This window comes from Hevea brasiliensis, chromosome 14 (assembly GCF_030052815.1).
Source record: "Hevea brasiliensis isolate MT/VB/25A 57/8 chromosome 14, ASM3005281v1, whole genome shotgun sequence".
Classification (NCBI taxonomy): Eukaryota; Viridiplantae; Streptophyta; class Magnoliopsida; order Malpighiales; family Euphorbiaceae; genus Hevea; species Hevea brasiliensis.
The window spans coordinates 89,556,534-89,628,308 of NC_079506.1; the positions used below are offsets into that span (position 1 = coordinate 89,556,534).

The 71,775-nt window shown below is 35.3% G+C and overlaps 7 protein-coding genes across 8 annotated transcripts in view; 3 read left to right on the forward strand and 4 right to left on the reverse strand.

The window, feature by feature from the left end:
* Nucleotides 1-7,518: 7,518 nt before the first annotated feature.
* Nucleotides 7,519-10,707, reverse strand: LOC110633506 (probably inactive leucine-rich repeat receptor-like protein kinase IMK2). The gene is made up of 2 exons (XM_021782138.2): nt 8,400-10,707; nt 7,519-8,320 (listed from the first exon to the last, which is right to left on the reverse strand). The coding sequence occupies exons 1-2, from the start codon at nt 10,369-10,371 to the stop codon at nt 7,689-7,691; spliced, it is 2,604 nt and encodes an 867-aa protein (XP_021637830.2). The 5' UTR covers nt 10,372-10,707; the 3' UTR covers nt 7,519-7,688.
* Nucleotides 10,708-12,926: 2,219 nt separating this feature from the next.
* LOC110633539 (PRA1 family protein B3) lies at nt 12,927-14,094 on the forward strand. The gene has a single exon (XM_021782180.2). The coding sequence runs from the start codon at nt 13,267-13,269 to the stop codon at nt 13,900-13,902; it is 636 nt and encodes a 211-aa protein (XP_021637872.1). The 5' UTR covers nt 12,927-13,266; the 3' UTR covers nt 13,903-14,094.
* Nucleotides 14,095-40,219: 26,125 nt separating this feature from the next.
* LOC110670798 (uncharacterized) lies at nt 40,220-42,185 on the forward strand. The gene is made up of 2 exons (XM_021833020.2): nt 40,220-41,334; nt 41,424-42,185. Exons 1-2 carry the CDS (start codon nt 40,484-40,486, stop codon nt 42,061-42,063), a joined length of 1,491 nt encoding a protein of 496 aa, XP_021688712.2. The 5' UTR covers nt 40,220-40,483; the 3' UTR covers nt 42,064-42,185.
* A 1,293-nt stretch (nt 42,186-43,478) lies between these two features.
* On the reverse strand, nt 43,479-48,017 carry LOC110670799 (uncharacterized). 2 transcript variants are annotated; one of them, XM_021833021.2, is made up of 9 exons: nt 47,785-48,017; nt 47,560-47,685; nt 47,374-47,453; nt 46,519-46,572; nt 46,013-46,270; nt 45,851-45,913; nt 45,358-45,426; nt 45,221-45,266; nt 43,479-43,885 (listed from the first exon to the last, which is right to left on the reverse strand). In XM_021833021.2, exons 1-9 carry the CDS (start codon nt 47,816-47,818, stop codon nt 43,821-43,823), a joined length of 795 nt encoding a protein of 264 aa, XP_021688713.2. In that variant the 5' UTR covers nt 47,819-48,017; the 3' UTR covers nt 43,479-43,820. The 2 variants fall into 2 exon arrangements, with proteins under 2 accessions (XP_021688713.2, XP_021688714.2); XM_021833022.2 differs by having other exon boundaries at nt 47,374-47,441; nt 47,785-48,016.
* A 10,000-nt stretch (nt 48,018-58,017) lies between these two features.
* On the forward strand, nt 58,018-63,617 carry LOC110670819 (protein RETICULATA-RELATED 5, chloroplastic). The gene is made up of 7 exons (XM_021833084.2): nt 58,018-58,715; nt 58,813-58,942; nt 59,491-60,018; nt 60,247-60,354; nt 60,547-61,095; nt 62,382-62,495; nt 63,093-63,617. Exons 1-7 carry the CDS (start codon nt 58,066-58,068, stop codon nt 63,237-63,239), a joined length of 2,226 nt encoding a protein of 741 aa, XP_021688776.1. The 5' UTR covers nt 58,018-58,065; the 3' UTR covers nt 63,240-63,617.
* A 1,245-nt stretch (nt 63,618-64,862) lies between these two features.
* On the reverse strand, nt 64,863-66,573 carry LOC110670852 (putative pentatricopeptide repeat-containing protein At1g26500). The gene has a single exon (XM_021833133.2). The coding sequence runs from the start codon at nt 66,496-66,498 to the stop codon at nt 64,984-64,986; it is 1,515 nt and encodes a 504-aa protein (XP_021688825.2). The 5' UTR covers nt 66,499-66,573; the 3' UTR covers nt 64,863-64,983.
* A 1,844-nt stretch (nt 66,574-68,417) lies between these two features.
* Nucleotides 68,418-71,775, reverse strand: part of LOC110670851 (cation/H(+) antiporter 11-like) — a 3,405-nt gene continuing 47 nt past the window's right edge. The window contains exons 1-3 of the mRNA XM_058135395.1: nt 71,415-71,775; nt 70,134-71,153; nt 68,418-69,871 (exon numbers count right to left, since the gene is read on the reverse strand). The exon at nt 71,415-71,775 is cut by the window's right edge and continues 47 nt beyond it. Coding sequence (XP_057991378.1) covers nt 68,738-69,871; nt 70,134-71,153; nt 71,415-71,633 — 2,373 coding nt within the window. The 5' untranslated portion in view covers nt 71,634-71,775 and the 3' untranslated portion in view covers nt 68,418-68,737. The remainder of the gene's footprint in view (nt 69,872-70,133; nt 71,154-71,414) is intronic.

The following is a 71,775-nucleotide window of genomic DNA, read 5'->3' on the forward strand; positions in this document are numbered from 1 at the left end:
TTTGAAAATATTCCTGCTCCCTTCAACTGATCAAACAGATCATCAATTCTAGGCAACGGATATTTGTTCTTCACAGTCACTTTATTCAACTGCCGGTAATCGATGCATAACCTCAAAGTCCCATCTTTCTTCTTTACAAACAGCACTGGAGCTCCCCATGGTGACACACTAGGGTGTATGAACCCCTTATCCAGCAACTCCTGTAACTGGATTTTCAGTTCCTTCAATTCTGTGGGTGCCATCCTATGAGGAGCAATAGAGATTGGTGCTATACCCGGCAATGTCTCAATGGCAAACTCGACTTCCCTTTCTGGTGGCAAACCCGGCAATTCTTCAGGGAACACATCTGGGAAGTCTTTTACTATGGGTATGTCACACAGATCTGGCTTAGCCTGCCTAGTATCCACCACATGTGCTAGGTAGGCTTCACAGCCTTTTCTCATCATTCTTCTTGCAGCTGTGGCTGAGATAACGTTGGACAGAAAATCTGTCCTTTCACCCACAACAGTAATTTCTTTACCCTCAGAAGTTTTTAGAGAAATTCTCTTCAATTTACAATCAACCATTGCCTGATGACGTGACAACCAGTCCATTTCCAAAATCACGTCAAACTCGTGGAAGGGCAACTCAATTAGATCTGCTGAGAATTCATACCCTTGAATCCTTAACGGGCAACCCTTGTACACTTTGTTCACCACTACACTGTGGCCCAATGGATTAGTGACCAGAATATCTTGGTCACTCTCCCCCACTAGTATCCCCCTTTCTATAGGTAAGTTGATCCAGATGTATGAATGAGTGGATCCTAGATCCACCAATGCATGCACAAATGTAGTGTAGAGGGAGAACGTACCCCTGATGACGTCCGGGGCATCTTGCTCCTCCTGAGCTCTAATGGCATAAGCTCTTGCAGGTGGTCTGCCTCGTGCCTCTCTGGCGGCTCGAATCTGAGCCTCGTGATGATCCCACTGCGTCAGATTTACCAGATTTCCTACCCCTTTGTGGTGCAGGAGTAGGTCTGTCTGCTTGTGTTGGAGCAGCTGTAGTAGTTCTGCGTGGACAATTCCTCAGCTGATGCTCTGTCGACCCACACCTTAAGCAGGCACCAGTCACTCTCCAACACTTCCCCTTATGCCACTTCAGGCAATATGGACATGCAGAAGATGCTGGGGCTGGTCCCCTGAACCCCATCCCTAGAGAGCTGCCCACTAATGGTGTGGACTGACCTCTCCTAGGGGTAAACTGTGGCCTGGGCCCCTGAGACTGACCCTGACCTTGTGGTTGACCTGAACTCTGTGCAGGTGGACCCTTGAACTTCTTCCCAGATGCAGGAGATGAACTAGACTGACCTGGGCCCCTCTTCTGCTGTCTCTCTCTTCTGGTCTGCTCACTTATTCTAACCTTTTCAACCTTTATTGCAGCTTCCACTAACTTGGTGAAGTCGGTGATCCCCAAGGCAGTGATCATGATCTTTATATTGTCATTTAATCCCTCTTCAAATCTCTTACACCTTTCAGCTTCATTAGGGACTATCTCCCTTCCATAGCGGCTTAATCTGACAAATTCCTTTTCATACTCGGCCACTGTCAGCTGTCTCTGCCTCAGGTTAATGAACTCTCTTCTTCTCTCTTCCAGGTATACACTACCCACATATTTCTTCTTGAATTCAGAGAGGAAGAAGTCCCAAGTTATTACTTCGTACTTCACTGGACCAGTATCCCACCATTCATATGCATCATCTTGCAGAGATACAAAGACTTCTAGTCCAGAGTGCGGTGGAGTTGTTTTAAAACCACTGCCTGTTTCAACCAATTTTCTAATGTAATCATCTTCTCTCTTGCCAAAGAAGTCCACTGCTCCAAATTTTCTTAGTCTTTCCAGGTGTGATTTCTGCTGTGGAGGTGGTGGTGGTGGTGGTGTTGGCATTACCCCAGCCATTTGTTTGAAGAATTCTGCCATTTGCTGGAACATGGCCTGTGGAGGCTGAGCAGGCTCTGCTTGAGCTGGCGGAGTAGGTTCTCCCCTACCCCCAGTCTCAGCTGCTGCAGGTGGAGCATGACTCTCCACTTCTTCCTCAACTGCTCTCTGAGATGTAGGGTCCATATCCTATTCAAAATAACAAAGACAAACAGATCTGCATTAGTGTCACCTCGACTCTTACAAATGCAATGCATGGTATGGACTCAATCTAGGCCCAGAAACGCCTAAACCGTGCTCTGATACCACTAAATGTGACACCCCTTACCCGTCTACAATATATCCGAGTAAGATATGTCACACTGCATTGTCTGAACACTCTATTTTATCATAATCATTTTTATTCTTCCTTAATTTATTTTTTTCATAGTTTTGAATATAACTTGTGAAATATAATTCATTTAAGTTATTTATTGAAACTATAATTTGTTTGAGGTTTCGAAAATTTTATAGAAAATCCGGCAGAGTACCTGCTAAAAATGGAGAAAACAGTTTTTCGGAACCTGTGAAAAACACTTCCAATAATCATATCCAATCATTCTCAACTCCAATAATCATCAAAAACTCAATATTTTTCAACAACATTTCTCAATCATTCATTTCTCATGGTACTCATATGTATAAGAAATAAATAAATACTCAAATTTTCCATTCATAACCACAATTTTCACTTTTTACATTAACATCAAAATACATTATATAAGTCTCATTTACACAATAGAAAATAAAAGATAGTTACAAAATACCAAAATGAAACCTAGTGTCCTACCAATGCACTGAGGATGGTGAGGTGACACGGACACTATGCAGAGCTGCAGGAGATCTCACCCAGTCTGTGGTCTACTGGGCTCTCGGTCAGTATCTCCAGAACCTACGCGTGGCAAAAGCAACGCGCTAAGCAATAATGCTTAGTGGTGCCAATAATAAAATAAAAAGAAATAACAGAAAATAAATATGCAGTGAATATATCGATGTCTTATTGCAAATAAATTTTCAATGAGTATTTGTAGTCTTACTTATTTTGTACTTGTTATATTCATTATTTCGTAAAATTTATCCACTTTCATTTTTGATTGCCCAAGTAACCTATACTGGACGACTAGACTGGATAAACGGGTAAACTGGCACTGGGTATCAAGTACCTCGGGCCGTCACACCATCGGTCACATATGTATCTCCCGGTGTGCAACAGAACAGCTAATAAGCTGTAATGACATCAGGCACAAGGCCAAATCTCAATATAAGGTCAGAATGGCTAAAAGCCATGAAATCACAGAATGGCATAATGCCATGTGCGATCGCTAATCGAACCCTATTGGCATGCCAAACTATCCAAACCAATCTTGTTAGGTATACTAGGGCATTTGACACTTTTGAATCTTTCAATTTTTGAATTTCAAGTTTTGGTGTTACTATTCCCTTCATTAGTCAACATTGGTTTTAACACTCCCAACATACCACATTTTGCATTCAAAATTTGTTGGTATTGGTTAACAATATCATTTCTAAGCTTAAAATTTATGGAGCAGAATTTTCAGTTTTTATACCCAAATTTTATTGTTCCATTAGTTACTGTTGTAGTGGGAATTTGAGAAAATGATAAACATGAAAGTTGTTTCTTATTTTGTCTAGTTGAATTTATTTTTTTGAATCACTCCATTTGGAGTTTTGAAACTCAAGTTATGGTCCAAAAACCACAACTGGCCGGATTGAAAAATTTCAGAACTGACCATATCTACAGTGCAGTAAACAGTAATTCCACTCTCTTGTTGAATAGGTTCTGGTCATAATTTGGGGTAGGTTCCTTCATGAAAGTTGTTGGTCTATATCTTACCTTGTTGCTGGTAAAATTTCAGGTCAATTGGGCCATTCTACACTGAGTTATGGCCAAATGGACAATCACTGTTCATTTGGTCATTCTGCAGAAACTGGTTGCAGGACATCCGGATTGAGGCAAGTTTTTGGTCCACTTGGTTTGGTCTTATGGGCATGGTTTCTTCACCAAAGTTGTGCCATTATGTGTCTAGTTTCATGTCCAATTGGCCAAATACCAATTGAACCTACACAGCCCAAGTTATGGCTGTCCAAACAGGCTGGACTCACAACCACACCTACTGCTCTCACTAGGCAGCCACATCAACCTCAAATCCCACAACCCAATTTACTTCATTTCTGATTCAAACCAAACCAAATGGTCACTAATTGACCATTAAAACCTACTTCCATCATCACAAGATCAAATCTCATTCTTCAACCCAAACCCTAACTCAACAATTTCTCAATAATCCTTTTTAATTTCTTTCAATTTTTACTTCCTTATGCATGCTTAACATAGTTTAACAAGAAAGAAAGAATTACATAACACTAACCTTTTTGAGCAGAATTTTTCCAAGCTTAAACTTCACTTTCTTTCTTTTTCTAGGCTGCCAAACACTTTCTGAAGAGGTATAGACAAGTTTTAATGAAAAATGTCTAGGGTTTAATAGTGAGAATTCATGGGAAATGGAAGTGATGAAAGAAAATTTTTATGGAGGGAGAGAGAAGAGAGGGTCACGGCTAGATGAAGAAGAAGAAACCAGAAATTGGTTTCTTAATTTGTCATTTTTCCCTTTTTAAAGAATTTTAATTGTGTTGTTGAATAGTGATTAGTGGAGGGCATTTAAATGACATCATAATGATGTCATAATTAGGGATTTAAGTCATTTTCTTTTTCTTTCTTTTCTATTTATTTTTAATTTAATTTTTAGCAATATTTATTCATATTTTAGATCATAATAATTATTTACTTAAATGGACAAGTCCGCCAAAAATCGCCTCTAAAAGTGAAATGACCAAAATGTCCTCCATTTGGCTTAACGGGTCAAAATTGTCTTTACCGATTGAAAAAATTTTCTAAATATTTTCTTGGCATTCTAATGCCATAGGAACCTCAATGACCCTTCTCGGGAGTCCCAAAATTTATTTTATAAATTTTCCTTCAGGTCTAGGGCTCCTAGTTGCGAAAACCGCAACTTCCCACTAGGTTGCCCATCGCTTGGGCACCGGCTCATTTAACTTAGTTGAATTTTATTTCTAAAATTTTTTCTAAATTTTTCTTATTAATATTTGAGTTAATTATGGTTCCTCACTTTAGTTTAAATATTTTTCCGGACGTTCTAGCTGTCCGGACCAACACAGGTCACCGGAACAGTAGAATGTACGGAGTTGCTACCGGGAGGGTGTTACAGACTGAATTATTAAATTTCGTGCACTTGTGTAATGGAAAAAGAAACAAAGGTTGGGGGGGTAATTTCGCAATCCAAAGAAGAAATAAAAAATAAAAAATTAAGATCTAAAATTAAATAAGAAACTCTCAAATTAAACAAACTTCAGTCTAAGGTAATTCGTATTCCAATGCATTGATTTGATCATAGACAAAAGAAATACAATTATCTCTTATTGAATACTTAACGTAGATTTACCAAACAGCGAGGTAAAATCCCTAACTTCCCTATACTCATTAATTCGAGCCAAGCACTCTTGTTGATTCTAATTATTAACTGAATTGGTATTAAGCAATCCTCATCAAATTAATAACTGCTTTAAGAATAGGAAGTAGTTAAGCTGAACAACATTTTATGAAGCACAAATCATTTAATTCACCCTATTGTTTCCTTAGGTTATTATTGAAAACTGGGATCATAATCAATAAAACCTAATTGCTACTCATGTTCAATCTTACACAACAATTACATATTATGAAGATGAACTAGCAATTGATCACATCAAACAATTAACTAATAGGCCTTTTTAGCAAATCATTCAATAAATTAAAGACAATGAAATCAGAAAACAATAGATATTCAAAAGATATAAATTAAATTAAGAACCTGATCTCACAAATTACGCAAAAGAACTTGAATCCCTTGAATTGAATTAAAAATTTAGCCACTCATGTTCATGGCTTACAGAAAATTAAAGAAGAAAATTGAAGAAATCTAGAGTGTCTATGGAGAACAAAGGTCCGATCCCCTTGTGTCTACTGCTGCCTCTTCTATTTATAATAAATGGCCTAGGGTTAGGTTTTTAGAGTCCCTGAGATGTTAGGAATCTCTCTCTCTGTAAAAAACTGCAACTGGAGCAAAATCAAGAAACTGATTGTTGACGGATATACGGCCCGTGCATCACTACACGGCCCAGGGCCGTGTAACTTACTGGAGCTGAATGGGTATGTCTTGCATTGGCACATAAGGTTACACGGGTCTCCAGGATTTACACGGGTCAAGTTACACGGCCCATGTACTTTATTTCTTCCTCTGTTCTCTGGATTTCTTCTGGCAGAATGTTACACGGGTTTGTGATTGTGCTTAGACGACCTGTGTACTTTGTATCAACAATGCTTCTCAATCCTTTGACCTTTCCAAGCTTTCTTCCACACTTCTATGCTCTGGAGCTTACCAAAACCCTGAAAAATACAGCAAGAGTCAAATTAATGCAAATGCTAAAAATTTCTCCATTTAACACAATTATTTTAACAACTCTCTAAACATATACCTAATAGATAATTATACTTTAATAAACTGAATTAGGCATAAGGCTACCCTAGAAATACTAAATATGATGGAAGTAAAATTAATAAATTATGCATTTATCAGTTTCTAGGTAGATATTAAAAGGAATAATTTATATTTGAGCATATGATTAAGGTACTAATATCATATCTGTAAGTTCATGTCCAAGGAAAATTTATCCCAAGTTTCATGTTTGTTTTTTCCCAGTCCAAAATAGTAAAAATTGCAGTGCTCCAGAGTGTGATACAAATCCAATTCCCTTTCGAGGAAAATGTCATTTAACACTGTTCTATCAAATCATTATTTTATACTAGAACTCTTTGAGAGCCTACAGTCACATTCTATAAGGATTGAACTTGATGCTATGCATGATTCTTCAAGATGGAAGCCTGCTTCAGTTTTGATCATCCCTGTTAATCTACTTTCAAACTTATATGAACCTATGGGGAAACCCCCAATTCTGCACTACATGTGATTTTAGACCAATACTAGCCAAGAAAAAAAAAGGTCTTTCTTTTGACATGTCCTCTCAAACTGAAGTTGTTGCAATGTTGCTTTTCCTAGTTATTTACTTTTTTGCAGGAATTTTATTTCCTTCAGAGAAGAAAGTACAACCCAATGAGAAGAGATGAGGTGAAAGGCAAGAATAGAAATTAAGGTGGGAAAAAATATTTGAGAAAGGCAGTGAAAAGAAGGATGGCTTTTGGAAGCAAAGATTGCCTTTTTATTAATGATTTATTCACTGCAGAAGAAGGAAATCTGCAACCCAGTTATTATTGTATACATGCATAATCATCACAGATATGTGAAAAAAATTATCAACTCATGATTGAAGTTTTAAAATCAGAATCCCTTGTTAAATTAGCAAGTTCTAAATCATGGTAGAGGTCCCAAAATCAGCATTATTTTTGTGAGTTAATGATGATTCAGATGAGTTGATAGATTAACAGGTCCCAAAATGCCTTTCTATTTTTAAACTAGCAACTATAACTTGAAGCAAAAATTAAAATTCTTAAATAGATTCAAACAAACATGTATTTACAGACATGAAATTTAACGCTCAAAACCAAACACTTAAGAATGAAAGAATTTGTACTCTACTGTATTTCCTAATCTCTCTTTGCCACCAAAATACACATCTTTCTTCCTGGAATTGCTTGCTTAGTCACTGATTGAGGGAACTCCGGCACCATCGCCAGTTCCAGAAGGCCCGGAACTGGCAGCAGCAGTAGTCTCCGGTCTAATCTCTTCTAGTTGATGAAGGACTTGTTGAACCTCAGGTCTTGCTGAGGGAGACGGATCAACACAATGCAAAGCTAGTTTCAATGTGTTCAGCAATTCATCACCTATTGTAGGTGCATCCTTCATCAATTCCAAATCGAAAACTTCATTAGTCCACTCCTCTTTGACATTAGAAGCAACCCATTGAGGCAAATCCACGCCATTCATCGCATCTCCTGGAGACTTCCCCGTAAGAAGTTCCAATATGATCACTCCAAGGCTGTATACGTCTGTTTTCGTGTTTGCTTTCTCAAGCTTTGAAAGCTCAGGTGCTCGATAGCCTAATGCACCTGCGGTTGCAATTACATTAGTATTTGCAGCAGTTGTCATTAGCCTAGATAACCCATAATCTGCAATTCTCGCATTTGCGTTCTCATCAAGTAGAACATTGCTTGATGTAAGGTTTCCATGCATTATGTTCTCGTGATTGTGAAGATAGAACAAGCCCCTTGTCATGCCCTGTGCTATCCTCATTCTTGTTGGCCAATCAATGGGTGTATCAGGTCCTCTAGCTGCAAATAAAATAGGGCATGTCACTTGCTGATAATGGATTGAAGTGTAAAACAATATAGGAAAATGAATTTTTCTTACCATGTAGGAAAGCTGCAAGACTTCCTTTAGGCATGTAGTCAAAAACAAGAAGCTTCTCTCCTTTAGGTCCCAAATAATAAGCCCTCAAAGCTAAAAGATTTGGGTGTCTGATTTTACCAAGAGCATTAACCTCGGTTTCGAATTCTCTCTGGCTTTTGGTGACCCTTTCTCTTAGTCTTTTCACTGCAACTTGATTCCCATCCTCTAACGTGGCCTTATAGACAGTCCCATAAGTGCTCTTTCCCATAATTTCCGCAGTTGCACACAAGAGATCATCTGCTGTAAAAGCTAAGGGCCCATCAAAATGGACTAGTTTCCCTCCAGCTTCTCCACCGGATTCAACTTCACCAGCGACTGGTGGGGCTCCCTTTCCACCTCCTGCTGCTGCAGCAGCCCTCGCTGTGGCTTGACCATCATTTGCTTTCGATGCTGCCCTTTTCCTTATCAAGCAAAAGAGTAGAATGCAGCAAAGTACAATTAGCACAATGAGAAGAGCTCCGGCAGCAATGAGAATTATGTCTTTAGTACTCAGTTTACGATGTTGTTTTTTGGGCTTCTCTGGTGGTGGAGCTGGGACACTCTGGGAAGGTGCTTGAGAAGGACATGGAGCTGCACCTTTAAATCCACATAATTGAATATTACCTACAAAAGAACTTGAATTGAATTTTTGGGATAGAGGAGTAGGAACAGGACCAGAGAGGTTATTGTAAGAAACATTGAAAGAAACAAGATTTTGTAGGTTGTCTAGGGAATCTGGGATTTCTCCACTGAGCTTGTTCTGTGATAAATCAAGTTGTGTGATTGTGGAAATGTTTCCTAATGTTGCAGGAATGTGACCAATAAATTGGTTTCTCTTCAAATTTAGAACAGAAAGGTTATGCAATCTGCCAAGAGCTTCTGGGATTTGTTTATCAAGGTTGTTGTTCTCGAGATTTAACAGAACAAGTGAGGATAGATTAGAGAGACTAGTAGGCAAGCTTCCATTAATGGCATTGTTGGAAATATCTAATGTTCTTAGCCTAGAGAGCCCACCTATTTCAACTGGAATGGCTCCAGTGATTTGGTTGTGACTAAGGGAAATCTCTTGGAGCTCACTTAACTTGCCCAGAGAAGCAGGCATGCTTCCAGAGAGGAAGTTATGGCCAAGGGTTAAGTACTGAAGTTGAAAGAAGTTGGCATTGTTTGGTCTTACACCCCAAGAGTCAGGGATGGAGCCAGAGAGGTTATTATATTGGAGATCAAGGAAAATGAGAGAGGAAGAACGAATGAGGTTAAGTGGGATGGAACCTGACAATGAATTATAGCTCAGGTTGAGTCTAAAAAGCTTGGTAGCATTTGCAAGGCTCTCTGGGATAGTCCCAGTGAGAGAGTTGTTACTAAGGTCTAGAGTCTGAAGCAAAAGGCAAGAACCTAAAGAAGGAGGGATTGAACCCGAAAGCCGGTTATTGAATAATTGAACTCCTCTGAGACTGGGCATAATTCCCAGTGTCTTTGGGATTGAGCCACCTATGAGATTGTCATGAAGGCTGAGCTTTCGAAGTGCTTGAAGTTGGCCAATTTTATCAGTAATCCTGCCTCCTAATCCTTTCCAAGGAAGCTGGATTACAATAACTTGGCCTTGAGCACACTTGATTCCAATCCAACCTCCAGAACAAGCACCATAACCACTATCATTCCAGCTCTTCAAGAACCCTTTTGTGTCAACTAGCTCTGCTTTAAAGGCTTGCAATGCTTGAAAATCAGCTTGGGTGACAACTACACCATCCCAATCTTGGCTTGAAACAGGTTGAATGGCACAAACGAGCAGCTGAAGAAACAAGAAAAGAACCAGCGTATAGTGCAAAAAGGGTACTTTCAATTCCAACTGAATCTTCCATTTCTCCTTCTTCTTATTGGCAATACAACTCCCATCTGCAAAACTTCGAAAAGGGTATCTGCAGAAATTAATGAAACGTGTATTTGGATTTTCCATAACTCTCAAGAAATAGCAAAAATGCAGAAAACAAGAAGAAGCTTTTGCTTTCCTATTCTCTCTCCCTCTCTCTCTCACTCTCTTATTTGAACTTCAGCAACAATGAAACAGGAGCTAAAACATTAGTGATTGGGTTTTGTAATGTGAATTAGAGGTGGGGTTTCTGTGAAACACCACGTGAAGATCCCACTTTAGAGAGAGAGAGAGAGAGAGAGACGGAATCTTTGTATTTGGAGACAAATTGTCAGTGGAAAGCAATGAGTTGTTGCAGAGAGGTGGGAGAGAGGCTCTTCTCCTCACACGAAGAGCCTAACGGCTAGTTTTTTTTTTCTTAATCTTCCCCTCTTCTCAATGAACGTTATTTTGACCAGTTTTCATTCATGTGTTATCTAAGCTGTTCTTTTATTGCTTGAACCGCGCCCCTAACGGCTATCTACTTTAAAGATCCAACATAAAACAAGTATGAAGCGGGCAACGTAACAAATTTAAAAAGACTATAACACCCCTAGTAGATTGCTATATTACCGTTGATTACATGAGGGCTTGTTGTGATAATACAGACAAAGGGCATGGCCTTTTCTGAGAATTTTGTTTAGTGCTTTATTCGAGGATAACAATAATATGACATGTCCTTGTCTGTTAATAGGTGAACACAAGATCCCTGACAAGTAGTGGGCTTATTTATTTTTATTATTTAAACTATTTTAAATATGTTAATTAAAAATTATTAAAAAATATTTTTAAAATTATAATTAAAATACAACCATGATAATATTACATATTTATTTATTTGTTTTTTTCAGTGGACACATTTAATTATGTTATTTAATAATAAAGAATTTGATATAATAAAATTATAATTACATAATTTAATCAATTATATTTAAAATAGTGATAATTAAATTAAATATTTATTATAAAATTTATATTAAATGAATATATTAATTATTTTAATTATATATATATATATACAATTTAATTAATGCATTGAATTATTTTACTAAAAATGATGTATGGGGTGTGTGGGGAGGGTGAGCTAAAAGCTTGCAATGATGAAGTGAGGATAGGATTTGGAAAGGTGGTTTGGCCTTTTGTTGAAAGGGAGTGGTAAGTGAGAAAGACTAGTCATCATCATCATCATCTTGGTGTTATCTCATGTGAAAATGGGAGAGGTGGTCCATATTTGAAGGAAACTTAATTTTCAGCTTCTTTGTATGGACCTTCATTTATACTTGCTTAGACATCCAAATTTGGCAAAAAATCAATCTACTTATTGGGTTGGGTTGGGTAGTTGAGCTGGGTTGGGCTGGGTTGGGTTGGTTTGGGTAGTTGAGCTGGGTTGGGCTGGGTTTTTCCAATCTAGCCTGATTCTCCAATGAAAATATAATAGCCTAAGCTCAACAAATTCTTTTGTTAAAATAAAAATATATAATAATTTATCTATTTATATTTTTTTAAATTAAAGTGAATTTGAAATGGAATCACACCCATTTCCATCCCATTGTCACTAAAGATGGGAATTTATTACCCTTCAAATTCTCATCAAAATCAAATTATGTATGCTCTATTTGGAATCTAGAATTTTATATAAATTTAATTAATTTGATTTTTTTAATAATTTTCATTTAAAAATGAAAGAATTCAATTTTTTTATTTAAAAAAAATAAATATCAAGTATAATTATGTAAGAATTTATTTAAATTCTTTTCTTATAAATAATTTATTTCAAATAAAGTCATAGTATAATTATTTTCATATTTGGTATTAACATGTCTAAAATATTTATTTTACTCATAAAATTTTATTTCATGTAAATTCAATTATAATTTAATTTGGGATTGGAGTCAAATTGAAGTCATCAAAATTGAATTGATTAAAATTTATTTTAAACTGAATCAAAATAGACTGATTTGGTCCAATTCCATACTATAATCAATTTTTTTTTCTTTTTTAAAATGTAAATTTTAAAAATTTCAACTTTTGGACATACAAAACTTAATTTTCAGCTTCTATATGTGACCCTTCATTTACTTATGCTTAGCCATACAAATTATGCAAATATCAATTTATTGAGTTGAGTTGGATTTCTAAAATATAGCCTATAATTTTTCATAAGAAAAATTGGTCACTTAATTTTAATAAAATTAAAATAAAATACTAATATGTAATTTTATATATTTATATTTTTTAAAATTAGAGTGATAATTTATACATCATCACTAACAAGATGGAATTAATTGCCATTGAAATTATCATGAAAAACATATCAAATATTATCATTTTCATATTTGGCATTATCATGTCTGATTTTATTAATTTTACATGTATGACAACAAATGTATTGAATCCCAACAATCCTCAAATTACATCACTCATCCTCATCGTCACTTGTTTTTATAAAAATAAAAAAATATTTCTTAAAAAATATAAAATAATATATTATAATTAATTATTTATATAAAAAATAATATAAATAATTTAAAAATATAATAATACTAATCAAGCATGTAATTGTCAATAAGCAGACTGCACACTCCATCTATCTAACTCCATTCTTCCGGGTACACGAAGGTCCGAGGAAAGGTCTACACGAGTCCACCGACGCTCAATGGACAGGTATTTTTCACCTATGTGATGAAAAGAAAATTAAATTTTCAAAAATTAAAAAAGGCACTGAAGTTCATCAACACCGTCCATTTGACATCAACCGCAACAACTCCAGCCATCATCACCGTTCAACTTCTACAATACGACTTCGCAACACATGCAATCCTCTCCCTTCGGATCCCCAAAATTAGTTCTTTCCAGCAAACGCTAAACCTGGATTTTCTGTGTCTGCGGTAATATCCTTCAACGAGAGACTTCCGGTCATCTTGCCTACACGCGCCATCAGAAATGGCTGCCCCAACTATCCCGATCTCAAATCCCCAGTCCCAATCACAACCCCCAATCGCCACCCCCGCCTTCCGCGCCTTCATCTCACTCCTCTCCTCCTCGATCCGTCATGGTTTATCTCAGCGCCGCCCTTGGTCGGAACTCGTTGACCGGAACTCCATGGCCCGACCTGATTCCCTCTCCGAAGCCGCCTCCCGGATCCGGAAAAATCTATCTTATTTTAAAGTCAATTATATTACCTTTCTTGCAATTGTACTCGCTTTCTCCCTCTTGTCTCACCCTTTCTCTCTCCTCGTCCTTCTCTGCCTCCTCGCCGCTTGGATCTTTCTCTACCTCTTTCGACCGTCGGATCAGCCTGTTGTCATTTTCAGTCGAACCTTCTCAGATCGTGAAACCCTAGGTGTGTTGGTGGTGTTGACGATTGTGGTGGTGTTTTTGACCAGCGTTGGCTCGCTTCTGATATCTGCTTTGATGGTTGGATTGGCCATCGTGTGTGCCCACGGTGCATTTAGGGTTCCTGAGGATCTGTTTCTGGATGATCAAGAGCCTGCAAACGCTGGATTCCTCTCTTTCCTCGGTGGTGCCGCCTCCTCAGCTGCCGCAGCAGCAGCTCCCGCCGTTGCCTCCCGTGTGTGACGCGGACTCCGTCAACTGTACGGCCTCCCACTTTGACTAGTGTTTTAGTATATTTCTTGTAAGGGGTGAAAATTCAAAATTTTTTTCCGATCTAAAAAGCAATTGGATTACAGTTTTGTAGATTATTCTAAGATTTGATGCAATCTTAGATCTGATTAATTGATTATGCGTATCTTGGAATTGATTTTGTTATCTGTGTGCAAGATGTTTGATTGATCTGGATAGTGCCTTATTTGAGTATAGTTTCTTTGGATTTGATTTTTGTTTTCAGGCCTTAACAAGGCCTTTTTATGTTGAATGAGATTTTGCTATGTTAGTGCAAGAGACCATGAGAGCAGAGTTTTAACTTTAGAATTTGGATTATAATATGGTAATTTTGGTTTAGGTTTGTATTTCTGTTGTGTCTATTAAACTCTACTGAAGATTTATCAACTTATGCCAACTGGGTTTGGCTCAAATGTTACACCTTAGGTGGGTTTTTATGGATTTGAAGAATATGCTTGATGATATTGAGATATATTCATCCAATTCAATTGTTGCAGTAGTTATTGGGAATAATCTACACAAGACTATAGTGCCTGGATTCTATTGTGTTGAAATATTGCTTGACAAGTCTAGTAGAAACTAGAGACATAAGGATCCATATCATGAGAAACTAGACATATGTCATTATGTTGATAAATTCATTGCTTGAGTTTAGGAATGGACATTAGATTTAGAAGGGAAGTGCCTGCTTTCATACTGGTTTATGGGACTTAGCATGTTTCATGTGTCATGTTTTATGCATTTAAATGGTTATTGTTTCATGGTAATTAAAAAGAATGTTGGTTGACCTATATTATTTGAAGCAGCATGTTCATATAAATATAATTGACAAAACTTTGACATTGTTGGAATCCCATAGTTATAACTTTGACATTGTTGGAATCCCATAGTTATAGGAAATTAATTTAGTTTCTGTATGACTCTAGGACTAGTTAATGTGTATATAATAGCTATGCACAAAACCTTTTTCCATTGAGAAATATATTAGAAAATTGTCTCCAAAACCTCTGGTTTCATCTTGCCTGGATTCTATTCTATTTATATAATCTCCTTTGGAAGATAATATGCGCACGTCCTTAACCTGAAGAAGATACACTAACATTCTGTTTGCATTGCAATCTAAATTGTATGATTTGGGCAATGCATGCATTATTGGCCAATGGACATTAACTTGCTTGGAACAAACACTCTTCTGGTATAATTTTAATTGTGGCATAGTCATGGTGGCGGTAGTCTGGTAGATGCCACATCTTTTGGTATGGAATAGACCTTTACAGTTAAATGTGGCTACAAGAGTGTGTGCTTGATGAACTTCTTTTTGGTAAATGTGGACATCGGAAGATAACTTCTTCTCCAACTGGGAGGAGGGTAAGTAACTCAACATACAGGAAAGGGAGTTTTGACAGAAAGGACTGTGCCACCTGTATTCTGCTTGATTAACATATCTCCATCTGTGATTGATGAACATCGACACTACAAGTTCATAGATTTTGTGATGGGAATGGCTTAGCTTGATGGGAAATAGACGGCCTGATATCAATATAGATTTATAGTTACATTTCTAATACTAGAAATTCTATGCTTTGTTTGATTCATGGAATGGAATACAACAATGTTGAAATAATTGTTCTATGGTTTGGGTAGAATTTTGTATTTAACAAGTTTTAAAAATGCTTTTATGAGATAGACATTGATTGATATCTGAATGTGCCAAGTATATGCTTCCAAACTAAGAATACTGATAATACAGAAATAGCCATCCTTCCGATTGACAGTGATAATCAGCAAGATGGCCACAAATAATTGGGAACCGTCGTCATTTCCTAGTTAGGAAATTTACCCACTCTTGTTCGTTAAACATCGTTGATGAGAAACTGCTGTGAATGGTTCTATCAACCTTTCCCATAATCTTACATCACTAAAATAAAACTTTTTTTTTTAATTTATAAAAATAAAAAGTATTTTATTAATTAGAAATGGAGTACACATTAACATATTATATTTTTATAAAAATAAAATTAATCACTCAAAATAATGTAAAAAATTTAAAAGACATAATAGTATTGAAAGAGCGTAAACATTAGCTAATAGACGAGATGTGTGTGTTCTACTCTTGAATTTCAGACCTTTTATGAGTTTTATTAGATAATTTTTAAATTTAACTATTCTAACAAAAAATTTACACCTCATAAAAGTACTCTTATCAATCAATATATATATATATATATATATATATATATATATATATATCACAACAATACATAATAATTCCTTTAAAAGAGAAAATATCACTAAAAACTCAATCCAACAATAAGGACAGATTTAGGATTTATTCATTCAAAAATTGAAATCTTAAACGGAGATAAATCTAAGAGTTGTTAGGAAAAAAAAATCTTAAACAGAGATAAATCTAAGAGTTATTAGGAAAAAAAATCAAAAGACAAAAAAGAGAGGGATTGCCACTACTGATCACCTAAAAAGGAGGAGATGAAAAGAAAGAAAGGAAAAAAGAATGAGAAAATTAAGGGAGAAGAAAAAGTTTCTAGGGAAAAGTATGAGGTTTTTTAAAATTAACTTCTTATAAGAAGGAAAATTTGTTAGAAATAAGGCCATCCTAACTTAGGATACTCACTCCAATGCATCATTTCTTTCAAAAATTGCACATTATCGACATAATTATCCTACAAGGATCGAATAGTTTCCATCAATTCCAGGCCATCTGCTTCAATTCTAAACCATCGTTTACTACCACCTCTAGACAACATCATAACCAATTTTAGCATATTTATCTTTAAATTGTTGGATTAGTATCACGACCCAAAATTCTGAGCTGTGACCGGCGCATAATTTAAGTATTCTTAAATCATGCAGGCCTTATCAGAGTATCTTGAATAAATATATTATCACTTACTAATCTCAAAAATAGACAAAATCCAAAAATATCTCATAAATAAACTGCAGAGTCTCTACAGATTTCAAATAAAAACTTAAACCATCCAATAAACTAAACTAATTATTGGCCCGAAGAAATATGAATTCGGGCATACTATGAGAACAAATCAAAAATTGACCGTCTCCAGAAAATGGACTGAATATTTGGATCAACTGTAGAATTCTACTGATATGAAACAGATAACAGACAGAGAAAACGTGATTTAAGCTAATGCTCAGTGAATGATAATTATAGCACACAACGAAACAGGAACAGGCAGACGCTTGATTAATTTCGCAATAAATTTTCTACCCAATAAAATCATACTCATGCTATCAAAATCATTAATAAAATAATTTCATAAATTATATAAATAAAAGAAATTCATTCAATAAAAATTGTATGGTACGGTGCACCAGGGTGATGATACCCCACATCACCAAAGGCTAGATGGTAAGCGCGCTACCAAATATTAGATACCTTCCTCCTCCTTCACAGATATCAATGCATACGATACTAATGCAAACTATAAACTGCAATGATGCATGACTCGACAATGCAACCTAATACCGTGATAGTCCACACAGTACGGCCAGATAACAGAAACAGATACTAGGCATAGGTATCAATTCAAAACAAAAAAAATCAATTTGTATAAATAAATTAAAATCAATAAAAAATTTCAGACAGCAAATAATAACTGATAGTGCAATTTGAATAGTTTATTTCAATAATTTCAGAGAGTCAATAAGATCAAATCAATCTCAAATCAATTCAGTGTAACACATCGGTAAATTTTATTGTCAAATATTAATCAATATAAATACATTAAATGTCTGTTCTCGAAATCCTAATGGCTCTAATTCAGAGATAGTTGACAAAATTAATTATTTAATCAAAATCGAAATAAAATTCAATAATAAAATAAAACTCTAGAAAATCACATGTAAAATAATTGTTAAAATATTAATTTAAAATTTCATTTAATAACAAACTTAATGCTAAGAAATTTTAAAAGGGACTAAAACGGTGCCATATACTATAATTACCACTTATCTGGAACCTTCAAGACAATAGTTATTTTCAATGGAAGAGAGACAATTTAAAATATAAAAGAAAAATATTAAATAATAATAAAATAAAATAACTTTAATATATATATATATATATATAATCTAAATTCAAGGTTACTATTAATCATGATCAATCTAATTCAATACCAATGGTCAAAGAGAAAATAAAATTCTAGAGTAGTTGTAACAAATCAAGAAAAGAAAATAAAATCAAATTCATCAATTATTGAACAAAGAATGAGAATTTTTATCTTGAAAATAGAATCGAAAGTGATGAATAGAGAAGTAAAAATTTAGGGATTCTCTGTGCACATCAGATTATAAATCGTATATATATATATATATATATATATATATATATATATATATATATATATATATATATATATATAACAATAATTAAAAGATAATGAAAATACCTGTTGAGAGTATTTGATAGAAAAATGAGGTGACAAACAAGTTTTAAGAGCAAAGTTTAGCAGAAAAGATGATTAGGGTATATATACATTTCAAGAGTTTTATTAGATGTAGAATGGGATAAGACTTATTATTGAATTGGGTTGTTCAGATTGCAGATATATATTTAATTTCAAAATAATATATATATCTAAAAATAAATAAACAGGTCATCCAATAAAAATATATGTATAAAAATATATGTATATTTTTTTTGTAAATATATTAAATTATTGTTAACTAATTAAAATAAAATAATAATAAATAATAAATATATATGGGTTTCCACATACTTCCCCCCTTAAAAAAAATTCGGTCCCCGAATTTGAATAGACAAAATTCTAACCTGAAGAATCAAATAAGTGAGGATATTTGGCTCGCATTTCAGATTCTACCTTCCATGTGGCCTCACTACTTGAGTGATTATGCCACAAGACTTTGACCAAAGCCACTTCCTTAGACTGAAGTTTTCTAATTTGTCCATCTAAAATCTTTACTGGTTGCTCCTCATATGAAATATGATCCCTAAATTATATGGTCTGAGGTTGCAAAACATGAGATGGATCTGGTACATACTTTCTAAGCATGAAGATATGGAAAACTGGATGTACATGTGCAAAACCAGGTGAAAGGGCTAAACGGTAAGCAACTGCTCCAATTTTCTTTAAAATTTCAAATGGACCAACAAAACAATGACTAAGCTTCCCCTTCTTCCTAAACCTCATGATTCTTTTCCTAGGTGAAACTCTCAGAAATACATGATCACCAACCATAAACTCTAAATCTTTACTCTTAGGGTCAGTATAACTTCTCTGTCGACTTTGAGTAGTCAAAAGTCGATCACGAATTAGTCGAACCTTCTCTGAAGTTAATTGTATCAACTCTAGTCTAGTAAGCCTTCTTTCTCCAACTTCATCCCAACAAATCGATGGCCTACACTTTCGACCATATAATGCCTCATATGGTGTAACACCCCAAATTTTTAAATTTATTATTTTGCGAGTAATATTAATATTTTATTTTATTTAAATTTTAGGAAATTATTTGAAATTTTTCGGATTTTCTAAATCGAGTTTAATTTCCTAAAAATATAAAACTTTGATGATTTTTAAAAATTAATTTAAAGACCATGTGGCAAAACTAAAAATATATTTGGATTCTACGAATTTTTCTGAGTTTTCTAGAATTTTTTCGAAATTTTTGGGCCTCTTTTTCGATTCCAAGGCAGAGTAAAAATTTAAAATTTTGTATCATGAATCAGACCGATCGAATCGAACCAGACCGGATCGGACCGGTCGAATTGGACTGGTCTTTTCTTTTCTTCTTCTTCCCTTCCCCACACGTCCCGACCACTCTTCCTCTCTCTCCCGCTTTCTCTCTCCTCCCTCCTCCCCAGGCCACGCCGCCGCCTCCTCAGCCTCCCCACCTCACCGGCACGCCGCCCCAGCCTTCCTCCACAGCCGGCCAGCCTTCCAGGCGGCCAAAAACGACGCGCAAAGAGGTGCGACGTGCAGCGCACTGTTTCTGCTTCCCAGCCGAAATTCAGTCGATCCGACCATCGATTGGGCCGGGTCTTGTGTCAAACACCATCTACACCTCGAGAGCTTTCCATAGACACCAAGAACACCAAAATCCATAGAGCAGTTTGCCCAATTTTTGTTCGGGAAGTTTTAGCCCATTTCAATTTTTGAGCTAGATTTCTCGCAAATCGTGAACCCCACGAGAAAACCGAGAGTACCAGAGCGCTCCACTCGTCGAGAGCTTCGCGACAATATAAATTTCAAAATTTTTCGACATCATTTTTCGGTGGGTCGCAGAAACTTTGTAGTATTTTTCCGATCATTAAATGAGCTTAGAAAATTTCGTAAAAATTATATACTAACCCTCGTATTGTGTGCTTCATGTAGGTACCTTCAATTCGCGAAAATTCGACGGTTGCCCAGGTCTGTGAATTTTCGGCCAGACAGACCGGCTACCGAAAAAGTCTTGGAATTAGATCAAGATTTTGGCTACCCCACCATTGTCAGACATCCCGAGCGCGTCCCCAGAGTCGGAATCGGCATAGGTAAACCCGAACCTTGCTTTTTCGTAATTTTCTAGTGCTTGAATTGGATTAAAAATTCATAAAATATTCGTGGTAGCTCAGAAAATTATAATTCCTTTTGCATTAGCTTAGTAATGATGCTAAGGACCGCGAGGCAGAGTTTTAGAATTTTTAGAACTCATTTGGGTAGTTTTTGCAAAATGGTTAATTATAAAGACTAAACTGTAATTTTACATATTGTGATTGATGACTGTTTGGAAGGGCTCAGGAGGGGCTATGTGATGTGATTGAGTTGTGGGTGTATGGTTTGTGGATATAGAAGTGTGTTTGAAGCCCTTTTGCAGGTTGGGTAGGTCCTAAGTATAGGAGAGACTCTGCCAAATTTTCGGCACGACTTAGGACATCTTTGGTCTTTTTCTTAGTTTGTATTAAGTCAAATTTATTAAATGATTGTAATAAAATTTTCAGGTGAGCTGGGACAACCCTCCTCCTCCTCCCAGCCGCCACAGTGACTTCGGTTGAGTCTGTGAGTAAAATATTAATTTTAATTTTCGATATTATTATATGTTCAAGCATGCCTATGCATCACTTATAAATATGTATCTATGTAGTTAAACACTAGGCACATTTTATGTTGCATTCATAATTATTAAAGTGCCATGGATGTTGTTGTGGTAATTTGGAGTAATGTACGTAAGTTGGAGTGCGTGTGGTGTGGTGATGGATATGAACAGGATGGGTAGACACGGCTTGAGATCTTCACTGGGACCCGGTCCTTCGGGGTAGACACGGCTTCAGTTCTTCGCTGGGACCCCAATTTGGTTTATTAAGCGAATGTCCGAGCTTGAGTTCTTCGCTGGCACAGTTTGGATTAAGAGAGCTGTATAGGGGATTAGCTCCCATATATGTATTGTTTGACATTATCGGGTGTGTGAGTGCTCCAAATTACTTTTTTGCTGTTATGATGTGAAAATATTGCCGATATTGCATTTCACTCTACAGGGTGCATTAGCTTTAGATAGTTATAGAGATTATGGTTAAAATTGATATTTTACTCTCTGAGTTGAGCGCTCACTCCTGTTCATTATTTTTTCAGGCTACAGGAGGATATTTGTTGTGGTTAACCTACTTTTCTTCTTCGCAGGTCGTTTATTAATATTTGTACAATTCTATTGACTCCTAGAATTTTCGCATGTGTTAGAAACATTTATTTGATTTGGGTCTGTAATATAATTACCATGATGGACCTGTAAACTTATTATATGCATGTATGTTGGACTTGATGAGGGAGCTGAGCTTCCATTTATTTTTATGACATTTGAGTATGTGGAGGGTGAGCTGAGCTCCCCAATTGATTATATATTGTGTTTACAGGTCGGATGAGTCAAAAACTCCCCGTTGAAAGGTCTATTTTATGGCCGGACTCTGTCCGGTTGAATTCTTGAAATTGAGCCCAAATGGGCCTTAGAGTTGGGTTGAGGAATAGTTAGGCTTACTACGGGCCTCGAGGGCTTTAGGTTGGCCCAGGTCCTAGTGCCGGTCCGGCCCATAGGTTGGGTTGTGACAAATGTGGTATTAGAGCTTAGGCTCCAGATTCATAGGGAATAATTGTCTAAAGTGTTGGGAAGAGTCTAATAGGAGTTACATGCGAAAAATAGGATCTACATTCGTCTTGCATTATCATCTTTGCTTCTAGTTTCTGCTTCATGTATTGTGTGTAAATATGAGTTTATAGAGTTATGTAACATGCCGTTTTGAAATTTTGTGGGCTAATGCTGCTGAATTTCAGGAAAATGTGTAGAAGTAGGAGAGCTGCCACTGCACCAGAACCAGATGTGTCTGATGAGGTGTCGGCACAGGATGAGGCTCCTGCCCCGAGGAGGCAGGGTAGAAGGCCTAGAGCTGCTCAATGGCAGCTACTCTAGCTGGTTTGCAGAGAACCATCGATATGATGGCACAGAATATGGTCCACCCTCCTCAACAGCAGCAGTCCACCGCACCAAGAAGGGAACCGTACAAATAAATAATAAATTTCAAGAAGTTGGTGCCTGGTACTTATGATGTGTCAGATGATGCTTATCAATTTTTGGATTCCTGCAGACAGGCAGGAACATAGTTGCAGTCGACTGATAGGAGACTTATAGAATGTGTGCAGCATGTCATGGGGTCTATGCCTAAACAATGGATGAATGACTACATATTACCTCGGATGGAGGGTTTGTCATGGACCCAGTTTGTGGAACTGTTTATCAACAGATTTGTACCAGAAAGTTTCAGAGATCAAAAGCAGTGGGCCTTTGAGGCCTTAAAGCAGAATGGTAGGTCTGTAGATGAGTATGCTACAGAATTTCTGGAATGGAGCAGATATGCCCCTACAGCAGTGGTTACAGAAAGTATGAAGGTGAAAAGGTTCCTAAAGGGGCTGGATAGGAGGTATGCAAACCTGGCCATGATGTCTTATCAGTCTTTTGATGTAGTAGTTGATCGAGCCCGACAGATTGAGATTAGCTACACCGGAGATGACAGTGGGAGAGCAAAGAAAAATAGAGCAGAGGGTTCTTCAGGTGTTCTACACATGGGTGCTCTGGACAGCAGAGGCTAAAGTAATTACAGAGGAAGAAGCAGGAATAAGAGGAGTGGCTTTAGACACAAATCTCGAGGATTCATACCAGGGTACGGATCCAGCAGTGATCACAGGTCGGGATACAGCAGTTCTGGATCTGGTTCAGGATCCTCCCTTACACCTTGTGCACAGTGTGAAAGAGGACATTCAGGACCTTGTCTGATGGGTTCAGGAGTATGTTTCAGGTGTGGCCAACCAGGTCACTTTGCTAGGGAATGCCCCATGTTCAGCGAGCCACAGATGGGATCACAGGGTTCTGTTGCAAATGTTTCTCGTCAGTTGTATCCTGGTGCTTTCAACATGGCAGGCAATCAGTTCAGTGGCTAACAGGGCTGAGGACAAGGAGGACGTGGATTTGGAGGCAGATCAGGAGGTAGAAGTCAGTATCAGGGTTCTGCCACCTAGGGTAGGGGTCAAGCTCTAGTTTTTACCCTGACCCACCAGGATGCTCAGGCTTCCAATGCAGTTGTGGCAGGTATTCTTCTGGTCTGTTCCTATGAGGCTCGTGTTTTAATAGATCCGAGTGCTACGCACTCATTTGTCTCCCCAGTGTTTGCCATGAGATTGGGTAGGAACCCTATAACTTTAGAATGTCCTTTGTCTGTAGCTACCCCGCTTAGTGACAACATAGATGTAGATATGGTTTTTTTGGGTAGCCCAGTAGTAGTGGATGGAAAGATCCTCCCAGCAGACTTGGTTCCTCTACCAGTAATGGATTTTGATGTAATCCTAGGAATGGATTGGTTGGCAACTCATTATGCCACTTTAGACTGCAGGAACAAAAAGGTGTATTTCCACATACCTGGTGTGGAAGAGTTTAGCTTAGCGTAGCTCCATATAATTTGGTGTCAGCAATTAGTGCTAGAAAAATGTTGAGGCGTGGATGCCAAGGGTATTTGGCATTGGTGAGAGATACATCTATAGAAGGTGTCAACATGGAAAATATTCCTGTTGTCAGAGAATTCATGGATGTCTTCCCTGAGGAGCTTCCAGGATTGCCACCAGAAAGGGAAATAGAGTTTTGCATTGATCTTGTGCCGGGTACAAACCCCATAGCAATGCCGCCTTACAGGATGGCACCAGCATAATTGAAAGAGTTAAAAGAGCAACTACAGGAGCTTTTGGACAAAGGTTTCATACGTCCAAGCTCTTCACCATGGGGTGCTCCTGTTCTATTTGTGAGAAAGAAAGATGGGTCCTTGAGGTTGTGTATTAATTATAGACAGCTGAATAAGGTGACTGTGAAGAACAAGTATCCACTTTCTCGGATCGATGATCTGTTTGATCAGCTCCAAGGGACTAGATTCTTTTCCAAAATAGACCTACGATCAGGCTGCCATCAGTTGAGAATCAGGAATGAGGATGTGTCCAAAACAGAATTCAGGAAAAGATATGGTCATTATGAGTTCTTGGTGATGTCTTTTGGACCACTAATGCACCAGCAGCCTTCATGGACCTGATGAACAGGGTGTTCAGGCCATTCCTAGACCGTTTTTTTATCGTATTCATAGATGACATTTTGGTATACTCTCGGACCAAGGAAGAACACGCGTGGCACTTGAGGATGGTGTTGCAGACTTTAAGGGAGCACCAACTATATGCCAAATTTTCAAAATGTGAATTTTGGCTAGAAAGCATCTCATTCTTGGGACACGTGGTTTCTAGTGAAGGCATTCAAGTGGATCCCAAGAAAATTGAGGCTGTAACTGATTGGCTTAGGCCTACAATAGTCACTGAGGTGCGAAGTTTCTACCTGGCTACTATTGGCATTTTGTGTAGGATTTTTCCAGGATAGCAGCTCCCCTAACTAAGTTGACTCGGAAGAAAATTCCATGCATTTGGACAGATGATTGTGAGGAGAGTTTCCAGAAGCTTAAGGAGTGTCTAACCACTGCCCATGTGTTGACACTACCGATAAGTGGTGAAGGATATACCGTGTACTGTGATGCCTCCAGAGTTGGCTTAGGGTGTGTTTTGATGCAGAATGAAAAAGTAGTGGCTTATGCTTCAAGGCAGCTGAAGAGGCATGAGCAGAACTACCCCACCCATGATTTGGAAATGGCGGCTGTAGTCTTTGCACTAATGATCTGGAGACACTACCTGTATGGTGAAGTGTGCGAGATATACACCGACCATAAGAGTTTGAAGTACATCTTCCAACAGAGAGATTTAAACTTGAGACAGAGGAGATGGATGGAGCTTCTGAAAGACTATGATTGCACCATCCAGTACCACCCTGGGAAGGCCAATGTAGTAGTAGATGCTTTGAGTAGAAAAACTTATGGTAGCTTGGTGCACATATCAGCAGAGAAGAGACCATTGATTCAGGAAATACATGAGTTGATGGATCAAGGTCTGATCTTAGATCTTTCAGATGAAGGGGTATTGTTAGCCCATTTTTCAGTGAGGCTAGACTTGCGAGATAGAGTCAGAGTTTCCCAGCACAGAGACTAACAACTGATGAAGATCATAGAAAGAGTACAGCAGGGTGAAGGTGGTGAGTTTGGATTTGCCAATGATGGCTCTCTTATGCAAGGTTTCAGGATATGTGTGCCCGACGTGGACAATCTCAGAAATGAAATCATGCGAGAGGCATACTATACACTGTACAATATTCACCCAGGCTCCACCAAGATGTACCATGATGTGAAAGATAGCTATTGGTGGAATGGCATGAAGAGAGACATAGCAGATTTCGTGTCCAAGTGCTTGACTTATCAGAAGGTGAAGTTTGAACACCAGAGGCCATCAGGGAAGCTGCAAAAGCTCCCTATCCAAGAATGGAAGTGGGAGATGATTACTATGGATTTTGTGACTGGGTTGCCTCGTACCACGTGAGGATATGATTCGATATGGGTAATTATAGACTGCCTAACTAAATCAACTCATTTCTTGCTTGTGAAGACCACATATTCTGTTGCACAGTACACTCGACTCTACATTCGAGAAATAGTCAGATTGCATTGAGTTCCTGGTTTCATAATATCTGACAGAGGGCCCCAGATCACTTCTCAGTTTTGGAGAAAGTTGCAGGAGGCACTTGGCACGCAATTGAACTTTAGTACCGCTAAGTTGCAGGAGGCACTTGGCACGCAGTTGAACTTTAGTATCGCTTTTCACCCTTAGACAGACGGATAGTCCGAAAGGACAATCCAAACACTGGAAGACATGCTTCGCATGAGTGTTTTGGATTTTGGAGGTCAATGGGATGATCAGCTACCTTTGATAAAGTTTGCCTACAACAACAGTTATCATTCCAGCATAGGGATGGCACCCTATGAGGCACTATATGGCAGAAAGTGTAGGTCTCCTCTATGTTAGACGAAGATGGGAGAAGCAAAGGTACATGATGTAGACCTAGTACAGTACACTTCAGAGATAGTTTTTTTCATCAGGGAACGATTAAAAATAGCTTTCAGTACGCATAAGAGTTATGCAGACCCCAGACGGAGGGATGTGGAGTTTGCAGTAGGCGACTATGTATTCCTGAAGGTTTCTCCGATGAAGGGAGTCATGATATTTGGAAAGAAAGGCAAGTTGGCACCTCGGTATATTAGACCTTTTGAGGTTACTGATAGAGTTGGAGCAATTGCCTACCGGTTAGAGTTACCACCCAACATTTCTCATGTTCATCCTGTATTTCACATCTCCATGCTCAAAAAATACATTCCTGATCTTTCTCATGTGCTACAGCCAGATGTAATAGAGCTGAAAGCAAACTTGACGTTTGAGGAGCAACATGTAGCCATAGTGGACTACCAAGTGAGGCAGCTAAAATCAAAACAGATCCATATGGTTAAGGTTTTGTCGAAGAGTCAGTCAGTGGAAGAGTGCACCTGGGAGTCAGAGCGGGACATGCGTAGCAAGTACCCTTATCTATTCAATGTGTAATTTTGTACTTTATTCTGCCTTGTGTAAAATTCGAGGACGAATTTTCTGTAAGGGGGGAAGAATGTAACACCCCAAATTTTTAAATTTATTATTTAGTGAGTAATATAAATATTTTATTTTATTTAAATTTTAGGAAATTATTTGAAATTTTTCGGATTTTCAAAATCGAGTTTGATTTCCCTAAAATATAAAACTTTGATGATTTTTAAAAATTAATTTAAAGATCACGTGGCAAAACTAAAAATATATTTGGATTCTATAAATTTTTCTGAGTTTTCTAAAATTTTTTCAGAATTTTTGGGTTTCGTTTTTTGTTCTAAGGCAGAGTAAAAATTCAAAATTTTATATCCTGAATCGGACCAGTCGAATTGGAGTAGCCTTTTCTTTTCTTCTTCTTCCCTTCCCCGCGCGTCCCGACCTCTCTTCCTCTCTCTCCCATTTTCTCTCTCCTCCCTCCTCCCCAGGCTGCGCCGTCGCCCTCCCAGCCTCCCCACCTCGCCGGCTCACCGCCCCAGCCTTCTCCCACCACCGGCCGGCCTTCCAGGCGGCCGAAAACGAAACGCGAAGAGGCGCGACGTGCAGGGCGCCGTTTCTGCTTCCCGGTTGATCTGGCCACCGATTGGGTCAGGTCTTATGTCAAACACTATCTACACCTCGAGAGTTTTCCATAGACAGCAAAAACATCAAAATCTATCGAGCGGTTTGCCCAATTTTTGTCCTGGAAGTTTTAGCCCATTTCGAATTTTGGGCTAGATTTCTCGCTAACCGTGAACCCCACGAGAAAACTGAGAGTACCAGAGCGCTCCACTCGTTGAGAGCTTCTCGGCAATATAAATTTCGAAATTTTCTGACACCGTTTTTTGGTGAGTCCCATGAAACTTCGTAGTGTTTTTTCGATCATTAAATGATCTTAGAAAATTTCGTAAAAATTATATACTAACCCCCGTGCTGTGGGCTTCGTGTAGGTACCTTCAATTTGTGGAAATTCGACGATTGCCCGGGTCTGTGAATTTCTGGCCGGACAGACCGGCTACCGAAAAAGTCTTAGAATTGGATCGAGATTTTGGCTATTCCACCATTGTCAAACGTCCCGAGTGCGTCCCCGGAGTCAGAATCGGCATAGGTGGCATAGGTAAACCTGAACCTTGCTTTTTCGTAATTTTCTAGTGCTTGAATTGGATTAAAAATTCATAAAATATCCGTGGTAGCTCAGAAAATTATAATTCCTTTTGCATTAGCTTAGTAATGATGCTAAGGACAGCGGGGCAAAGTTTTAGAATTTTTAGAACTCATTTGGGTAGTTTTTGCAAAAAGGATCAATTATAAGGACTAAACTATAATTTTACATATTGTGATTGATGACTTTTTGGATAGGCTCAGGAGGGGCTGTGTGATGTGATTGAGTTGTGAGTGTATGGTTTGTGAATATAGAAGTGTGTTTTAAGCCCTTTTGCAGGTTGGGTAGGTCCTAGATATAGGGGAGACTCTGCCGGATTTTCGGTACGACTTAGGACATTTTTGGTCTTTTTCTTAGTTTGTATTAAGTCAAATTTATTAAATAATTGTAATAAAATTATCAGGTAAGCCGGGACAACCTTCCTCCTCTGCCCAGCCGCCACAGTGACTTCGATTGAGTCTGTAAATAAAATATTAATTTTAATTATAATTTCGATATTATTATATGTTCAAGCATGCCCATGCATCACTTATAAATATGTATCCATATAGTTAAATACTATGCACGTTTTATGTTGCATTCATAATTATTAAAGTGCCATGCATGTTGTTGTGGTAATTTGGAGCAGTGTGCGTGAGTTGGCGTGCGTGTGGTGTGGTGATGGCTATGGACAGAACGGGTAGACACGGCTTGAGATCTTCGCTAGGACCCGATCCTTCGGGGTAGACACGGCTTGAGTTCTTCTCTAGGACCCCGATTTGATTTATTAAGTGAAAGTCCGAGCTTGAGTTCTTCACTGGCATAGTTTGGATTAAAAGAGCTGTATAGGGGATCAGCTCCCATATATGTATTGTTTGATATTATCGGGTGTGTGAGTGCTCCAAATTACCTTTTTGCTGTTATAATGTGAAAATATTATCGATGTTGCATTTCACTCTACAGGGTGCATTAGCTTTAGATAGTTATAGAGATTATGGTTAAAATTGATATTTTACTCTCTGAGTTGAACGCTCACTCCTGTTCATCATTTTTCCAGGCTATAGAAGGATATTTGTTGTGGTTAACCTGCTTTTCTTCTTCGCAGGTCGTTCATTAATATTTGTATAATTTTGTTAACTCCTAGAATTTTCGCATGTGTTAGAAATATTTATTTGATTTGGGTCTATAATATAATTACCATGATGGACCTATAAACTCATTATATGCATGTATGTTGGACTGGATGAGGAAGCTGAGCTCCCATTTATTTTTATGACATTTGAGTATGTGGAGGGTGAGCTGAGCTCCCCAATTGATTATATATTGTGTTTACAGGTCGGGTGAGTCAAAAACTCCCCGTTGAAAGGTCCATTTTATGGCCGGACTCTGTCCGGTTGAATTCTTGAAATTGGGCCCAAATGGGCCTTAGATTTGGATTGAGGAATAGTTAGGCTTACTACGGGCCTTGGGGGCTTTAGCTGGCCTAGTTCCTAGTGTCGGTCCGGCCCATAGGTTGGGTCGTGACATATGGAGCCATCTCTATACTTGCCTGATAACTGTTATTATAAGCAAACTCTACTAAAGGCAAATGATGATCCCAACAGCCACCAAAATCCATAACGCATGCATGAAACATGTCCTCTAATGTCTGTATAGTCCTTTCTGACTGTCCATCCGTCTGAGGGTGAAAAGCAGTACTAAAGTCTACTCGTGTTTCTAAAGCTTCTTGGAATTTCTTCCAAAATCGAGAAGTAAACTGAGTGTCACGATCAGAGACAATGGAAACTGAAACTCCATGAAGACTAACAATCTTGTTTATATACCACTGTGCAAGTTTAGCAAAGTCATATGTAGTCTTCACAGGAAGAAAATGAGCAGATTTTGTCAATCTGCCCATTCTCACACAGATTGCATTGTAACCACCTCGTGTACTAGGTAAACCCACAACAAAGTCCATAGCAATGTGCTCCCACTTTCACTCGGGAATAGGCAACGGCTGAAGTAACCCAGATGGTCTCTGATGTTCTGCCTTAACCTATTGACAAGTTAAACATTTAGCAACAAAGTCTGCAACATCCCTCTTCATGCCACCCCACTAATAATGCTCCCATAAATCACAGTACATCTTAGTTGAACCTGGGTGTACTGTGTAAGCAGAATGGTGTGCCTTCTCCATGATTTCTCTTCTCAACTCATCAACACTAGGGATATAAAGTCTAGCGCCATAACGAAGAACTCCATCATCATCTAACATGAACCCTTGATCTTGGCCTTGATGAATACTATCTATAATCCCACACAATTGAGAATCCCTCTTCTGAGCAGCCTTAATTCGATAAATCAAGATAGGCCTAACTCCAAAATGTGCTAAGAATGATCCAGCTATGATTTCAAACTCTACTCCCTGATCTAGCAACTCATGTGATTCACCAATCAGAGGCCTCATCTTGGTAGATATATGGGCTAAACTACCAGAAGACTTCCTGCTTAGAGCATCAGCCACCACATTAGCTTTTTCAGGGTGATACTGTGTGGTGCAATCATAATCCTTCAGCAATTCTACCCATCTCCTTTGCCTAAGATTAAGATCAAGTTGGTCAAAGATGTATTTGAGACTTTTGTGGTCAGTGAAGATTTCACAAGTCTCACCATACAGATAGTGCCTCCAAATTTTCAAAGCAAAAATTACTGCAGCCATTTCCAAATCATGAGTTGGATAATTCTGCTTGTGCCTTTTCAACTGACGAGAAGCATATGCAATAACCCATCCATGCTGCATCAAAACACATCCTAAACTAATCCTAGAAGCATCACAATACACTACATAATCCCCTAATCCAGACAGAAGGACTAACACTGGTGCTGTAGTTAAACGAGTCTTAAGCTCCTGAAAACTTTTTTCACAAGCCTCAGACCACTGAAATTTCACATTCTTCTGTGTCAACTTAGTTAAAGGTGCTGCAATATGAGAGAAGTCTTGAAGAAACCGTCTATAATATCCTGCTAAACCCAAGAAACTACGAATCTCTGACACAGTTGTGGGTTTAGGCCAATGAAGCACTGCCTCAACTTTCTTCTTATCAACACACACCCCATCCTTAGATACTATATGGCCTATAAAAGCCACACTATCTAACCAGAACTCATGTTTTGGGAACTTGGCATATAGCTTGTGTTCTCTTAAGGTTTGAAAGACGATTCTCAAATGCTGCTCATGCTCCTCTTTACTCTTTGAGTACACTAGAATGTCATCAATGAACACTATAACAAATTTATCTAAGAAAGGCTTGAAAACTCTATTCATGAGATCCATAAAAGGGGCTGGAGAATTGGTAAGACCAAAAGACATTACAAGAAATTCATAGTGTCCATACCTAGTCCTAAAGGCCGTCTTGAGTATGTCTTCTTTCTTGACCCTCAATTGATGATACCCAGATCGAAGATCAATCTTGGAAAAATACTTTGTATCTTGAAGTTGGTCAAACAGGTCATCTATGCGTGGAAGAGGATACTTATTACGAATAGTCATCTTATTCAATTGCCTATAATCAATGCACATTCTCAAAGACCCATTCTTCTTCCGTACAAATAACACAGGAGCACCCCATGGAGAAACACTAGGGCGAATAAATCCCTTATCTAATAGGTCCTATAGCTGCTCCTTCAACTCCTTAAGTTTTGCGGGTGCCATACGATAAGGTGGCATAGATATGGGCTCAGTTCCAGGAACTAACTCAGTTCCAGGAACTAAGTCTATACCAAACTCTACCTCTCGCCCCGGGGGTAAACCTGATAAATCTTCTGGAAATACATTAGGAAACTCCTTAACCACTGCAACATTCTCCAAATCTGCACCTTCTAGCTGAACATCTCTAACATAAGCTAGATTCCCCTTATACCTCTTCGCAATAATCGTCTAGCACTCACTACTGAGATAAGATTACTAGAGGCTATACTGCGATCTCCCTGGAATTGAAATTCTATCTCCCCAGGAATTTTAAAGAGTATAACTTTATTATAATAATTCAATGAAACGTGATAAGTGGCTAACCAATCCATGCCTAAAATCACATCAAACTCAAACATATCCAAAGAAATAAGATCTGTAGCTAATTATCTCCAATGTGAACTATACATTCCCTATACACTATATCAGTATCTATTGCGTTCCTCATAGGTGTTGATACAGATAAAGGATACTCTAACAAAGTAGGTGGTGTACTAAATATCATGGAAAAGTATGGAGAAACAAAGGAATGGTTGTGCCCCAGTCTTAGCCATAGGCGTCTGTTCAAATGTCTAATTAATAGTTTGAGGTGGTACCTCCCTTGTTGGATCAAGGTTTGCACCATTAAGACCCTTGGCCCTAGCTCTCCTCTTACGTTTAACAGACTCAGGCACCTATTCATTTTAATAAACAAGTATTAAATCTGAAAATGTGAGCCAAATTAAAACAGGTGAAAAAGTATGAAGGACGCAGATATCTAAAGCAATGATAAACTGAAAAGACGTTAAGGATCCTATGCTCCACAAGTTTGCTAGACCTCAACCGAGCTCTGATGCCAATTGTAACGGGCCGGCCCACTGGCTAGTATTGTCCGCTTTGGCCCAGCCCATACTAGGCCTCACGGATTTGTCCCTTGGGGCTTTTACACCTAAAAGCGCGCTAACCAGTGTTCCAAGACCACCCAATTTAAGTCCAGGATCTCTCCCGTACTTTGCCGATGTGGGATTTGCCTAAGAGACCTTTCTCTCTTCTCCCCCCCCCCCTTTTGGGACTCAGCTTCCTCGCTGAGGTTTGCCCCACCATCGCCCAAGAGGCCACACGGAGTGCTCTGATACCAACTTTATCACAACCCAAAATTCTGAGCCGTGACCGGTGCATAATTTAAGTATTCTTAAATCATGCAAGCCTTATCAGAGTATCTTGAATAAATATATTGTCACTTACTAATCCCAAAAATAGACAAAATCCAAATAAATAAAATACTGAATAAACATCATAAATATCCCATAAGTAAACTGCGGAGTCTCTACAGATTTCAAATAAAAACTTAAACTATTTAATAAACTAAACTAATTATTAGCCCGAAGAAACATGAATTCGGGCATACTATGAGAATAAATTAAAGATTGTCCGTCTCCAGAAAATGGACTAAATATTTGGATCAGCTGCAGAATTCTACTGATTTGAAACAGATAACAGACAGAGAAAATGTGGTTTGAGCTAATACTCAGTGAATGATAATTATAGCACACAACGAAACAGGAACAGGCAGACGATTGATTAATTTCGCAATAAATTTTCTACCCAATAAAATCATGCTCATGCTATCAAAATCATTAATAAAATAATTTCATAAAACATATAAATAAAAGAAATTCATTCAATAAAAATTTTATGGTATGGTGCACCAGGGTGATGATACCCCACATCACCAAAGGCCAAATGGTAAGCGCGCTACCAGATATTAGATACCTACTTCCTCCTTCACAGATATCAATGCATATGATACTAATGCAAACCATAAACTACAATGATGCATGACTCGACAATGCAACCTAATACCATGATAGTCCACACGGTGCGGCCAGATAACAGAAACAGATACTGGGCACAGGTACCCATTCAAAACAAAAAAATCAATTTGTACAAATAAATCAAAATCAATAAAAAAATTTCAAATAGCAAATAATAACTGATAGTGCAATTCCAATAGTTTATTTCAATAATTTCAGAGAGTCAATAATATCAAATCAATCTCAAATCAATTCAGTGTAACACATCGGTAAATTTTATAGTCAAATATCAATCAATATAAATATATTAAAGGCCTGTTCCCGGAATCCTAATGGCTCTAATGCAGAGATAGTTGACAAAATTAATTATTTAATCAAAATCGAAATAAAATTCAATAATAAAATAAAACTCCAGAAAATCACATGTAAAATAATTGTTAAAATATTGATTTAAAATTTCATTTAATAACAAACTTAATGCTAAGAAATTTTAAAAGGGACTAAAACGGTGCCATGTACTATAATTACCACTCACCTGGAACCTTCAAGACAATAGTTATTTTCAATGGAAGAGAGACAATTTCAACTGACTGATTGAATATTCAAATCTCCTACACACTCAAAATATTAAAGAAAAATATCAAATAATAATAAAATAAAATAACTTATATATATATATATATAATCTAAATTTAAGGTTACTATTAATCATGATCAACTCAATTCAATACCAATAGTCAAAGAGAAAATAAATTTTTAGAGTAGTCGTAACAAATCAAGGAAAGAAAATAAAATCAAATTCACCAATTATTGAACAAAGAATGAGAATTTTTACCTTGAAAACAGAATCGAATGTGATGAATAGAGAAATAAAAATTTAGGAATTCTCTGCGCATATCAGATTATAAATCGTATATATATATATATATATATATAATAATAATTAAAAGATAATGAAAATACCCGTTGAGAGTATTAGAAAAAGAAGAGATTATTAGGGTATATATATATTTCAAGAGTTCTATTTTATGTAGAATGGGATAATTATTATTGAACTGGGTTGTTCAGATTGCAGATATATATTTAATTTTAAAATAATATATATATATATATATCTAAAAATAAATAAGCAGGTCATCCAATAAAATAATGTATATTTTTTTTTATAAATATATTAAATTGTTGTTAGCTAATTAAAATAAAATAATAATAAATATATATGGGTTTCCACAATTAGTTAGTCATCTAATCGATTCTCAGCTTCATTAGCATCTCTTTTTATCATTTTCGAGTTAATTCTCAACATGGTAATGCTCCATCTGGATTTTCAGACATTCTAATTGCAAAGTTTCAAGGCTTCACGATCTACTAAGATCCCAACAGTGCAAGGTGTGCATTTACTTGAAGCTGAGCACTAAAATCCCTCACTACTAGCTGCACCATTATTAGCTTGTCGATTTCCTATGAAAGGAACAATGATGAAAGAAACCCTTTTGTCCTCTGCAAAGTTGCAAACAATGTTGTGCATGGTCTTGAATGGAGCAGCCATCGTGAATGGTTGTATTGAGACAGGACCATGAGAGTTTTCTGAGTAATTTAAAAAGACAAGTATGATATGATTTGGCTTATTAGATTTTGATCTCCTGCCATGGCTACTTTAACTTCTTGTATTGTTGGCCTTACAATGCAGGTTGCGAAAACACCATCGCATGTAGCAATTGACTAGGCAAGCATGGCAGAACTCTAGCAAGTCGGCCTAATTCAGTAGTTAACAAGTTGTGTTCATCCATGACATCAGCAATAGAAGAAAAGATTGTTACTGATAAGCCTTGGAAAATCATGGATATTTTATCTTCCTGAAGAAACTGCATTAATTTTCTAGTGTTCAATGAAACTGAAAATTAAATTGAATAAATATAAGAGGTAAATGGAGGCTTCAAATGCTTATAATCCAAGCAATTTTTTTGCTGTTCTTAGCAAAATTGCAGTGTCTGTTTTTACAGCAGTGATGATAACCAAGATTAATCCTGCAACGATCATCAGTATCTCAGCATTTTTTTTTTTATATGTCAGCTAGAAATTTAGCAAAAACACACTAAATCTGAAAGCCAAAATATGTTCCTTTTCTTACTAATCAATACAACTGTAACACCCCTAATTTTTAAATTTATTATTTTATGGGTAAATATTAATATTTTATTTTATTTAAATTTTGAAAAATTATTTGAGATTTTTCTGGTTTTAGAAATCGGGTTTGATTTTTCGAAAATATAAAACTTTGATGATTTTTAAAATTAATTTAAAGACCACATGGCAAAACTAAAAATATATTTGGACTCTACGAATTTTTCTGAATTTTCTAGAATTTTTTCGAAATTTTTGAGCCTCGTTTTTGGTCTCAAGGCAGAGTAAAAATTCAAAATTTTGTATCTTGAATCGGATCGGCAGAATCGAATCAGACAGGATCGGACCGATCGAATCGAACCGGCCAGCTCCTTTTCTTCTTCTTCCGCGCGCGTCCCCGACCTCTCTTCCTCTCTCTCCCGTTTTCTCTCTCCTCCCTCCTCCCCACGCAGCGCCGCCACCACCAAGCCCTCCCCACCTCACAGGCGCACCGCTCCAGCCTTCCTCCACCACTGGTCGGCCTTCCAAGTGGCCGAAAACGAGGGTGAGAGAGACGCAACGCGCAGCACACTGTTTCGGCTTTCCAGCCGAAATCCGGCCGATCCGGTCACCAATTGGGCTGAGTCTTGTGTCAAACACCATCTACACCTCGAGAGCTTTTCATAGACACTAAGAACACTAAAATCTATCGAGCGGTTTGCCCAATTTTTGTCCGGAAAGTTTTAGCCCATTTCAATTTTTGGGCTAAATTTCTCCCAAACCGTGAACCCCACGAGAAAACTGAGAGTACCAGAGCGCTCCACTCGTTGAGAGCTTTGCGGCAATATAAATTTCAAAATTTTCCGACACCATTTTTCGGTGGGTCCCAATAAACTTCGTAATGTTTTTCCGAGCACTAAATGAGCTTAGAAAATTCCGTAAAAATTATATACTAACCCCCATGTTGTGGGCTTCGTGTAGGTACCTTCAATTCGCGGAAATTCCACGGTTGTCCGGATCTGTAAATTTCCGGTCAGACAGACAGGTTACCGAAAAAGTCTTGAACTTGGGTCGAGATTTTAGCTACCCCACAGTTATCAGACGTCCCGAGTGCATTCCCGAGATAGGAATCGGCATAGGTAAATCCGAACCTTACTTTTTCTTAATTTTCTAGTGCTTGAATGGGATTAAAAATCTATAAAATATTCGTAGTAGCTTAGAAAATTATGATTCTTTTTGTATTAGCTTAGTAATATTGCTAAGGACCGCGGGGCAAAGTTCTAGAATTTTTAGAGCTTATTTGGGTAGTTTTTGCAAAAATGGTCAATTATAAGGACTAAACTGTAATTTTACATGTTGTGATTGATGACTGTTTGGATGGGCCAGGAGGAGCTGTGTGATGTGATTGAGTTGTGGGTGTATGGTTTGTGGATATAGAAGTGCGTTTTAAACCCTTTTGCAGGTTGGGTAGATCCTAGGTATAGGGGAGACTCTACCAGATTTTCGGCACGACTCAGGACATATTTGGTCTTTTCTTGGTTTGTATTGAGTCAATTGTATTAAATAATTATAATAAAATTTTCAGTTGAGTCGGGACAGCCTTCCTCCTTCGTCCAGCCGCCACAGTAACTTCGGTTGAGTCTGTGAGTAAAATATTAATTTTAATTGTAATTTCGATATTATTATATGTTCAAGCATGCCCATGCATTACCTATGTGTATGTATCTATGTAGTTAAACTCTAGGCACGTTTTATGTTGCATTCACAACTGTTAAAGTGCCATGGATGTTGTTTGTGGTAATTTGAAGCAGTGTGTGTGCGTTGGCGTGCGTGTGGTATAGTATTGGATATGGACAGAACGGGTAGACACGGCTTGAGATCTTCGCTGGGACCCGGTCCTTCGAGGTAGACACGGCTTGAGTTCTTCTCTGGGAACCCGTATTAGTTTATTAAGCGAAAGTTCGGCTTGAGTTCTTCGCTGACAGAGGTTGGATTAAGAGGCTGTATAGGGGATCAGCTCCCATATATGTATTATTTGACAATGTTGGGTGTGTGAGTGCTCCAAATTGCCTTTTTGCTTTTATGATATGAAAATATTGATGTTGTTGTATTTCACTCCACAGGGTGCATTAGCTTTAGAACGCTCACTCCTGTTTATTATTTTTCCAGGCTACAGGAGGATTATTGTTGTAGTTAACCTACTTTTCTTCTTCGCAGGTCGTCTATTAATGTCTGCAATATTTGTATAATTCTGTTAACTCCTAGAATTTCCGCATGTGTTAGAAATATTTATTTGATATGGGTCTGTAATATAATTTGCCATGTTAGACCTATAAACTTATTATATGCATGTATGTTGGACTGGATGAGGGAGCTGAGCTCCCATTTGACTTTATGTTATCATGAGTATGTGGAGGGTGAGCTGAGCTCCTCAATTGAATATATATTGTGTTTACAGGTCGGGTGAGTTAAAAACTCTCAGTTAAAAGATCCATTTTATGGCCGGACTCTATCCGGTTGAATTCTTGAAATTGGGCCCAAATGGGCCTTAGAGTTGGGTTGAGAAATAGTTAGGCTTATTACAGGCCTCAGGGCCTTTAAGCTGGCTCAGATCCTAGTGTCAGTCCGGCCCATAGGTTGGGTCGTGACAACAACTTTGCTCAATTCAATAATCACGATTTTTGTTTTTCAATCTTACAAAATTCATAAAAGAATTTACCAAAATAAATGCTTTTGAAGAAGAAAAACGTCATTGTCATTGATTAAACAGAAAGTGCAATATCTTCCATCCATCAGTTTCATGTTTATTTCGATTGATCCAGCCATATAAAACTTGTTTCTTCTTAGAGTTCATGCTGTCACCCCCACAAACGTCTTCTCCTATAATTGAACTTGAATTCTTCCCTTAAAAACGCAATAAACTTTACAACTGCACCGACGCTTATTTCTTCTTTGATTGCTATCTTCTCTCTCATGCTATTCCTTAATATCAAAGATATATATATATATATATATATATATATATATATATATATATATATATATACATCATCAGATGCTTTCTCTATCAAGGTTGGCTAGCTAATGAAGAGGCAGACTTTCTCAAAATTTCTTTTAATTTTAAAGTTACAATTGCAATTCATTTTTTTTTATTTAATTGCTTAACTTAGTATAATTTCCTTGCAAATAAATTCTTTTACCTAATTAAGAATTTTAGGCAAGAGATGAGAGTTCTAAAGCATTTTGATTCTATTCAAAGAGTAGGCAGCATATATATATATATATGTATATGTTTTGTGGTTACTTCACGCTTTGTTTTTGTTGAATATAGATTTATTTATTATATTCTTAGCTAATTTTATCATATCATAAATGTATTTTTTTTAATCAAAATTCTTACCACTTCCACAAGCTAAGCTATGCACATTCATTTATCTGAAAGAGTTGGAAAATTATCACCTAATTTAGCTTTTTTACACTTAAATAAGAATGTCACTATAATTAGTTTAATATTAAAAAAAATTAAGTAGTAATATAAAATGACAATTAAAGATTCATTTTACATTATTAATGGAGATGTTGTTAAAAAAAATATTATCTTAAATATATTAGTAATTAGATGTCATTAAAAATTATTTTTGAGTTAAATTTGACGTTTGTCCTTTTTCTAATAATAAAAACTCCAAAATAATAAGAGAGATTTGCTTGATATTACTACTGAGAAAATGGGTATTAAAAATTAATTTAAATTAAAATTAATATTTTTTAATTATAAAATTTTTAAAATAATTAAATATATTTTTTTAATTGCTTTTTTTAATATTTTTTTTCTAACAACATCTCAAGTAATATTTTTCAAAAAACCAATTGAAACCATAATTCTAAATAGACTTTTTTTAGTAGACTTTTTTAAGTAATATTTACAATAATATTTATTTTTTTAAAAAAAGTAAATTGGAAACCTAAATATAGCATATAATATATAAAATTCTTCCATGTTTATGTTTGATCTTTACCAAACTGCATGTAGCCTTTTTGGACCAGGCTTTTAGATAAGGATAAATTGGCCTAAAATCTTTGCATCTCTTTTCAAAAAAGCTCCTAATGGAATCTATTCCCATCCCATCCCATCCCATGCTTTGCTTAATTGGCTATATTCCTTGAGTTTTGCAGTATTCAATAATTTTTTTTTTCACTTTCTGATACTATTTATTAACCACAAAATTGTTTTAAAATTTTTCATTGTTATGTATTTGCTTGGAACCCATGTGCACTAGCTAGTGGTAACTATTAAAATTGAGAAAATTATTAAATATAATTTTTGTATTTATAATAATTTTATTCAAATAATTAATTATAACAAATTATATTTCACTATAATTAATGATTATATTATGTTTATTGTTTATACAATAATTGTATGGAATAAATTTGCACAAATGTCAAAAGATTTTGATGCTAAAGTAGATCAATGGCTAACCTATGTTTGCTTCACTTTTGACATTTCCTTCTTCCCTACTAAATCTCAACTTTTTTATTTTTTTTTATTTTTTGCTTTTATAATTCAAGGACTGTTGAATGGTGTTGAATCCAAGACCCCACCTAGATTTTCTTAGGTACCAACCAAGCTAGTGTTTGGCACTAGAATAATCATCAAGAAGTCTTTAAATATGAAGATTTTCCCTTTAGTCTTTGAAGAGAAGCATTACATAGAGCTTATCTTGATTAGCTTGCTTTAATGGCTTCTTGTTACTATCCTGATATATTTTCTTGGGTTCAGAAACTTCCACCAGTTTCTCAATGGAAAGAAAATTCCATGTCCATATGCATATGTTCTTCTGCTTCATCTCAACCATCCCTTAATCTTTCCGTGATCAAGAACCCTTTCTCTCCTACTATTTCCTTCTCTATAGTTGCATATTTCAATCTTCCCATCTCTCTTTGGACCTCAAAGCCCATTAATACCAACCGTAAATCCTTCAAATTATTAGATAATGAAACAGTTTCTAGTCTTCTAATCAACCTGGTTGAAGATGTTCTCAGTTATTGTTCAAACAAGTGTAAATCCTCCATCCAAGTTCCAAAGTTATTGGATTCTGTTTCCAACATTATGGACATCTTCAATCTTGTATTTTTCACACTTTCATTTCTCATTTGCATCTATGAAGCTCCTGCTGATCTCAGGTCCAAATGGCTTGATAATCTCAAGACTCAACTTACTAATTCTCAGCTAAGAGAAGCATTGAAATTGTTTATGAAAACCATAGGATCCAATCTTGAAGAGCAATGGATGCGTTCAGTAAATCTTGCAATTACCAACTGGATTCCAGAGCTCCAAGCTACTAATACAACTTTGAAGACACCATCACCACTCTTTTCTTACTCACTTTCAACTTTCGAACTATGGAAAGTTCAGTTATATTGTCCTATCATCTCCATGGATATTGAAAGTTCAAGCAACTCTTCAGCTGATGAGAGACTGCTTTTTTCCCTTAAACACCATCAACTTGAAGGTGTAATCCAGTTCAATTACAAAGTCATCATTCAAGAGGAGTGGGTTGATGTGATTGTAGTTATAGATAATATAAGGTATGCACATCTTGCGTCTCATTATTCAAACTGAATTATATATGAAATTGCAATGTTTTGAGTTTCCATTGATGAAACTGATCATGCAGATGTGATATTGTCCGACTGGTGAATGATACTCTCATGAAAGAACAAGGAGTTGGTATTGAAGAGAAGCATTTTCCTTCAAGAATATCTTTACATCTAACACCAATTCTCCAAACCAACATAATAAGTGTTTCAGTAAGCAAATCTTCAGATAATCCAACGACAGAGATTGAAGTAGGAAAAAGCATTGAAACTTCATTTGACCCTCCTAATTCTTTCTTGGGGCTTAAGCTTGCAGTTGGAGAGACAATATCTACAAGCTTGAAACCTTGGAAATTTGAGGAATCAGTTCATGGGTATAGCTCAATATTGAATTGGTTTCTTCATGATAGCATGGATGGACGAGAAGTATCCTCCTCAAAACCTTCAAAGATGGCTTTGATCAACCCTAAAGCTTGGTTCAAACACAGATATTCAAATGCTCATAGACCTTTCAATAGGCAAGGTGGGGTGGTGTTTGCAAAGGATGAGTATGGAAATGGTATAAGATGGAAGGTTGACAAAAGTTCCATGGGGAAGACAATGGAGTGGGAGATTAAAGGGTTTATTTGGTTAACATATTGGCCTAATAACTATATAACATTTCATAGTGAAACCAGGAGATTGGAATTCAGAGAAATTCTTCATCTTACCATAGCTTAATTAGGTATATGATTAAGTTTCCCACATATCATCATCAACTTTGTAGTTTCCGCAAGGTAATTAATTACCTCTTGATGTTCTTCAATTTCTGTTCTAGAATAATAAAGATGAATATTTTATTATTTTTTGATGATGAATGTCAACCTTTTGGTTAAATTCATTTCCATGTTATTTATCCTCCTATTATAATTATTTTGGTCTCCCATCTTAATAATTTTTCTGATCATGGAAATTCTTGAGAAATTATTTTTTTTTTAAATTTGATTTGGTGATATTCTGTTATTATATATAACAAAAGGTAATTAATGATGATACTTCACATTAAAATAATACAAAATAAATTAAAACTTCATAACATATTACTACAACTTCTAACTTTAAAATTTTGAATTTGAGGTTCAACTTGAATTATTATTTTTTTTAATATAGGATAAAAATTAAATATATATACATTATTGTTTTGTACATTCATATAGTGCTCTCTTATGTTCATCACATATATGCCTCTTGTTTTACCCATTTTGTTATGTGTTCCCATCACATAAATCTTAGATTTCTTGTGTTAATTTAATTATGATATATACTAATCAGACTTACTACATATTAAGAAATGGTGTTAATAATGAAAACTCCAAATTAAATAATATAAAGTAGATTAAGGCTTCATGTTATAATAGCCAAACAAGAGTGTGCCACTTGAATTGCTAAACCTTATCCAATTAATCCAAATTTAAAATCGATATCCTTTTTTTTTTCCTTTTTTATTTTTATTTTAATTGCAATAAATGGAGGTATAAAGCTCGAAAGGAACATCTTGGATGCAAGAAGCCTCTATAGTGTCAAACACTAGGAAGGAAATGTCCATAGGCTGATCTCAAAAATAATGAAAGCCCGTATCACCATAAGTCCCACCTAAACAGGATATCTATTTTTAAAAAAATATATATAAAAGAGGACCTTAATTTTTTAAAATATAAAAGAGCATCTGGATGCAAGAAACATATGTGACCTGGAAAGCAAGAGTAAGATTGCACGGCTTTAAGCTGAAACGTGAGATGTTCCGTGCACAAGTTACAAAAACTTTCCATGAAAGAGGGTTTTAGACCTAAAGAAACTATCTTTCAACTTGAGGAACACCCTCCAAATCCTGCATGATCAACTCTTAACCTGCTGAGGGTAAGAAATCTCCCGAATACCTCGCCCACGAGGAAGAGCTGCATTCGTTCTAAGATGTTAATTTGTACGGTTTCCCTTCCTTCTAATTTGATATCTTAACATGCATGTTCATACAATGGTGAGGCAATAACTATCACCAAAAGATGATGGCTTTGGGCATTGTATTGGCACGGAATTGATGACAATAATGAAAATCATAAAGGTAAAAATTAGGAAAAAAAAAATGCATAAATTGAATCGTCAGAAATGACCCAAATGTTCATTTCAACGAACACTAACGGTTTTTCAGAAATACAATTTGCCTCAACAAGGAACAGATATCTATAGCTTCACTAGTATACAAAAAAAATATCTAGTACAAATATCAAACTTTCCCCAAACTACAATGTTTAAACAATTATTTTTCCGGATATAGTCAATAAAACTAACAAACAAAGCCAAAGTAGCAATCACCACAAAATGTATGTCTTCCAATTGCACAATCAGTGAGTAGATGATGGAAAGAACTATAGGGAAAACAATCTGCATTACTTCAGATCTTTCCAAGAACAGAGTCAAGATCTGGAGACAGGACAGAAAGCTCACGTGTTGATGCCATGAAACGATGGCAAGACAGCAATAAGAGGGTCTCCATAACCAACAGCATCTGTCATCACATTTAAAGGGTAGAAATTATCAGTTCATAAACTTTCACAAACTATACATTTCATCAGCATCAATGCATTGTTATAGCTCCTAACTTTTCATACCCTTAACAACTTAACTGTGAATGCAATATAATGCAACTTATCAGAAAAGCAAGTCTGTTGGATAAGGCCACCTTTTCTCTCAGCTATCATTGAAGGACCTAAATCTTAGCTATTAGGCAAAAATTAACATCTAAGAACCCAAGGAATTTGAAAATAACTGTTGCTACATCATACCAAAAGGCATTTGGTAATTAGAAAGCCAATGTAAGTAATAAACTTTTTCCATCCTAGTACCTTCTTTTAAAAAAGTTCATTCATTGGAGTTATTGAGTTTAAACTTTAACATATCAATGCCTTGTACGAGCAAAATGCACAACATAGCATAGAGAAAATGCGAAGCAAGAGGCTTAGATCCAGAAAATTAAACCACTATCTGTTTTACACTTTCATTCACAATTAAATAAAATATCACAACACAAGGTTCAGCATCAACCAGAAATGCATTGAACCTCTTAAACCTTAATGATTATACCGTCAATTTATCAATTCCTATAATTTAAATTAAAATATCATAAATTTTGTTTATTTGCACGTAGGTGGACCCTTTGCACTCTTTTAGTTTCCAGCTTTTTAAGTACTTACATAACTTACCACATAATTTGGTGCCAGCCCTTTTCACTTTTTCATTCATTCTTACCAAAAACAAATTGCAATATATATATATTGATGTAGACCAAATAAAGAACAAGGACCAATCCTTGTGAAAGAGAACTAATTTTCAATAATTTTGTTAATCTCAATAATAATCATAGTTCAAAGCTATTGAACAATAGAAAATTAGTTCTATTTATAAAGCTTACAATGCTAACCAAATTAGGAATAGAAACCCTAATTCAACTCAAACTAGAAATAATGAATAAGATAAACTAGGAAATAATAGATCTAATAATAATAAAATTCCTAAATAATAAAAACTTTTTCAAATTTTCCAATTTTATAATAATTAAAATTCCTATATAGAACTCTTTTCCCATACCACATTACATATTTATTTGATCTAAAGTTCCTTCACTATTTTCTGTGAAAGATGTCAATGTTCAGAGACCTAAGTCTGCCTTGGAACATGTTAGATAAAAGTATCATGAGAATCATGTTTGGTTTACTGGATTCAGTTGGGTTATGCAAACAACATCCTTTTGTTAAGTGTCAAAGTAGAATTCACTATTCACATTATTCAAGAGATTAAGATGTTAAAAACCATACGTATAGCAATAAGATGATAGACATTATACCTCCATCATTGAAGAGGAGCTTTAAGACTTCTCCAGCCACATCTGACTGCACAAACAGAATTCACAACAAACACCATGTAAGGCGCATCTATCACTGAAGCAAAGCCAGGAGTAAAGACATGAAAACAAAAGGCTACCTTTACAGGAAGTTCAGTACCAAATTGATCCAAATATCCTATCACCTGTCCTTCTTTAATTATATCACCCTGTAAATTGAATTTATAAATTTTCAGAACTTAGAACCAATCCAATAAAACCATGATAGTGTTCTTATATGATGCCATAAATTTCTACAACATTTGCATTATCAAAATTTTGAATTTAAGCTCTGTCCTGCATTGAGCAAAACTGGAAAGAATGGATTATCAGATGATCCTGGCAACTGCAATGAGTAACATAGCTTAAATTTCATCCTCAACAAATTACAACTTATAATTTTGTGCTAGAAGATAAAAGCAAATAATTAACTGCAGATACAAGTAATTGAAATAAATAGAAATTTAAAAAACTGAACACAGACAATGAACTGAATTTTTTCTTTTAAAAAAAGGTGGTTATTTGAGGTGATCAACAAATTTTAAAACAAAAAAAACTCAAATTATACTGGAAATAAGCATGCCATTGTAATACCTCTTTAAAGATGGGAGGTTGCCTTTTTCCTTTCACTGTTCTGTTTCTTCGGAATGAGCCGACCTGGAAAGAGGTGATACAAATGTTCTATTAAGTGTTCAAAAACAAATGATATCATGAAAATTGCTCCCACTCTCCTTAACATCAGTATATCACCCCTACCGTCGGAGAAGCAACTAGAACATATCCAGTAGCTCCAGACGCCTCTAAGGCAGCTAATTTGGATGACTTCCCAAATGAGACATTTGTAAAAGGAGTGGTTTTTTCAGTAGAGGTTTTGGGTGGTGATGGTGGGGCAACAGAAGCTGATATATCCATTGGCTTAGTTGGGATCGGTGGTGGTTCTGTAGGTGAAATGTTGGACATGGGAGCTTTTGTAGCCCCAACATTGCGGCGCAAATGCATTTCAAAATCCCCAACCTATGACAAAGCAGCAGATAATCAGTCAATAAATGTTTTATGCCTTTACAAAGCCAAATATCTGCAGTGATAATACAAGGATCAGCAATGCAATCAAGACAAGTATTTGCCACTACTACTTTTAATTTCAAGTTGGTTATACCATTTGCTTTCAATAATTAGGCATTTTTTAATGATATCAGCCAACAAGAAGAATTGACTTGCAAAAAAAAAGAACAACAATGGCATGACAAAAATTATAAATTTACCTTGAGTTTCAGTTCAGCAACCTCCGTCTCATCACAGACCTCTAGTACCAATGCCTGATGATTTGGAAACAGTTAGCAAGGTTGATATGTTTCAAATCAGAGTAAGCAATAATCAAAATGAAATGACAGTAATCAATGTCAAACAACTAAAATAAAGAGTTGAAACAAAGCAATCTCAAGGAAAGGGAGCAAATTATTAGCATAATAAACAAGACAAACTATCAAACCGTCGTTGCAGAAATCATTTCATGCACCACCCTCATCCCTCAGGTTCTCTCTGTTTCTAAGAAACCTCAAAGTTAGTTGCTCTAGTTTGATATTTAAATATAAAAATGATAATAATGATAATCAAAATGTCCAAATTTGGAACGCTGATTTGTTTGCTAGGACATAGTTTCTTAACAGGGTAAAATTATTGTTAATATCATGCATTCTTGGGTCATCATTACAGGAATTCATTAGTTGACATGATAATATGTTAATTTTCCCAAGTTTAGTCGTCAGGACTCAGTCCACCATAACCTTAACAATCTGAACAAACTATTATGTAATAGATAAGCACACATTTCACAAACTACAAATGGGAATTCCCAATCCAATGGCGAATTTCAAATTCTTGCTAAAGCCAAATAATCGGCATTTACAATAATTTTAGGATGAAGAGCCAGAAACACTCAACAGCAATACACAGAGATTCTGGAGTCAATAAAATTTCAACAACTTGCATTGATGCTGCTATGCATAAAACCAGCAAACGCTAAAAATTTCCAGTTGCAACAACATAAAATTTACTACTAAAAGATTCTATATAAGTATCAGGCAGACTTCAAAACGTCTAAAAAGACGAGCACTCACTTCAAATCCATTAGGAAAAGTAGCACTTCGCGAAGAACTCTTCTCCAACGAGCCTTTTACAGCACCAGCTGAAGAAGAAACTACCTCATCATTTCCATCCACACAACCGTAAAGCTTAATAACCTCAAATCTAGCTTCACTAACCACAAGCACCAGCAAAACAAACAAACTAACTAACTAACTCACCATCAGATTTGGCCGTTGCAGCAGCAGCTTCAGGCGCCCTTACACACGAGACGACGGATACATTTCGCTTCACCGGATAAGAAATAAATTTCCGGCAAACAGTCAAGCGCTGGCCGTACAACTTACCTGGAGCAGAAGCAGAAGGAATCAAAATCACCAAAACATAACAGATCTCAGCAAAATTTACACACAGAACACAGACAGAGAGGGAAGCAAGAGCATTACAGTGAAAGGATTGGAGAGCAACAGAGGACTCCATGGGAGAGGAGGAGGCGATAACCGGAAGAAACAAAAGATTTTTGTGCGAGGAAAAGAGGAGATGAACTTATAAGCGAGAGTAGTTTTGGTTAGTTTAGCTACACGTTTGGATTAGAGAGACAGAGAGAGCCATTGTAATGTCCGCCAACTCTCCTCAGTTTCTCCACCCACGGGCCAGGGCCATTCTTCGGCTTTTGATATTCTTTGGCGTTTGCTAACGTGCACTGTTTGCGCTTTATTATTATTATTTAGGGGGAAATGGCAAAAAAAAATTCAAATTTTATTTTACTTTATAATTGTATTCTGATTTTTTTAAAATATTATTGCAATAGTCTAATTATAATATGAGCAGTAAGATACAATTACATTATTATTAATAATTTAAAATGTAATTGTTAAAAAAAATTAAATTTAATTCTTATAATTAATTGAAATTTAAAGGATTTTTTTAAAAAAATCATTTAATATAAATTATATCAAATGATAATTAATTAATGTAAATAATATGAGATAACTAAGTGAAATGCTGACTGTCTTAGGTAAATAATAAAAACTGATCTCTTATTAAAACATAAAATATAAAATTAAATTAAATTTTAAAAATTAAAGTATGATCTAATTTAAAATATCGACGGCTAAAGTAAAGTGAAAAAATTATAATTTTAAATTTTTTATTTATTAGAAAAATCTCAATGACTACAAGTATTTATTTTAAAATAGTAAAATTTAAAAATCTTAAAATACATCATAATTAATTTTAAGAATTGAGATTAAATAAGGAATTTTTAAAAATTTAAATTTAAATTTGCACAAAAATTAAAAGATCAATATAATTAGTCTAAAAAGAAAATTCCCAAAACTATAATAGATTTTCAAAGTCTCGTTTGGCATATGAATCTTAACATTATTAATACTTTCATCTCTTTAACTTATTTTAAAATTTTGTTTTCTCTGCAAAACAGTCACTTCATTAGCTTTTCTCATCACATTTTATCCATTTGATCATTTAAATAGGTTAAATTACTTTTTCCTTTTTAGCAAATGAGTTAAATTAATAACTCGTTCTTAAATTTTATTATTATTAATATTTTTGTCCCTTTTCTTTTTCTTTTTCTATATTTCTCTCTTTTATTTTTGTCTTTCTCACTTTCATCAACAAACTCAAATTTATTAAGAATCTATTTGATTCAATTCGATAATAAAATTTATTTCATTTGTAAATGAATTTCATGATAATATTCATTTATAAATGAATTTATTTACTTAAAATATTTTATATTAAATATAGAATCCATTCTAAATGAAATAAATTTTGTATTTAGAATATATAAAATAAAATAAAATAATATATAATAAGAAGATAATTTATTACTTGAAATATATAATAAGAAGATAATTTATCACTTGAAATATATATGATTTTAAGTGTAACGACCAAAGTTAGAGATTGTTACTAGCGCTAAGGATCGAATCAGCTTAAAGCTGTCAGAACCCGTAGCAAGTCTAAAACCTGTAAACATACCTTTAATACCTGTATTATCAATACTAAAATGTATAATAAACCATTACATTTTAGTCTTTTCATCCATACATAAATATCTTTAACATAAAAGTAGTTCATAATTTAAACATTAACATACATAAGCTTTAAAGCGTAATTGTTCAACATATATACTCCTGAAAGAGATAATAAAAACACAAACATCATCCAACATACTTAAATATTACCTAACTCCAAAAACAACATCAAGCATACTTAAATATTACCTAACTCCAAATTTCTAAAATTATCAACACAGTACTATCCATTCACATTTTATATGTTCGTTTACCTGTACAACATACATAAAGAAAAGTACTACAACTATTTGTGGTGACCTGTCTTTAAAGAACTCTTCTAATCCTGCAAACCTGCATCTGGGGGTTAAGGGAAAGGGGTAAGCTTAAATAAGCTCAGTGAGTAAACTACCAACATTAATTATATCATTCATTTCATACATATGCAATGCATCATCAAAATGAGTTTTCACATCATAAATATTTCACAATGGACTTGTCACCAGTAAATACCTAAATCCAATGTGCCCGGCTCATACAAAAGTTTTTCAAGACTTTCACTTAAAATATGACATGTGTCATGTACCAGGAGTATCGTAGAGATCTCCTCTGATGGGGCATCATAATGATTTCCCTATGGGATTTTTATAAATCCATAACATATATAACATAACATAGTCATAAACATAGGGGGAGTCAGTGGGTCATCCATTATTTATCAATACACCAACAATAATTTTGTAATTATGCAACATCTTCGTATTCTAGATACATACATCCTAAATAAATATGACATAATGCATTAGGATGATCATAAATTAAAATTAAAAAGTCTACATTTATTAAGGTTAGAATTACTCACCTCTTATAGCCTATCAACTTCTTATATCGAACAGTAGCTATCCTCGGATCCTTAACCTTCCGAGTCTCTCAAGCTTGATCCTATAATTTTTCCGACACTGCTTTTTGGTCCCCCAAAAAACTAAGTAACTCGCTTTTTCTTCTTCGCAGTCGTTAATTAATGTCCAGAAAACTCCCCGTAAATGGTCCATTTTTTATGGGACGACTGTCCGGTTGAATTCTGAATTGGGCCCAAATGGGCCTTAGAGTTGGTGAGGAATAGTTAGGCTTACGGGCCTCCTGTGGGGCTTTAGGGTAGCTTAGCCTGTCCTAGCCTTCGGCTTGGGTCTATAAAATTAGACCCTAGAGAGTTATACAAGACTCTAAAACTCTATACACATAATAAACATCTTATTCTAGGCCTTAAGAATCATGAAATTAGGTTTTGGAACCTTGCAATTGAAGGAGAAATAAAATGGGTAGAACCAAGTTCGGCTACCAGAGTCTTGGGCTTCAGCTGCTGAACCTTGAAATACCGAGTGTCCATTTTGGGTAATAGCCACTGCAGCTATCGAACTTGGAGAATTCTCAGATTTTCTGAGAATATGCTTTAGCTGCCGAACCTGAAAATTTTCAGAATTTATAAGTAAAAAACCTACAAAATCCTTCTCGCTTCAACACCCAAACTCACTCCAAAATTCCAAAATTCAAACCAAACATATATACATATCTATAGGGCCTAAAATAACTTGAAATCATATTTAATACCCACATACATTAACCAAACACTCAAATTTTTTGTTTTCCCCAAACCCAACATAACATATAGAAAGATTTCCTCAAATCCATAAGGGGAATTACCCATTTGAGGCCCTTAATACTTAAACATAACTAATCTAACAACAAAACATGTAATTTCAATATAAAATTATAAAACCCTAACCCTAATATGCATAAACTTCCCAAAACTCATCTTAACATAATATCAAATAAAATAGAAGTTGTAGAAACCTAATCCCTCATCAACTTTCTTAGATCCACCTATTAGATCAAAAAGAAAATAATGTTACCTCTTTTCTTGGAGTTTGGAGGTGAGAAAATCAAAGCCCCAAAACTTGAATCTACTCTCCCAAACTTTTAAGTGGAAGAATCCACATCCAGATCTTGAAAAACCTAAGGAAATCTCTTCAAAGAGCTTCTTGTATGCTCCAGCAATTGAGAGAGAGAAAAGAAGAGAAAACTCAACTGTTTTGAGTAGAAACACGGGCCTTACTCTTTTTTATACCCTTGACAGTCGAAGGACTTTCAGCTGCCGAAGCCATGTTTTCGACTGCCAGCGTTTGTTTTGTCCAAATGCATATTTGAACTATAAAAAAAATTTCAACTGTAGAAAGTCCATACTTCGATTGCTGAAGTTCCTTCTGCCCAAAATAAATACTTAAAAACTTTTAGGGATAAAAATCTTTAAAACATTTTTATTTTTAAAAGCATTTTGACATCTCAAACCAGTGTTATCAAAGGCGTGGGAAGTGCCCAGGCGAGGTGCCCCTCTGTCGCCTCGACTGGGTCGCCTCTCTTGGCACTACTATAGTCGATGCCTTAGGCCGACGAGGCGAGGCTCTAGGCAACCAAGAGGTGTTGCCTCTTTCAATAGAGCAAAACCCTTTTTTTTAAGACCAAAATATAAAACCCTACAAAACTCACCTATTGTTGACAAAAAAAAAAGGGCCTGCTTCGATTCCAGGTGCTGCGTCGACTCCAGATGCGTCTCTCTCTCTCTCTCTCTCTCATCTTCTTCTTCCTCCTTTATTTTTGTGGTCTTCTTCTTCCTCCTCTGTTATTTCTCCCTCTCCTACTCTTTTCTTCGTAAATAGCTCATGCAGCACAGCAGTTTCCCTTTTTCTTTTTTTTTTTGTTCCCTTTCCTTCTCCTTCTTCTTCTCCTTCTCCCTGGTTCCTTGGTTGGCTTCTTCCTCCTCTATTTACCATGTTATGTTGTCGGTACTCAATACAACAATTTTCCTCTTTTTTTTTTTTGTTTGGTTTTATTAAATATTTAATTATTTGCTATTAATTTAATAATTTTACTTTTTATTTTTATTAATTAATTATTTAAATTTTATGGATATTATTAAATTAATTATTTTACTTGTTAATTAGTTGATTATTTAACATGGGTATTGTTAAATTAATTATTTTACTTGTTGATTGGTTGATTATTTAATATGGGTATTGTTAATTTAATGGTAATTAGTTACTTTTTACTTATTATTCTTGTTAATTTGATTAATTTTGCTTTTTGTTTTGTTAATTAGACATTAGTTCTCATTAGTTGTTTGTTTTATATAGTAATTATGATTCTATTGTTAATTTGATTATTTTACTTTTTGTTATTGTTAATTAATTGTTTAATTAATATGAGTATTGTTAATTTGTTTGTAATTTGTTTACTTTTTAATTGTTATTCTTGTTAATTTAATTAGTTTTGCTTTTTGTCTTGTTTATTAGTTGTTTATTTTATATAGGGATTATTAATTTATTATTAATTTGATTATTTTACTTTTCATTTTTGTTAATTAATTGTTTAATTTATATAGACATTGTTAATTTGTTGGTAATTAATTTACTTTTTACTTGTTATTCTTGTTAATTAGTTGTTAGTTTGATTAGTTTTACTTTCTTTTCTTGTTTTGTTAATTAGTTGTTTATTTTATATTGGTATAATTTGATTACTTTACTTTTTATTCTTGTTAATTAATTATTTAATTTGTTTTTTATTCTGATTAATTTTTTTGTTAGATTATAGATGGGTGATAAGGGTAATACAACTGGATCTTCTACTAGCAGTAGAAGGACGGATCCAGGATGGGCACATATAATTCAAATTAGTGAAAATAATACCAATAACCTTCAATGCATGTACTGTATGAAAGTTTATAAAGGGGCAATTAATAGAATTAAGCAACACCTTGTTGGAGGCTACCAAAATGTAGTTCGGTGTCCAAAATGTCTAGAAGATGTAAGAAATCAAATGCAGTAATTCATTGCTAAAAAAAGAGAGCAGAAATCAGTTATGAATATGGAAAGACCACCTAAATTTGATGATGTTGAGGTATTAGGGTTTGATGAAAATGAGGAAGAGGAGGAGTTGATGCAAGAAATTGATAGTGAAAAACAAAGGCAAATAATTAATGTTAGTGGCACTGGTACTAGTGCTTCAAAAAAACTAAAAGTTTTACCACCCCAAAGCAGTAGAGGACCTATTGACTGTTATTTTTCTCATAACAGCCCCTAGACTGGCTGTTATGGGAAAAAATACGAGGCAAACTATTGTTGATGAAAATAGTTCAGTCAAGAAAGAGTTAAGGGAGTGTGCTTGTGTTACCATAGCATGATGGAGGTATGATATGGGAATAACTTTTAATGCTATGAATTATGATAGTTTCGGGGAAATGATTTGAGCAATTGGAAATTATCGGAGGGAAATGAAACCTCCATATTTTCATGAGGTTAGAGTTCGGTTACTTAACAAGGAAGTGCAAACCATAAATTATCTTCTTGAGTCTCATAGAGAAGAATGGGAAAATTATGGATGTTCATTGATGTGTGATGGATGGATGGATAGAAAAGGGAGAACCTTGATTAATTTCTTGGTTAATAGTTCAAAGGGAAGCATATTTATTAAATCAGTTGATGCAAGTGATGAATCAAAGATAGCAGCATTGTTGGCTAGTTTGATTGAGAAAGAATTGATGGAAATTAATCCTGAAAAAATGGTTTAAGTGGTTACAGATAATGCATTAAATAATGTTGTAGCAGGTAAAATTTCTATTTAATTTTTTCTATGACTGAAAAAAATATTATTTTATTTTTGTTATTAACGAAGTGAATTTTTCTACTTGTTTATGGCAGGGAGAATATTGGAAGCAAATTTCCCTGATCTATACTGAACTCTATTTGCAGCCCATTGTATAGATTTTATATTAAAGGATATTTTTAAGATCTGTGTTTTCAAAGAAACATTCCACAAAACTGTTGAGCTTACTGGTTTTATATATGGCTCTTCAAGAGTTCTAAATATGTTGCGAAAGTTTACTAATGGAGTAAAATAACTAAGGCTAGGGAAAACTAGATTTGCTACTGCTTTTATAACACTGGGAAGAATTTATCTTCAGAAGGCCAATATTAGAAAAATGTTTACTTTAGAAAGTTGGACAACTAGTAAATGGGCTAAAGAGGTGAAAGGCATAAAGTGTGAAAGGACGGTTTTGAGTCCTACCTTTTGGAATCATGTTGTCTATGCTCTTAAGGTTTCTGGTCATCTTGTTCGTGTGCTTTGTCTGGTTGACAATGAAAAAAAAAATCAGCCATGGGATATATTTATGAAGCCATGGATAGGGCTAAAGAAGCAATTGCCAACTCACTTAATGGCAATGGAGAGAAATACAAGAGCATTTTTGAGATTATTGATAGGAGATGATCACTTTAATTGCATCGTCCATTGCATGCTGTCGGATACTTTCTGAATCCTGAATTTTTTTATCCAAATAAGATGAGAATCGAGTCTGATGAAGAGGTCAATACAGGATTGCTTTCCTGCATTCATAAAATGAAAAAAGATTTGGCAAAAGTTGACATGATTTTTTATGAAATTGAGAGATATAAGGCAGCTACGGGGACTTTTGGTTTTCCTTCTGCTGTTAGAGGAAGAACAACCAAATCTCCAGGTTATTAATTTAAATTCTTATTAATTTTTCATTTTGCTCATTTATTAATTTATATTATGAATTTAACAATTATTGGCTCTATATCTTAGTGGAAAACATATGGTTCTTCAACTCCAAACCTACAATAGTTTGCTGTAAAGGTTCTTAGTCTTACATATATTGCAAATGGTTGCAAGAGAAATTGGAGTATATTTGAGCATTTAAGTAATATATAAACATTTTGTTTATTATTTTATTTTGAACCTTTTGAGTTTAAAGTTTAACTTATTTGTTACTGTAAAATTAATGACAACTTCATAATAAGAAAAGAAATCGGCTATTTCAAGAACGCTTGGATAATTTGGTATATGTGAAGTACAATAGAGCGTTGCTACGTCGATACACTTTTGGGGATATCACAATACCCGTTGATTTGACAAATATTGATGAAAGTAATGAGTGGTTGTTTGGTGAATTAGAAAAAGGCGATGGGGATGATGATGATGATTCTCTTGTTTCATGGATGATGTGTTGACCTGGGGTGATGTTGGTAGAGCAGCTGGAGTTTATGAATCTCGTTACGAATCGAGATTGGCTGCAAAATCAACACCAGCTTAAACTCCATCATTTTGAAAGCCTTGTCCAATGAGAGGTGCATCCTCTTCACAAGTTGATGATGATGAAGAGGAGAAATAATTTGTGATGGCTGTTGTTGAAAATGAAGATGATTTTGGAAATTTTGATGATGAGTAGTTTTAGTTATAAGTTTTTTTTTATGTATTTTTTGCATTTTGTTTATTATGACTTATAACTTATTTCTATTTATTAAAGTCTGAACTTCTATAATTTACATTTTTTATTCTATGACTTATGACTTATTTCTAATTTTCTATTTATTATGTATAATTTTATAGCATCACTTTTATGTTATACATAAGTTGAAAATGCAGATATGAACTATTTCTTTTTCTAACATCTCTTATTATTATTATTTATGTTATTATTTATGCTATATATTTCAATTTTAAAATCTCGCATTGTCATTTGTATCTTATACATAAGCTGGAAATACAAGTACGTACTATTTTAATTTCTCTTATATTATATATAGATATAGTGTAAATAATTTTTTTTTCCTTTTTAATATGATTTTTTACTTATCAACTATTTAAAAGTATGAATTTTTATATTATAAGTATATATATATAATTTAAGCAATTAAGGTTGTGGTGCCTTACTTCAAAAAGGCCCTCACCTCGCCTTGCCTTTCGCCTAAGGCCGTAGGGTGCTTTGCCGTCTTAGTGTCTCCTTTCACCTTGATAATGCTGTCTCAAACACACACACATATACAAACATATACACATACATGTCTACTCTCATTCACTTATCCAAGGAACTTTCGAATTTGCCATAATATTTCATTTATGACAGAAATTTTAACGTCAGAAAATGGTGGTGTTACATCAAGTTTGAAATTCATTTTCAAATTTTATTAATTTTGATGAAATTTGGTTTAATTATAATAAATTGCATGAAATTGATTATTAAAAATTTCAAATAAATTTTCTTTTAAATCAAACACTAAAATTTTAGATTTACAAAAGAATTTCATAAAATTTTATGAAATTTATTTATACTAAACACTACCTAATTTTAAAAATCAAAATGAGAACAATAATCTAATAAATAAATTCAAAATTTACTAAAAATAGAGAATTAAAATAAGAGGATTAAGATTGATGAAATACAGTTTGTCACTGACAAAAAGAAAAGAAAAAAAAGAGCCAAGGAATTAGAAACAAAAAGTGTTAACCATAAAATAATAATTTGATTATTTTAAATTATAGACAAAATATATTGAGAAAAGTGAACGGAGAGATAATTTGTAGACAAAATTAAATTTTAAATACATTTTAATTTATTTTCTAAATAAAGAGATAAAATCATTAATAATAATAATAATTATTATTAGAGATAAAAATAATATTACCATTTTTTAAAAGGTACTTGTAATTTAGTTTTGAAATATAATAAAGACCATAATTTGATATTTTACAATTTAATTTTTGAAGTATAAAAAAAATCATAATTTGGCATTTCTTTTTTTTTAATAAAAAAATAGTTTTATGAGTTATATTTTTTTTTTATAAATATTTATGAGTTATATTTTCTGTTACTAATTTTTTTATTAAAATTTATCATTAATTAACTATAAATTAAAATAATTAAATGTAAAAATATTAAATTTATAATATAAAAATAAATTATAATAAATGAAATTGTTATAATTTTTAGTGTACTAGTAATAGATTTTTTTAAACCTATTTTATTAACAATAAACAAATTTACTTACTTTTATTAACTTTAAAAAAATTATTTTTTATTAAAATAAAAAATTAAATTATAATAATTTTTATCTAACTTTGAAAATTAATTCTCCATCCATTTACTTTTATCAGTTCTTTTTTAAAATTTATTTTATTCATAATTATTTATTATTTTTAAAAAATTAATAAGTATTTTTATTTTTAATTTTATCTCTATTTCTATCAAATATAATAATAATTTATATAATTTCTTAAAATTTACTCTCACATCTCATTTTCTTTTTAATTATATGAGATAAAGAATAATTTAATTTAATTAATGAGCATTTTATTATAATTTCACTTATTTAAATTTTATTTATTTTGTAGAAAATATTTTACTAAAAAATATCTTTTGTATTTTTTTATATTGAGATTAAAAAAATATGTTAGCAGAAAATGTTTTATTAATAAAAAAATTAAATAATTTTTAAATAAAGTAAATTTTATTTTTTTGAAGAGAAAGTATTTTTTATATTTTAATTTTTTTAAATTATTATATACAAATTTTAAAGAAAAAACAGCATATATTCACTGAAATTTCCTTTCGTGTAGGGTACGGCTATGGGATGATCGAATCTCGTTCCCATGTATAGTCTCCAGCGACTCCACGTATCAACTGATCATGAAGACAGCACGAGACCACGTGCTCTGTTCTATACCTGAAAAAAAGGCCAATCCACGCAATTTCCACGTCACAAAATTTTGTTTCTTTTTCCTCCAAATATTTATCCAAACGAAGACGTCCTTGTGTCGCTTTGCGACACTTTGAAACGGAAAATGAAGCCCCACACACAAAGAGGCTGCGCCGGTGGACCACTACCGCCGCCGCTGTACGCATGCAGCTCCTCCTATCCACCCGAGCCGGCTCTTCGCCTCCAATTTCCCTCCAGAAAGTTACCGCGCCACGTTTCCCTCTCTATCCGTTCCCGCCGCCAATGTGCCCCCGAATCACCCGCCGATGGTCAAACTCAAACCGCAAGCCGGCGCCGCGTGTTGCTTACTCCACTCCTTGCTCTCGGCGCGTCTGTCCTCCAATCCGCCACGTCGAAAGCTGCAGACGTCAACAAGTCTCCGGAATCTTCATTTTCTCCTCCTACTCAGCCGCTGCTAGTGGAAGCTGAGGAGAAGGCGGAGACTGCGGCAGCAACAGCGGAGATAAGTTCAAGGATTTATGACGCGGCGGCGATAGGAGAGCCGATGGCGTTGGGGAAGGACAAGAGGAAAATGTGGGAGAAGCTAATGAATGCGAGGATTGTGTATCTAGGTGAAGCGGAGCAAGTGCCTGTAAAAGACGATAAGGAATTGGAGCTCGAAATTGTTGAGAATTTGAGGAAACGATGCGTTGAGAGCGAGAAATCCATTTCTTTAGCCATGGAGGCATTCCCTTGTGACTTGCAGCAGCAGCTCAATCAATACATGAACAGAAGGTACTTGAATTTTGTATGTTTATAATTACATGGCTTACATATATATATGCATAGAAAATTAGAAATCATCCATATTAAAGCGTATATTCGGTGGCAGCATAGATGGAGAAACCTTGAAGTCTTATTTATCACATTGGCCGCCTCAAAGATGGCAAGAATATGAACCTCTTTTGAGTTATTGTCGTGATAATGGAGTTAGGATTGTTGCTTGTGGTACTCCACTCAAGGTAATTGCTATTCTGTTATGGTGTCAGTGAATACATGGCAAAATTCTTCATTTTGATCCTTGCACCAGAGAAACAGCATAGTAAAGTATGTGCTGTGAAGAGCAAAATTATCTAATGGGTTCAAATGCTGCCACTTAAAAATCAGCTTCCTTGCCCACCCTTTATTATCCATTTCCTTGATTTGCTCCCTCTTCGAAATAACAGTATTGATACCTTCTTTTTTATTGTGTTGCTTATAACGAGAATCTACCATCATATAAATCAGACTAATTGTGTTGCAATGGATTACACCATTTACCCTTTTAATTGTTTATTCAATTTGATTTTTCCCAAGGAGTTGTCTAATTTTGCTTTGATTCTAAACATTTGTTTCTTAGTACTAGAATAGTCACCTAACTAGTTTAATTTCTTGAACTATCTTCTCTCATCTTTGATGTGATAGAATGCTCATCTTTCTTCTTTACTATCAAAGTGTTGCAATTTTCGCTTATTCTGCTAATTCATGCATCATTTGTGGTAGAATGATATGATCCTTCTGATATTTACAGGTTATACGGACAGTCCAAGCTGAAGGTATTCGTGGGCTTTCAATGGCTGACCGTAAACTGTATGCTCCTCCAGCTGGTTCAGGCTTTATCTCAGGATTCACTTCAATTTCACGCAGGTCAATTGATGTGAACTCTCCAAATCAATCTGTTCCTTTTGGGCCAAGCTCCTATTTGTCTGCACAAGCAAGAGTAGTTGAGGATTACACTATGTCCCAAATTATTTTACAAGAAATGGTGGATGGAGGAGCCACTGGTATGCTTGTAGTGGTGACAGGTGCGAGCCATGTTTTTTATGGGTCAAGAGGTACTGGGCTGCCAGCAAGAATTTCCAAAAAGATGCAAAAGAAGAACCAAGCAGTTATATTACTTGATCCAGAAAGGCAATTCATTCGAAGAGAGGGAGAAGTTCCTGTTGCTGATTTTTTGTGGTATTCTGCTGCCAGACCTTGCAGCAGAAATTGTTTTGATCGTGCTGAAATTGCTCGAGTGATGAATGCAGCTGGTACGAGGCGAGATGCCCTACCCCAGGTATGCTGAACTGCTATTATATAAGAAATAAATCTTGTGTTGGTTGTTATGGATTTACCAACTATGGATATGCATATGTATGTTAATGGCAGAAGAAAGACGTGGAATGTGGTTAATTTTCTGCATTTGCAAGTAATTTTTTAAATTATAGAAGTTATTATTTTGTAAGCACCATCTCTCTGAAAGTGTCTTTTCTTCTGACAAACAAAATTCTGCCATGCTTATCAGGACATTCAGAAAGGACTTGATCTTGGTTTAGTATCACCAGAGGTACTGCAGAATTTCTTCAGTCTAGAGCAATATCCTCTGCTTAAGGAACTTGCTCATCGTTTCCAGGTATACTTGATTTCTGGAACTATAAAGCTGTACAGCATGAGATTACTATGCATGCTTACTGTAAAACTTTTCATAGTCTAAGTGGAGCCTTATCTTTTGTTTAATTAGTGATGCTGTGGAAAAGAATAATTGATGGTAAGGAAGGTAATATTGTATGGGTGCTCAACTTGACTGTGGCTCTTTTTGGTGCAGGGTTTCAGGGAAAGACTGTTGGCAGATCCCAAATTCTTGCATAGATTAGCTATAGAAGAAGCCATATCAATAACCACTACTCTCTTAGCACAGTATGAAAGGCGTAAAGAAAATTTCTTTGAAGAGCTTGATTATGTAATTACAGACACTGCCAGAGGATCGGTGGTTGATTTTTTTACTGTGTGGCTTCCTGCCCCAACTCTGTCATTCCTTTCATATGCTGATGAGACGAATGGGCCTGACAGCATGGATGTTTTGAAGGGTCTTCTTGGGTCCATCCCTGATAATGCATTTCAAAAGAATCTCCCAGGGAAGGACTGGAATCTTAGTCACAGATTTGCATCAGTGCTTTTGGGTGGTCTGAAACTTTCTTGTGTTGGATTTATCTCCAGTATTGGGGCTGTGGCTGCCTCGAATATGTTGTATGCAATTCGCAAAATGATTAACCCAGCATTGGTTACTAATCAACGAACTAGAAGATCACCAATACTTAAAACAGCAGTTGTTTATGGATGCTTCCTTGGAATTTCAGCAAATCTGCGTTACCAGGTAGAGAATAACGATAAATTTTCGTCCTGCATGATATTTGATGTGTCATTTGCATTATAGAACATATTACAAATCAATATGGAACTTGTATCTTTTATCACATCATAGTGGGGTGATCCTGTCTATTTCAATTTAGTGAAGGCTAACAAAAGGTATTGGTATAGTACAGTGGTTACTGTGTATTGAAATATTTGGGTTTCTTATTTGCTCAATAGATAGGTAGGTGGTATAGTAGTGACAGTGTCTTGAAATATTTGGATTTCTTTTTTGCTCGGAGAGCATGTAATATAGCCCTATATGAGGAATACAACCTAAGAATCGATAACCAGTCAGTGGAAGATGACAAAACACTCAACTTTCTGGCCAGGGGAAGATGCTGATTTAGTGATTTCATATGTTTCAAAAAGTGCGGCTACTTGTCCATTTAAAATAATTATCGTGAGCTGGTTTCTATTTTTCCATTATCAGTTTACATTTAGCCTTCTTAAAAAGTGAGTTTGGAAACGTAAAATATATATATATATATATATATATATATATATATATATATATATATATATATAATCTATTTGGTCAACTTTCATGTTTGAAAATTGCATAATCTTTAGAATTCAATTTTTTTCAACTGAAAAAATAAGTCATTTTGAAAAATGGAAACGTAATTTGAAAAAATTCAATACGTTTAATGGGTCCCACTATTACATGTGCTATTAAAATAAACTTCTCTTTATATACAAGGGTAAGATAGGAAAGTAAACACATTCATTTTACTTTTGAGTTCCTCCAAACAATGGAAATCAACTAAATTCTTATCAATTTTAAATTTATTCCAAACCCATGTAATTCTATTATAAAAACATTTCAATTGAAATAAAATTGAATTAAATTCTAAAACAAGAATTATTTGAAAGATAGTGAAAGATTATTGGTCATTATGAGTCTGCAATGTATGAACATGTAGGTTAGAACTATGTGCTTTGCTCTTTTTAAATGTTAATACTGTGTTACTAGGGCTGAGAAAGTGAGAATTCTTCAATGCTTCAACCTGTACTTTTTTTTTCATTTTTTATGAAAATCAAATGCAAAGTGCATTAGCACATCTCTCTCGCAGGTTGAACCTGGGTTGCTTGCAATCCCACTTCCTTTCTTTTGAAAGGAAGCTACTTAGGCCAATAGTTACTAGCTTAGAACTGTCTGTTCTTGTAAGATTGAGTAACATGCTTCTTTTGTGTTTTAAATTCTTTTATGTATTTATTAATATTTTGACAATTAACAATTTTATGCAGATGATTGCTGGTGTAGTTGAGCATCGGATTTCTGATGCATTTGCATCTCAGATATTACTTGTAAATATGCTATCATTTGTTGCTCGGACTATAAACTCCTACTGGGGAACACAGGTTAGAGCCCTCCCAATTTGCTGCAAGTTCTAGCATAAGCATAGCTAGATGTTATGACTTTACTTATATATAAACTATTTTGAAAGATTATTTAAAGTAATACATTTTCTTGGAAAGCTATAGTCAAAGATGATTAGTATTTGTACATACTGATCTGAAGAGAAATGCCGCTATTGAGATTTGAGACGGTGAAACTTATATAAAATGAGGGGATGTATTTCGTCCATCTCTATTAGCATGCAGTATTGTAGCAGAGCTTGGTTTCCCTTAGTGAGTAACTGCTTCTTGAGGTTAATTAATGGACTACACCGCATGGTGCAGTACCATTATCCAGTCCCAGCATTTTTTATGAGTCCTCACCATCACAACCAACAATGATTTTGCTTTTGAATCCTTTATTTATTGTTATATTTTTTGGTACAACTTTATTTTATTTTTGTCTTTTTTAGTAATGTTGTGTCTACGTAACATGACCCTGTCTCGGTTCTCCCTTTTCTGCTGAGACCAACACCCAGCATAACTGACAATAGCAATTGTCTTTGAATAAATTGTCTTCCTTAGAACGAGGTTAATTTTCTTTTGCTTTGCATGCTGCAGCAATGGGTTGATCTAGCACGCTATTCAGGACTGCAAAGTAAGAATAGCAAACCATCCTCTTATCAGATACCGGATTCCACTACAGAAGCTACAGTTGGATGCAATACTGCAGAGGATGGCAGTATTGATGAAATAAAAAAACAATAAGGTGATTCTTCCAGTTCCATATTTTCATACTAATTTGTACTCTTCCAAAGCTGCTGAGGGAGGACCAAAAGAAATGGGATTCAATTTCTCTGCTTACATCTTTCACAGCCTTTCTGCAAATTTTTCTATATAATTCTTTCAAATTTTGGTAAATACAAGGTCAGCACAATAGATTTATTTGCATACTACGTGGAGAAAAACATAAGATGTAAGTTTTATGTAAGAACTCCAGCAATACTTAATTTCAACAGAATGAATTGTATAACAACAGAATGAATTGTATAGTCCTTGGGTGTTTGTCGGACAGATCTCTTCCTCGCTATTCAACTGCGGGAAGAGGAATTTCAGTCTATTCCACTTGATATTTTAATTTTGGCATTTTAGTTCCACAAGTGAAACTTTAATGAATTCATAGTTTATTTAGTTTAGATTTAAATTATTTTGTTTTCTTTTATTTATTTTCGAAGTTGTGTAAAAATTTGTAAGCAGAGGCAGAATCCTAAAGTTAAGTAATTTCGGAGAAAAAGGGTATTCTTTTAGTTTAGATTAAAAACTTCTAAATTTATAAATTTTAAAGTGTATCATCTTTTGATTCTGAAATAGTTGTTTATTATGATTTCCATTTAGGATTCCATAAAACACCTTTTATAGGAGTTATTTTCTTAAACCTGAGTAATGGAATATCAGGTATCTTGAATTTGCATTCTTAAGGCATGTGAACCTGTGATATATTTTTTCTTCCTTCTCTCTCTGAATTCTGCTGCTACACTACCTTGATTATTGTCTTCTGCTGCACTCATCCAACCAGCCCAAACTGCAACTCTTGCATATTCAAAATTTAATTTTAAGGTAAATTTAAGTAAAACAGCCACAATCACACTACAAGAAGTATATTGCTCTTTATATTAACCTGCCAAGCAGCAATTCTTGCATGTTTTTCCTATTCCCTTTCCCTTAGTTAATCTACTCATAGCTTGAACAAACACTAAAATCAGAAAATTGTCACTGCACAATCATTTTCAAAAAACTTAAAAGGAAAAAAAAAACAACTAAACAGATTGAAGCTCTATCATCCTTGGTGCCCTCTTTCTACCAGTAGTGAAAAACAGATAATCTATTCCTTCTCAACTTATTATTTTTGCTCCATTTAATCATTAAAACACATAAAAAGAAAAAAGAAAATAAAAGAAAAGAAAGAAACATTTCATGGAAGGTTAGGTAATTGAACAAGTGACTCAAAGCCTTTTATGTTCATAGGTGTGGACTTGATCTCCATTTCTGACAAAATCCTGTCAGATAGAGCACATCTTAGACAAATAAATCATTTTACACCTTTTCCTTTCAAAATAGAATTTGGGAAATCAAAGGGCAAATGATTGATTGCTCTAGTTTATACTACTTCACATATCATTATATTTGCGGGCAGGAGTCTGAACTTGATAAAATTGTCAATGATGTTTGGAAAAGAGTCAAACAAGAATCACCAAAGTGTTTCAGACTCATGCTTCACTAACAAGAAGTATTATAATAAGAGCATGACATAGTATGGGAATTCATCATTTTATTTTTTGTATCAATTTATGTTTTAACCAATTAAAAGAAGCAAGGATCTCAAAACCCAAGTGATTTAATGAATCCTTTTCATATTCCCATAAACATTTTTAATGTTAAAATAAACAGTCAATACATATATATATAGCGCGCATGTGTGTGTGAAACAGTAACTCATTAGGAGAACTCTTTCTCAGGAGGGCTCAACTTCTCCATTTCTCCTCCTCTCCCTGGTAGCCATTTTCTTTCCATATCTCTCAAATATATCTGCCAAATCGACCAACCCTTTCTCTCTCAATTTCTTTCCCATCTCTTCAAACATAATTACACCTTCCTCACTTGAATAATAATGCAAAAACTTATTGTAATCAAATCTAGGAACCTCAAGTCCTCCCTTCATTGTCCTCTCCACGTACTTGGTGGTTTCTAATGACTTCCCAGCCTTTACCAACCCTCCAACAAAAATGGTATCAAAATTCACAAGTGGGTCTCGTCCCTTCCTCCCTCTCTTCCCCAAATGCCCTTGCAATAGCATAATATATGTGTGCATTGTAGGTTCGCACCCTCTCTTTATCATCTCCCTAAACACTTGTGTAGCTTCACTTGCTCTTCTCAACCTTAGTAGTCCCTTAATCAACCCATGATACACACTGATATCTGGCCTGTCGATACTTTCTGCTACTTGATAAGCCTCATTAACCCTTCCTCTTGCTAAAAGCCCATATACTAGTGACCCTATTGTCAGATTATCTGCTCCAATCCCTCTCTTGGACATTTCATCAAACACCATCTTCGCTTGGGCAAGCTTGCCTCTTTTACACATCCAGTCAATGACAAGCCTGTAAGTAGAAAGACCTAAATCATCCATTCTCTTCACTCTCATCGTTTGAAACACCTTCATGGCCTCATCATACTCATTCCTCTTGAAAAATGTCTCCATCATTTTCTCAAATACGTGGATCCCTGGCTCGAAACCTTCATCTACCATCAAATTCCACACTTTTGAAGCCTCAATCATATCACCCACATCACAGAACCCCTTAACCAACAACCCGTAAGTAACCCCATTAGGCCTAATCCACTCCTTCAACTTCAAAACCACGAACTTTGCCTCCTCAACAAGCTTACTTCTACACAATATCTCCACCGCCTTATTTAACCTCTCCACACTATACTCACACCCATACCCATTCATCAAGTGAAAAAATTGCACGCATTTCTTCAACTCCCTGGCCGAAGCCAGTGTTTTCAAAACAATAGTAAAAGTCTTATCATTAACCAAACCAAGTTTGCCCATTTCTTGAACCGTGTCCCAGAAGAGATCAAGGTTTCTTGATTTTCCAATAACGTCTAACATCTTGTTGAAGGAGACAGTGGTGTGAGCGAATTGTGGGTGAGGTGTTTGCTGTATGTACTGAAAGAAGCGGTAGACAGGGCGCCAGGAGTATGGGAATTTGTTACAGACTTGGAGGAAGAATTCGTGGGTGATGTGGAAACCGCAAGAGGAGAGTTTGGAGTGAAGTTTGGAATCTGGAGAGTATTGCTGTTGGTAAAGGATGGTACAGACTCGGAGAAGGTGGTCTGGGTTAACTGGGGATGGCGGGGGAGGCTGCGGCTGATTTGACACGGTGGTTAAGAGGCGGAGGGGATGGTGGTGGAAGATGGAGTTGAGGACAGGTTTAGTGAGAGAGAAACGTCTGATTAACATTACGATCGTGAGAGAGGGAGAGAATGGAGATGCCTGAATTCATTGTGTCCTATTCTCAGAAACAATGCAGGAAACAATGAAGCTTTCCAAAACTATAAATTTATCAGAATTTAGTACAATTAATTTATTTTTGTTAATTTTTTTGTCTAAAAATAAAATAAATAAATTTAAAAAATTAACATTTTAATTTCAAATAATATCATAAATTATAAATTGATCTGAATTTATTAAAAAAATTATTTTTATGTAATTATCAAAAAAAATCTAAATTAATATTTAACTCGAAATGATTTGAATGCTCGATCCAAGCCAATAAAAAAAATTTTCATAAAAAAATTTGGATAAAAAGTCTTAAATTTATTTATTACTATTTTTAGTATAAAATAGTTTACAATCTTTCCTGTGCATTGAGATGAGCCTACCCCATCTCTCTCATCTTCAAGATATAGAAATCTATCATTCCCCATGTTAGCTAGCTTATACTGGTAGATTAGATCACCGTTTCTCTTTCTTTCTATGCTGTTTTCATTTCCAAAGAGAAGGAATGGAATCACTGTCAAGATCACATGTTCATGCTTTGCCATTCTAGCTCCATAAGCTGGTGGTTCTGTGTCGTCTGGACTCTGGACTGCCGAGGAACATGACAACAACATGGAACTTGGAGTAATTAGTTTGTTGTGTACTGCGGAAGCGTATAAACTGTAAATAAACAAATTAAACACATAAAACATCAATATTTACGTGGTTTACCTTCTTTCTTCACATGGGGCTACATCCACGCATGCCATCTTTCACATACTACATAACTGCTCATAGTAAATATATTAGTTAGTACCTCTTAGTCTCCTCTAGATATAACCCAATATATTTACTATTATAATACTACACCACAAAGGGTGTCTTTAACTATATGGGTAAGAGTCCTCTCACTAATGAACAAGAATCCCTTACTCTTGAATTCTATATCCTTACTCCACCTTAGGCCGATGCCTCTCTCCACTGCAATGGGTAAGTGCTTCCCATCAATGGGTGACAGCCTCGTTCCATGGTTGAAAAGCCAAATAATCTTTTCTACCATTCTCCTATTTATAGTGTTAATTCCCTTAATCCTAATCTGATTAGGAGTCCAACTCAATTTAGGAATAATACTTAAATAAGAGCTATTTATGAAATATTCCTCTATTCTATTGAGAAATATTTCTCCCACTTAAATTATAAAAAATATCTCTCTAAATCCACTAGGATTTTGAATCATAATTCTAAAATGGTCTTTATATTTGCTGATCCTTCAAGCATTCGGCAATCTACTACATTCCAACATAGTATGGACCTTTTCTAGGACCCCTTGTTCAATCGTCGGATAGAAGCATTTGAACAATCCACTTCTCCATCGTTCTGAGAAAAATCAGCAACAATTCTGGCCTTATTCCCAAGAATTTGCAGATTGCAATAACATGCTAAAGGATTTCAATACCCTTTCCTTGTTCAGGTGCTTGGTGGTTTTATGGAGTTTTCTCATGTAACTTTCTTTTGCTATATTTTTCAAGGTCAAAATTTCATTGAATTATAGCTTCTGTGACCAATCCATCTCTCACAGCTTTTCTTGTGCTCTCCTTGGAAAGCTTATTTTACAAAAATTGGCTGGACTTAACTTACTCCGAAAAGCTAGCTAAAGGGGGGAGGGGTGCCTAAGGCCATATAAGGGGTGCAAATCAACAAGGGATCTTAACAGCTTCGCTTCTTTGGCTTAATTGGTGGTTAATTAGAAGAAGGTTGGCTCTACCAACTAGATCTTCCATGCAGATTCCACAAATTGGTAGAGGACTTAGTTTTGTATGATTGGAAATTTCTAGTAGCATGAATGAAGATTTCTTTTTAATTAAAAAAATACGGGCAGTAATTCAGTGGTCAGATTCAAGCTCATGCAATTAAAAGAAAATCATCTAAATCATGTTTAGAGAAGTTCTATATTTATAAAGATAGAAAACAATCATAATTCCTAAGAGAAATATTTCTGCAGATGATACTGCAAATTACATTTCTTTAACTCTTTCCTCTTTACATTTGGTACTTTTTTCTACACTTTTAAGCCAAATCTTACCAGTTCTCTTCTGCCCTCTCCTAGAACAAGGAAATTGCAAGAATACATCAAAGCTTCTCAATTCCCTATCAAATACTCAATGCCTCCTCAAATATACAACACAAGTGCTTCTGATTTTATATAGGTTCCTCTTACCAGTCAATTCAAAATGCTACTATGATCTACTTTCAAGATTTGCTGTTGCATAACTAAAACTGAACATGTGCTAGAAATATCTGGAGAAGCAAGTATGTCCCCTACTGGCCCTAGCTCTGGCAACTCTGCCCATTGTGATAGGCCTGAAATTGCTTCTGGTTGATGTGTATGGCGACGCCCCACCATTATAAGATCAAAATTTCCTTGAATTGAGCTAACTATAGCTGCTGTGTCAGAACCATCTCTTACTGTCTCCTCCACGTAGCTGATATTGGAATTCTCGGACATTTCTTCTTTCAAGCTTGTCAAAGATTCACTATCGAGCATAATTTCCCAACTATCATGGACAAATTCCTGAGGCGTGACAAAACACATAACTGTCAGTTGAACTTCAGGGCTTTTTGCCATCCTCAAGGCATAAGCCAATGCTTCCCTATCATCTGAACCTCCAATGAATAATACAGCAACATGATGAACTGTAGATGAGTCGAAAATGGGAGACAATCCACGAGTTTTACGATGATCAATAAGAATACCTACAGAACAAGGTGCCCTTTCTAACACATCATTGTTCAGTTTCCTCAAGTCATTGCTGTTTGCAACCAATGTGCCATTCTCATTCCATTTCTTATGAAATGGAAGTAATATTAGGGAACAATTATTGTCAAATGCAAGCCTACAGATGTCTTCATGGAGCTGTCTGAGAGGTGATACTGCAGTGAAGATGTTCACTAGTGCTGACCTTTTGTGTTCTGACTGGAAATACTTGAAAACATCAATGATTGGTTGTGATCGGGATGCTTCAGAATCACTGCTTTTTTGGCCTAGTTGGTGGTTGATTAAAAGAGGAGTATAACTGCCAACAAGTTCTTGCAAGCAAAGTACAAAAATGAAAAGAGGACTGTGCTTTGTAGGATTCGAAAGTTCAAGCAACTTGATTGCTGCCATGGCATCCTCTTGTTTATGTGCACAGACTAGGATCTCCAGCCCCGCATTACATTGAGTATACTGTATGCATTTTTTCTTATAGCCTATGTAATGTTTAGTAGGATCATAGAGCAATTTGATTATGGGTGGTGCATACGTTGTCAATAGAAATATCAAAAAAATCCCACTAGTACTGTCCAGATCCTTTAGCTGCAAGGAGAAAAGAAGAGAAACAAGAAAGAGTGAGTTCTCTTGTTTATATATATACACATAACACTAAGCACACTAGGAATTGATCTGTAAGTCCAACATGAATATCAATACAGGTACAGGCAACACACTAGATGCATTCAATAATTTTGCTAGAGAAGTGCTATCATCAATCGCGCTACCCGCGACTGACATTAGTGCTCCTTATTTCTCAATACAAAATAGAATGGTGAAAGTTGATTAGTTTGATGCATGTAAGTACCTCAAGAGTAGTGTAGCTCAAAAATGTTCCCATCTCCTTGGTGCCTTTAACATTCAAAATTAAAGTAAGAGCAGCAGCTTCTCTGAAAGGTATGTTGATAAAGAGTACCATGAGATAAGTTGCTACCAACTTTATTATGTAACCTATTAAGGCCATTTGAAAATTGAGAGCATCTTCAAAATGGTCGAGTAATACCCATAAATTAAATTTGGAAGCACAGAAACCAGACAGCAGGGGAACGAGCAAGCCATAGACAACGGTATCAAGCTTAGATGTTAAGGTTGTTGCTAATGGAGACCTTGCCGGGATTAACAAGCCAAAAAGAAAAGGACCCCAAAGATATTCCAATCCCATATTATCACCCAATGATGCCAAATACAGAACAACAACAACTATGAAATGAACGTAAATATCCTTAATGGGTTCGCCTTCTGGGGTCACTCTAATGAACCATAAGGTCAGTGTTCTCAGGAATACAATCAACATGAAAAAGAAAATCAGAAGAACAGCAGACTGAAACCCAATTCTTGGCGATACTGGAGCAAAAATTCTGGTACTAAGATACCAGAGATTGGAGCCAACAAATCTTGCAATGTCACCAAGCAATGTCGAAGCCAAAGCAAGGTGTCCTAAGCGAGAATTGGTGATCCTAAGCTGCATTAGAATAGCACTAACATCAACAAATTGGCTTTTGGTAAATGAAGACAAATATAGAAGTGCATTATTGTCCCTTGCACTAATCTGGGGAGGAGTCAAAGATACTTTAGGATCATAAATGACCTTCAAATCTAAGGTCATTAAGTTTGGAAATCCAACCAATAAAGCCCCAAGAATAAACCCTCGTTTTCCTATTTTGGTTATCCAGCTTGTGTCTGACCTAACTGCTGCAAGGAATGTGAATAAAACTAATCCAATCTTTAACAATGAAGCAAACACTTGATTGGGGACTGGAGGATACAGCAGCTTTGATGCATTTGGAAAATATCTTTCCAAGAATGTTGGTCCTAAGATCATGCCTGCCTGCAGATGTTCATCATCACATTGTTAGTATATGAACACATTCATGCATACAAATTATAGCTATTTTCTTAACATGTGATGAGTTTTTGTTTTTGTTTCCCAATTGTAAAAGAACAAAAACAGATCGAAAAATAATGAAAAGTGGTTTTTCTGATTTCATCCCCTGAAAATTAAGGAAAATTTCATTGTAATTCAGATTGAAACTCTTAAATTCTATTTTGAATTGTTTGTTTGGAAAGAAAGAAAATAATAATACATTACCAGGACATCAGAAGTAAGTCGAGGGAAATACAAATGCTTAAGAAAGAAATGAAAGGAATGGGAAATTGCCACCATTGCAACCAATTGAATCTGAAACCGAACAAAAGAATGTTGAAGAATACTTTCACCATGTTTTAAATTCCAAATGCCTTCTGAGTTAACAGGAACATAATCAAAGCAACTTCCACTAACATTCACAATAGATTGAGAGGTTTCCATGCATGAATGAACCCTAGCTGCTTGCTTAATTTCTCCAAGAATGCAATGGACAAGAAAAAGCTAGGCAAAGAATTGAATAACAAGAAAGGAAAAGATCTCTCTGCTATAGGGATATTAGCTTCATTCTGTGAGTATATATACA

Excerpts from the sequence above, each read along its gene's own strand:
- LOC110633506 (XM_021782138.2), bottom strand. The coding sequence starts at position 10,371 with ATGGAAAATCCAAATACACGTTTCATTAATTTCTGCAGATACCCTTTT. Across the intron at positions 8,321-8,399 it reads TCTTGCAGCTTTCCTACATG|CTAGAGGACCTGATACACCC; the intron begins GTAAGAAAAATT and ends TTTTATTTGCAG.
- LOC110633539 (XM_021782180.2), top strand. The coding sequence starts at position 13,267 with ATGGCTGCCCCAACTATCCCGATCTCAAATCCCCAGTCCCAATCACAA.
- LOC110670798 (XM_021833020.2), top strand. The coding sequence starts at position 40,484 with ATGGCTTCTTGTTACTATCCTGATATATTTTCTTGGGTTCAGAAACTT. Across the intron at positions 41,335-41,423 it reads GTAGTTATAGATAATATAAG|ATGTGATATTGTCCGACTGG; the intron begins GTATGCACATCT and ends CTGATCATGCAG.
- LOC110670799 (XM_021833021.2), bottom strand. The coding sequence starts at position 47,818 with ATGGAGTCCTCTGTTGCTCTCCAATCCTTTCACT. Across the intron at positions 47,686-47,784 it reads TGCTCTCCAATCCTTTCACT|GTAAGTTGTACGGCCAGCGC; the intron begins GTAATGCTCTTG and ends CTTCTGCTCCAG. Across the intron at positions 45,427-45,850 it reads AACCTCCCATCTTTAAAGAG|GGTGATATAATTAAAGAAGG; the intron begins GTATTACAATGG and ends TTCAATTTACAG.
- LOC110670819 (XM_021833084.2), top strand. The coding sequence starts at position 58,066 with ATGAAGCCCCACACACAAAGAGGCTGCGCCGGTGGACCACTACCGCCG. Across the intron at positions 60,019-60,246 it reads GGCGAGATGCCCTACCCCAG|GACATTCAGAAAGGACTTGA; the intron begins GTATGCTGAACT and ends CATGCTTATCAG. Across the intron at positions 61,096-62,381 it reads CAGCAAATCTGCGTTACCAG|ATGATTGCTGGTGTAGTTGA; the intron begins GTAGAGAATAAC and ends AATTTTATGCAG.
- LOC110670852 (XM_021833133.2), bottom strand. The coding sequence starts at position 66,498 with ATGTTAATCAGACGTTTCTCTCTCACTAAACCTGTCCTCAACTCCATC.